Source organism: Zingiber officinale, chromosome 6B, assembly GCF_018446385.1.
Source record: "Zingiber officinale cultivar Zhangliang chromosome 6B, Zo_v1.1, whole genome shotgun sequence".
In the NCBI taxonomy this organism is placed as follows: Eukaryota; Viridiplantae; Streptophyta; class Magnoliopsida; order Zingiberales; family Zingiberaceae; genus Zingiber; species Zingiber officinale.
The window spans coordinates 129,483,335-129,555,423 of NC_055996.1; the positions used below are offsets into that span (position 1 = coordinate 129,483,335).

A 72,089-nucleotide genomic window follows, 5' to 3' on the forward strand; every position below is an offset into this window, starting at 1 on the left:
ATGATTTTTAAAGATTTTAAAATAAGTTTTTAAAAGAATTTTAAAATAATTTTTAAAGAATTTTTAAAATGATTTTTTAAGAAAATTTTTAAAATGATTTTTTTTAAAGAATTTTTTAAAATTTTTGAAAAAAGTTTTTAAAATAATTTTTAAAGTTTTTAAAAAGAATTTTTAAAGTTTTTTAAAAAGAATTTTTAAAGTTTTTAAAAGGAAATTTTTAAAATAATTTAAAAAAATTTTAAAATAAATTTTAAAGTTTTTAAAATGATTTTTTAAAAGTTTTTAAAAAGAATTTTTTAAGTTTTTAAAAAGAGTTTTTAACAGAATTTTTAAAGTTTTTAAAAAGAATTTTTAGGAAATTTTTTAAAGTTTTTAAAAATAATTTTAAAAGAATATTTAAGTTTTTAAAAAGAATTTTTAAAGTTTTTAAAAAGAGTTTTTAAAATGAATTTTTAAAAGAATTTTTAAAGTTTTTTTTAAAATAAATTTTTAAAAGAATTTTTAAAGTTTTTTTTTTAAAATATTTTTTAAAAAAAATAATTTTTAAAGTTTTTAAAATGATTTAAAATAATTTTTAAAGTTTTTAAAATTATTTTTTTAAATTTTTAAAAAGTGTTTTTAAAAGAATTTTTAAGTTTTTAAAAAGAATTTTTTTAAAAAAATAATTTTTAAAGTTTTTAAAATGATTTTTTAAAAATAATTTTTAAATTAAAAAGATTTTTAAAATAAATTTTAATTTAATTTAATTTAATTTTTATTTTAATTTAATTTAATTTTAAATTTAATTTTAATTTAATTTAATTTTTAATCTTTAGTCATCTCACCTGATCTAAATTTTCAATCAGAGAATCCTGTGACTTTGTGAGATAAATTAGATTCAATTATAGGATTTGGTTTAACTTTGTGTTAGATTCAGATTTAGCTTTGGGTTCAACAAATAGGCATTCTTCGAATAAACTTCTGGGCTATGATGAGTCACCTGGACATCATTAGAGTAACCAAGCCTTCAAGGTTTTCCGAATAGTCCTATCCATGAAACTTAATACAAAACCTTGGTCTAACTAGTTAGGATCCGTAAGGGATAGCTTCGGCTAGTTCCACTTAGGTAAATGCACCAGGTCGAAGTCATATATTCCTAGACATGCATAACTTCACCAGTACCGTGGGTCAAGTTAAACCTGGTTCCTTTTTGACTAGTCTTAATTGCCCTGCCGGGTAGGTTTGTTTGGGTTACCCTGTTGGGTAGATTAGTTTCGGAGGTGCCAGCTATTTTAGAGACTCCCCCTGAATTATTGGCTTTCCTTTTAAGATTTTTGTATAATTAGAGTTGATTTTAGTTAAGTTTTAATGTTTAATTTGTAATTTAAATTTAAGTTCTTAATTTTGAATTAATTAAATTTGTCAAATTATCTTTCTTTAAACGAGTGTATTCAATATTTAAATTTTCATTCAATTTCAATTTTATTAGGTTAATTGAATTATCTTTCTTTAATAGATTATTGTTAATATTTAAGTTTTTATTAATTTTTAAATTTGAATTAATTAAATTATTTGAATTATATTTCTTAAAGGTTTATTTTCATTAATTGTTAATTTTAAATTTTCTAATTTATCTTTATTTAATATGTTATCTTTAACATTTAATTTAAGTATGTCAAACTTAGCTTTGATTTTATCAAAATATTTGATTTTATCCTTATATTTTCTTTGCTTTTTAAGTAGATATAATTAGTTGAATTTATTAGATAAGTCTTATCTTTAAAACTTAATTTTTTTTTTAATTAAATTATCTTGAGTTTGGCTAGGATTTTCCAGATTGAAATTGTCTAGATTATTAAACAATTTATTAATTTTGTCTAGATCAAAATTGATTTTATCATCATTATTATTTGAATTTTTAGGGTTATTAATTATTTTTAAATTTTCTGAATTTTCTAAATTAATTAGATTTATTTTATCAGACAATATCCTATGGGTATTTTTGCAAGTATTGTCAGCTACACTATTTTCACAGATATTTTTAGAAATATCCAAATTAACATGTATATTCTTTAAACTACTATTAGCAGGGGTATTTTGGTAAATATTACTCACCTTAACTGCATCCCCTAATTCAGTAGGCTTTTCGATTGGATCTAACCCGAGTTCGGATTCGATTTTTACTTGATCATCGAGCTCCATCGGCTCCTCATGAAGTTTGATCAACTGGGTCCAAAGCTCATGTGCATCTTTGTACTTTTCTAGTCTGCATAAAACATTGTTAGGTAAAACATTACAAATAATTTTACTTACATTTGTATTTAGTTCTGAGTTCTGAGAAGGTTTTCTCAATATTAGCAAATAATCAAAGTTTAGACTTCCTAAGAAACGTTCCATTCTTCGCCTCCAATAGTTGAAATCTTGATCGTACGGTGGTGATTTGTTGGGGTTCCATCATTCTTGAAGAGGCATTGGTCTTACACACATGGAAACAGAGAAAAAGTCCCAAGACTTGGTCTTGGATTAGCAGTGTTGGAAAAAATATAATTTTTCACTATTTTTTTTAAAAAATAATAAAATATTATTAAAATATTAATAAAAAATATTATCTCAAATTTTTGAAAATGTAATATTTTGTCGATACTAAACAATGGTGAAAAGATGAAGATGTATTTTTCAAAAGTAGTTTTGGAGGGAAAAAACGAAAGGCGTAAGGTTTTATTTTAAAGACAAACAATATCTATTTTTCTTTTAAAAAGAACCCTCCCTTTGCCTGATTGGTGGTTGTACCAAATCAGAGCTGTACCTACTCTGATACCACTTGTTGGACCGTGAGATTCGATAGAGGGGGGGTGAATATCGATTTTAAAACTTTCGAAAAGAGTTAAGCGCTGCGGAAAAATAAGCGAAAAGAAACAAGGCTAACACAAGTTCTTTTTACTTGGTTCGGAGCCTGTGTCGACTCCTACTCCAAGGCCCGCACTCGTCAAGTGCTTTCGTTGGGCAATTTACTAGCAATTCGAATAATTGATTACAAGAATTAAGTATAGAAAAGCTAGAAATAAAATACCGACAAATATAAAACAATAGGAAAGGAACAGAGCTTTGTCGGAGTAGCGTCGCAACGTCGCAGGAGAGCAGATCGTCAATTCTGAGTCATTGTTGAAGCTGCACCCTTGGCCCTCCTTATATAGGATGCTCAGGGCGCCCGGATCCCTTCCGGGTGCCCTGGTGTGACGTAGCAGGCCCAACCAGCGAGCTCCAAGTGTCGACACCGCGAACTGATAGAATTTCACCTCCGGGCGCCCGGACCCTGTTTTCCAGCAGATTCCGTCCTGCAAGACAAATGTTAGTCCAGAAGCAAATAATATGTATACCCTATAAAATAAGATGTTAGCACAGTTTATAGTTCATCAAAAAGAGTATGACTTAGATTCCGTCTCCCCGAGACTGGAATCCAGTCAAGATCTCGACTTAGAGTTCCAAAATGGCTCTAAGTCAGATCAGCGCCTAAGTTCCCTTCCCAAGAACGCGTCCTCACAGTCACTCCCCTCCAGTAACTTACCTTTACTCACCTGCCAGACGTCCGGTCAGCCCGTCGACCGGTTTGGACTTCGTGCCAGCTATCCGGTCAGCCCGTTGATCTAGCTGAACTTCGTGCCAAATGTTCGGTCAACCCGTCGACCCATTTGGACTTCGTGCTAGCTATCCGATTGGCCCATCGACCAAGCTGGGTTTTGTGCCAGACATCCGGTCAGCCCGTCGACCTGTCTGGACTTCTCCTGCACACTCGATCAGAGTGTTAGATCAACAACAAAACTAACTTGACCTAATTTGTCATTCATCAAAACCTGAGTTAGACTGTTAGTGCTAACCGCACCAACAGAAATAACATCTTATTTTTTACTCTTCCAAGAAATGAGGGAATCACCAAGAAAATTACAGAAGCGGTGGTAGATTTGTGATCCGTAGGATCACCAACCCAATCCGCATCAGAGTATGCACGCAGTTCAGGAGATGAAATAGAAGGAAATAAAAACCTTTAAAATTGAGTGCTCCGAAGATACCTGAGAATGCGAAGAACAGCAACCCAATGAACTATAGTTGGTGCAGCGACAAATTGACTGACCACATGAACAACATACGTAATATATGGACAAGTCACGATGAGATAAACCAAGCTTCAAACAATAGTTTTGTACAAACTAGGATCCGACAAAGGTGAGCCATCAGATGGAGAATATCGAACATTTATCTCAATAGGAGTATCAACAACTCTATTATCAGTAAGACGAGTATGCTCAAATAGATCAGCTATATACTTTGACTGAGATAAAAGATAACCTTTTGGGGTATAAGCAACCTCAATGCTCAGAAAGTAGCGTAGTATACCCAAGTCTTTCATATCAAAACAATGAGTCAACTCAGATTTCAAAGAAGCAATTCCATCAGAATCATCACCAGTAATAATCATGTCATCAACATATAATGATAAAAGAATACGACTTGCATTCGTACATCTGACAAACAATGCTGAATCATAATTAATAGGATGAAAACCAAACGAAGTAATCACTGTAGAGAACTTCTCAAACCAAGCACGAGGTGCTTGTTTGAGACCATAAATCATTTTCGAAGCCTGCAAACTTCACCAGGTTTGTGTGAAATACCAAGAGGAGCTGTCATATAAACTTTTTCATGAAGATGACCATTTAGAAATGCATTCTTAACATCCATCTGAGATATTCTTCATCGACAAATAGAAGCAACAACAATTAGAGTACGAACAGTTGCCATTTTTGCAACATGAGAAAATGTTTCTTCATAATCCATGTTATACTCCTGAGAATAACCTTTAGGTTACGTTTGGTAGGGCGTAATCTGCCTTGTAATGTAATCCTGATTACATTACAAGGCAGATTATTTTGTTTGTTTCACTTTTAAACTTGTAATGTAATGTAATCTGGATTACAAAAGGTAGTGAAGTTTTGTAATCTTGGATTACAAAGCAAATGTTTTGTAATCCGATTACATTACGAGGTCACCGTCCCACCAAAATTTAAATATCAAATATACCCTTAGACCGCTGTCGGCCCCCGCCCCCCGCAGCCGACCGCCGACCGCCGGCGACTGACCGCCAGCCAATCGCCGGCGCCCGACCGCTGGCCGACCACCGGTTGACCGCCGGCGCCCGACCGCCGGCCGACTGCCGGCGCCCGACCGTCGGCCGGCCGCCGTTAGCTGTCGCAAACTCCGGCAGAGGTGCGACGACCGTCGGTAGAAGTCGCAGGACATTTTTGTCATTTTATAATAATACAAATTATATTCCTGATAAAAAATAATAGATACCAAACAAAAGAATGTAATCATCCTTGTAATCAAAGATTACATACATTACATTTCCAAACATAGTAATGTAATCAAGATTACATTACATTACAAGTTAGATTGCATTACACTCAACCAAACGTAGCCTTAGTAACAAGACGAGCTTTGTATCGTTCGATAGATCCATCAGATTTAGTTTTGATCTTATATCTCCAACGAGAACCAATAGTATGTTTTCCTAGTGGCAATGGAACCAAATTCCATGTATGACTTTGATGCAAAGTAGTTAGTTCCTCAGCCATAGCACTCTGCCAAAGTGGGTTACATGCAAACAGCTTCTCTATAGAATTCAGGCTCAGAAAGACAATGAATAGATGCAACAAATGAAGCAAAAGAATGAGAATAACAAGAGTAAATAAAATCTGGTAGTTTAGTAGACTTACGAACACGAGTGGATTGACGATGGTGGAGAGAAGGATCATCCGTAACCTCAGGAGATAATTGGGTAGTAGCAGAAAGAGGAACATGTGGAGCGGATATCTTGAGAACAAAGGTATCAGATTCAGTTAAACTACCAGTAGGATTTATGGGTGAATCTTCCTCAGTATCAGTATTGAAAGAATCAATGCAAAGCAAATATAACTTTGTCATATTATGCGAACTAGCCGGAATAAAAAAAGAATGGAATATGCTCAAGAAACACAGCATGACGAGACCCATACAATTTTTGACTAATAGGATCAAAGCAACGATATTCTTTTTAACTAATACCATAACCCAGAAAGACACAAAGAGCAGATCGAGAGACTAACTTATTACGCTCTGCATTTAGACGAAAGACAAAGCAAGTACAACCAAAAACACGCAAAAAGGAATAAATAGGAGCATACCCATATAATTTTTCAAAAGGTGACAAACCTGAATTGTGTGAGGTTGGAATTCTATTAATGGCATGAGCAACAGAAAGGATTGCTTCCCCCCAAAATGCACTAGGAACACTGACAGACAATAAAAATGAACGGGCTGTTTCAACAAAATGTCTATGTTTCCGTTTAGCCACGTCATTTTGTTCAAGAGTATCTGTACACGAGGTTTGATGAATAGTACCATTAGAAGCAAGTAAATGTGAAAATTGATTCGAAATATATTCACCCCCCCCCAAATCACAACGAAAACACTTTATGATGTTAGAATATTGAATTTTTACCAGAGGTCTAAAGTTGTTAAAAATTGTAAGATAATCAGACTTGTGTTTCATAAGATAGACCCAAGAGTAACGAGTGTAATCATCAATAAACGAAACATAATACCTTGACCCCCCCCCCCTTTTGTAGGAATAGAAGAGGGTCCCCATACATCAGAATGAATAAGATCAAATGGAGCAGAAGAAAAAGAAAGACTTTTAGAAAATGGTAAGGCAGAAAATTTGGCTAGTTTACAACCACTACAATCAGAAATATCAGAACTTTTTAAAGGTCCTAATACTCCTGTAGAGGCTAAAAACTGCAAACGAGGAGTTGAAACATGACCTAAGCGAGAGTGCCACAAATAAAAATCAGAAGATGAATGACTCAGATGAAAAATGATAAATCTATACTCGAATCTATAACTTCTGGTAATTTGAGTTGATCTAAAATATAGAGTCCTCCTTATTTATGGTCTATCCCAATTAGCCTCTGAGATTGCGGGTCTTGAACATAACAATTGGATGAAGAAAAAGAGATTAGGTATCCAGACTCACATAATTGACTAACAGAAAGATGATTTAAAGTAAGACTCGGAATATAATAAACATTAGCAAGAGATAAAGAATATGTAACAATTGAACCAACACCTACTAATGACATATGAGTACCATCAGCAGTCAAAATAGATAGATGAATCGGGAGAAAAAATAAACAAAAGATGATAAATTGGATGACATATGATGGGAGACACCAGAGTCCAAAATCCACAAGGATGAAAATATACCTGAAATATCAGACGACGACAAACCTATATGAGATGAAGCTGATTTGGCAGAGGGTTGTGAAGCAAGGAACTGTTAAAACTACTCAAACATATATGAATCAGATTTCCATGAAGTATCTGCACGACCAGACATGATGACAGAACGAATAATTCTAAGAATAACCAAAGTGTAAGGATATACATTTGTATGATCCGCAAAAACTGATGTTAGGACGACCTGTGGTCACACAAAGAATCTGAGGCAGAGATGAATGTCAAATGTAGCATAGGACGTCGATGTCAAAATCAGTCGAAAAAGTCGTCAGTGCCAAAATCGACAACATAGGGCTTCGACATCGAAATCGATAGAAAAGAACGTCAATGCCGAAATTAACAGCACAGGATGTCGGTGCCTAAATCGATAGAAAATAGCGCCGACATCGAAATCGGCAGAAAATAATATCGACGTCAAAATCGGTAGGATAGGACGTCGGCCAAAAAGAGATGTCAGCGCCGAAATCAACAGCAGTAGGATAGAAAATAGATGTCGGCGTCAAAATCAATAGCAGTAGTAAGAGACGATAGTGACAACACGAAGCAATTACAGGAGGCGGTAGAAAAAATTAGGTTAGAAAATAAGAATTGCTATACCATGTAGAAATTAAGAGAAGGAAAAAATTAATCTTATTATTAAATCTTAAAATTGATATATAGTATAACGTCTTATATAATTAAGTTAATAAATTACATTAAAAAAAATTCTTAAACATTATAAAAAAAAAATCCAAATTATTTTAATTAAATATAAATAAATAAATATATAATTTAACACCGACACCTCCGCCTCCACCTCCGCCCCCACTGCCGTCAAAGGGGTCCAGGTTGACATCGGCATGCGTGAGGCGAGTGCCGAAGGTGGTGGAATTTTACCATTCCCTGATGCGGCGAGATTCTAAGGAGTCAAGCTGCGGAGGCCCTGAAGTAGCCCCCATTTCCGTCGCTTCCAGCACACGCAACATGATCGGCGAAATAGAAAACCGTTCTGCCCACCTTCTCACTGTAAGTCCCTTCCACCTCTCCATTAACCTTCGCCGCCGTTTCCTCTGTAATCGACAAGGTCCTAGTCCAAATTGACTTAGCTGGTTACGAAAAATCTTAATTCACAGATAAAGACAGACGTAGAGACGCAAGGCGACTTCATTAGGCTCTTAATTAAAGAAGTTGAAGCACGCGGTCTTCACTCTTCACCAACATCGAAGACTTCATTAGGTTTTTAAGAATCCCGTCATGTGAGTCATGTGGCTATCACATGACTAATTCGGTATCAATTAACAGAGTTGACGATGAAGATATATTTACGATAATTTATAAAATATGAGGGATATAATGGTCGCATGGCCTGGCCACACGGCCAGGGCAGCCCCTATCCACGTGACCACATGGTTATCTCAGTTATGTCGTCGGTCAACGACCTCTGACACGGCTTAAGACTTAATTTGATTAGAGCTCATTGCTTTTAATCATATTATATTACCTATCTTTGTATAAAAATAAAAATAATTAAAGGTCCTCAAACATTTAATTTGAGGCCATAATTTTAAACATTTTAATTTTTTATTCAAGTTTTTTAAGAAAGCATTCCGTTTTTATATTATATTATTTTTATTTCATTTGTTGTAAATTTTTTATAATTATTATTTTTAATTATATGTTATAAGATCTAATCAACATTTTCTTTTTAATATCTTTCAAAAACTCTAGCACTGGTTGATCTTGTAATTTTTTTTTCTCTTGTCAATGTTTCACGTCTTTTTTCTTTCTTATTAGTAATTCCGTACTGAACATGCATTTCTCCTCCCTCGTCGACGATACTCTCAAAGGACATCCAACTCTTCACCCGATGGTAATTTTTTTTCTTGTTCTTTCTATCCCAATAAGAGCATGAATTAGATATTTTTTTTTATTATACAATGCAAAGTAGAATACTAGTCTGTTTTTTAAATATGATTTTTTTTTTCGTTTCTTAGTTTTCATGATGCCTTTAATCTCATTGTTGGATTTGATGGTGTTGTTTTTGAATACTCTTTTGTAAAATTTCAGTTTTATCTGAACATTGTTAAGGTTGTAAATTATGTAGTTGTATTACATAGTCAATCTTATTGTCTCATTTAGTATTATAATCAATATAAGTTTTCCATGTGTTTAATGCTAGTTCATACTGACCATGAATAACTTGGTTTGACAATTTTTTTGACTGATTAGTAATTATTTCTATATATTTTTTTTTGTTATAAATGATCTGTCTCTCAAAGAGAGCATTCATAATTCTTTTAGGGTGGATTTTATAAAAAAAAAAGTAAATAATTTAGTAATTTTATGAAAAAAATTTATTATCAAAATGAATATAAAAATTTAATCAATAGTTTTGCATCTTAAAAAAAATTAAAAAATAAATTTTATATAAAAATATATTTTACAAAATTAAATTTTATTTTATAAAAAAAATAAATCCGTCACTATTGTTCCCAAGTCCGAATGAAAAATTGCGAAATTTTTTTTTGAAAAAATTGTTAAAGGCCTAAATTTTATTTTTCCTAGGGCCATAAAGAACCTTGAGATGACCCTACTTTGACTACGCAACTAGGTCACATGGCTTTGGACATATGATGACTAGGTGTGCAAATAAAATCGAATTGAATAATATAAAAATATTAATATTTAAATTCAAACTCGAAAAATATATGTGATATTTGAATTCAATTTGAAGCTCAAAAATATAAATAATTTTAGCTCGAGCTTGTTTAGAAATAAAATTCAAGCTCGAGTTCGGTTCAAATTATTCGAATCTTGATTCGAGCAAAATTGAACTATATGACTTAAATTCTAGTTCAATTCAAATTAATTTGAGTATATTTAAATAAAAATAATATTAAAAAAAATCACTTTTTGATTCGAGTTCGACTCGTGAATAGTTTGTAAACAGTCAAATAAAATATTATAGATTTGAATTCTGTTTGAAAAAATTATTGACTACCGGGCCAATTTTAAGCATAGGCCATTAAAGTTTATACTTAGGGTGCTCATTTTTATGGGGATCTATTATTTTTAATATATTAAATATATTTTAATATATATATTTTTGAAGATTTATATGATCTCATTCTCTCGTCAAAACTTCAGATTTTACAAAGATCTCGTTATGATTGCAACATAGAATTGTAAAGGCACTCTCTTTTTAATATTTTAAATTTATTCTTAGTTATGTATATTATTTCATAAAATATAATTTATTGCTCTTCAATATCTCTCAACACTAGTCTTCACTTGTTAAGTTTCTCCTCCATTTGTGATGTTTTCTCCTATGATTGGTAAGAATATAAATTAGAAAATTATTTATCCATACAATACAAAATAAAAATATTAGTCCTTTTAGAATTCCCTCTCTTTCCCTTTTCCAACTCTCCCTCTTTATGCTTCTCTCGCTCGTTGAGATTGGGGAATACAAACTGCACCTAATACTGTCACGCTAATCTAGTTGTTGTTACTATGCTCATTACTTGATTAAGTTCAAATGTTGATGCATTCGTCCATATTGTGTCCAATCGAAAGGGAGGATTTTATTATTTTTAGCAATAGAGAATTAGATACCTCTACTGTTTCACTTCCTTGATAAAAAGTTTAGCATTCATTTATATGTATTTACAGTCATAAATTTTTTGATTTCTCTTTTGTCTCAATTCTATTATATATTTACAATTGTTCTAGTTTAGGTGATAAAAAATATGATTTATTTTTTATTGTTCTATGCATTAAAAAACTCATTTAATTCTTGATAAATGATAATGGCTGGCTTGGTCTCGCTGCGATCTTCATTTTCTAGGATTGTATTAAGTTTTATCATTTATTATATATGTTTTTTTATTAATTTAATTTATTTTTTGTGCTTCACAGATGATTATAAGTTGAGTACAGGAGCATGATTCTTTATATTGTTATCTCATTTCATTATTCTTATTTTCTCAATTTTATTCCTTTTTGTAAGAGTTGTTCTCTCCGTTTTTTCATTTAAATAATTAGACATACTTTTATTTTTCTTCATTTTTAAATAATTTTAAATACGCTTATTTTCGGCAAAGTGAATTGTACACTTATTATTACAGGTGTATTATTATATCAAATTATAATACACTTGTACTTCTCTCAATTAGATTATATAAATACTTTTACTTCGTAAGTGTGTAATAAGTTCTTAATCATATTACAATTTCTCTGTATCCAAGTCATTTTGCTTCAAGAATGCCAACTCAGAAAATAAATTATCTTCATTATTATCAGAACAACCCCTATGAGTCAAAGAATTTTAAAAATTCTTAAAAGACCTCAACAAGGGTTCATCATCTACACGTTGTAGCCTCTCCAAGTTGAACAAAAAATCAAATGTTTTTTCTTCATATTTTTGAAATTGTTCAAATCAAATTTTCATACAAGAACGAGCTTAATCGATTATAAAGACAAAGTAATTGATTTAAAAATATTCTACAGCTGACCGTGTCACTTCTTCACTACCTCTTTTACCAAATTATTTCTTTCTTCGAACAACTTGTTTCTCTCGAAATACAACCTTAAAGCTCATCTCACATGTCATTTCTTTAGCTTCAACCATTGCCTTATCATAAATATGTTCTCTAAATTCTTTTAGAAATAAAATAATTCCTTGTAAAAGTTTGATAGCAATAGCATATCATCAGATTGAAGAAATTTGTAACTTTGTGAGACATTTATTCAAACATTTAGTAAACAAATATCTTGCCTTATAATTTTAGAGCTAAAATACTAATTTAATCAAGTTGTTCAATAATTTCTTTCTCAATTAATAACATAGTCAATCCATTCAATCTTTCTTATAATAGGGTTGATAGGAAAAAAGTTTTGATGAACTTTAACTTTGAGAGACATTGTTCTGCACTTGCTACTGTAACTGAGATAGAAAACAAATTTTTATAAGTAATGTGAGCATTTTGGAAACATCCATCCATTTCCTTCAACTAATTCACTACATCATTTTGCTTCAAGAAGATCAATTCGAAAAATAAATCATCCCCGTTAATATCAAAATAACCGCTATAAGTCAAAAAAAATTTCAAGATTCTCGAAAGACCTCAACAAGGCTTCATCATCTATACGTTGTAACCTCTCCAGATCGAAAAAAAATCAAATGTTTCTTCATATTTTTAAAATTATTCAAATAGAGTTTTCATAGAAAAATGATCGATTGATTATAAAAAGAAAGTAGTTGATTCAAAAATATTCTACAGCTGACTGCCACTTCTCCATTGTCACTTTTACCAAATTGTTTCTTTCCTCGAACAACACATTTCTCTTGAAATACAACTGCAATGCTCATATCACATGTCGACATTTCTTTCACTTCAGCTATTGCCTTATCATAAATATCTTCTACAAATTTTTTTAGAAATAAAATAATTCCTTGTAAAAATTGATAGCAATAGCAATATTCATATCTTCGTATTGAACAAATTTGCTCACAATGTTGATAGCGTGCGATAACTTATACCAAATTATCACACCAAGTAATAATTCAAAATTCTCAAGTTCATGTGACACTAGGGACTTAGCTTCACTCTATATTTTTGGATCTTCATTACCATTTGTCAAGACATACGACGTATCTCTTATTTGTGCAGTTTGCTCAGGTTTAACACTCTCAATGTGACTTTCCCAACATGTTTGTGATAATGACTTAATTGTCAAATCCTTCACATGATCTTTGAAAGTCTTTCATCACTTAGTAGAAGGGGAGAACAATATATAGATCTATTGTATCACTCCAAAAAATGACAGCCTTAGAACAACAATTTGTCATACCACACAAAGCTGAATTAAGATCATGACAATTACAAGGAGTATAAAAAGCTCTAACATTCATTTCAAGTAACCTTTTTTTACACTTTTTTGTATCTCTTTTATATTAGATTTATTATCATATTATTGACCTCTAATATCATTAATATCAAGCTCAAAATTGACTAAAACATTTTTTAAGATGCATAAAAGCTCAAGTCTTGAAGTATCATCAATCTCTAAAAATTACACACAATATTTTCTACTTTTGTAGAACTTTTTGAATCATCTAAACATCATATGACAATGGAAAATTACTCTTTATGACTGATATTAAGAGTACAATATAATATTATTGAAAAATATTTTTCTTATTTAACCTTTGCAAGTATTGTTTTTCTTACTTTACTTGTCAACATTGATATCAACTCATTTTAAATTCTGCAACTGAGATATTTAGTATGATCAGCCTCATGATCTTATTTTCATTGAACAACTACGATTATCCTATCTAACGACACTTGTTTTCAATGTTTTCTTTCTTTGTTAAGTTGTTCTTCTACGCCAGCATCAATCACTTTATTTGTTCTCAATCTTCTTTCTATACAAGTCAACTCGTCATACACTTCATATGATCCATATTTGTTTCATGATTTACAAGACAACAACTCAAATTATGTCAATCATTGTATCCTTGGATAACTTACAACAACAACAAAAAAATCTCGAGGGAAAAAATTGAATATAATAGTCATCTTGTATTAATTTCCTCTTTGTTTGGCATGAATCACTTATAATGTGACACATTGAAATGTCTATTAGCACTAACTTTAGGAAACACATTATAAGCCCCGAGAGTGTAGCGCAGGTTGTGAGCGCATGACATCTCTGGTATAATCAGGGGCGTAGCTAGGATTCAAAGATACCTGGGGCTGACTATAATTGATATAAAAAATTAATCAATTCAAAAATACAAATAAAAGTATGTGAATATTAATTTTTCAAAAACATGACATAAAATATTTAATATTCAGTACATTCAAAAGCATAGAATAAAAATATTCTTGAAGTTGTGCTCTTCGATTTTTCTTAGAATCAAACTTATTAATTATTATATCATTATCAATAGTTTCCGCTAACTCCCGTTCAATATAGATGACCATAGAATCTGTTAAAAACTCTTCTTCCATCTTGTTACGAAGAGCTGTTTTAACAAGTTTCATAGCTGAAAATGCTCGTTCCGTTGTTGCTGTAGAGACGAGAAGAGTTAAAACAAGACGAATCAACCTGCCAATTAAATAATTGTAAAATACCGAAAATAGACGAATATTAATAAGGGAATTTTCCGGAATTTTTGGACATTTTTCGGGAATTTTTCGGAGCTTGTACGGACGAGTTCACGGGGATAAAAACGGGGCCCCGAGAAAGCCTGTTTGGGCTACCCATTTAAGAGAGGAAAAGATTTATTTATTTATCTCTTTTTCCTTTTCTTATTTATTATCTTATTTTCTTTTATTTCCTCTCATTCTCGTCGTTCCCTCTTTTCTCCCCGACGCCGCCGAGCCTTCTCCTCCTCTCGGCCCTAACCGCCGGCTGGCGGTTGCTTCTTCCCGAACGCCGGCAGCCGATCCCTTGCCGAAGCCCTAGCCGCCGGCGACGCAATCGGCCACTTTCTTCTTCTCCTTTTCTTCCTCCCGAGCCGCACCCCTCGGTGCCCTAGCCACCCGGCGCCGCCCGACCGCCTGCCCGAGCCGAACCCCTCTCTTCCTCTGCCCTAGACAAACTCCAGCGCGAGCCACCGTCGGTTAAGCCCTTCGCCCTCTTCTGATTTGTTGCGCACTGTCGCCACTGTGTGCCGCTCACCGCCGATGTCTTCTCGCCGTCACTCTAGCACCGCCGACATCTACTGATGTCGACCTTTCCTCTGCCCTAGTTCCTCAGCCGCCGTCTGTGTGGGGTCTCCAGTCGATTGTCTTCTGCCATGCCAAAGGATTCTAGACTTTCACCAAATCCAGAGAAGGGTAAGGGAAAAACATTTCTTTTTGTGGCTGGATTGAAGTTGTGAATGGATTTTTAGGTTGATTTATGATATTCTTTTGATCCGGGCAGTGAGGAGGGTCTTCCAACAATACTTTGTCCAACAGCAACCCTTGAGTTCCAACAGCGGCAGAATTAAGGTAAGGATTAGGTGTATTTGAATATTTATTGTAGATCATGTTCCGAATTGGAGGATTTGGTTAGATGATCATGTGAATCTAGGTAAGGAACATGATTATGATACATGTTGATTTAGGAAGGAATTGGTACATACATAATTGTTTATGTATTTGAATTAGGTGTGATGTAGTTTTCATGATTTGTATAAATGGAATTAGGTGATTGATTATATAGATGATTAATCATGTGTAAATGGAATTAAGTTTGGATTCTTGATCTAATGGTGGATTATGGATTAGGTAACTAACCCTAATTTATCGTTAGACTTTGTTTAGGTAGGTTGAGGTTTATAGTTTAGGGTTTTGTCCTAAATTGTTATTAAGGATTTTATTTAGCTATTCATTTAAATTTTTAGCTAAATAAAAATGTATACATTGGTGACACAGGACTTTGACGCGAGACGAGTATCTCGGAGTCAGATTTGGACCATTTCGATTGGAGGCGGGTACTTTTGACTTTTTGTCTTTGATATGCTTAGTAATGAAATTAACATATTGCATCAATTGTGTTTCTTATCTGTTTCGGTTAATTACTACCCAAATCTTGATACATGTTTGATTGATTGATTTGTTTTGCATCCCATGTATACTTTACCTGTCTATACATGCTTATAGGGGTAGTGATATACCATGTTTCACCATGTTCAGGACCTAGGTTTTTATACCTTTTGTGTACCTTTGATTCGATATGATTCGTTGACCTAGGGTGCACTTTTCTATATATATGGATTAGGTCAGGATGTTTATATGGTTATTGCCATGCATCATTTGCATGATTGCATGCTGTGCGATAGTCCGCTCCATTATTGTTGAGCACATCGCCAGTTACATGGATCTGTACACACCACCACTCATGGGTTAGTGGTCGATTCAGGCAGAGTGTGTTGCAGCAGGGACTCTGTTAGGCACCGTTGGTCCGCTCATGGGTAGTGTGACACAACGTGTTATCCGGCAGGGATTCCTCCCCGTCATCGTGTACCGGGAGTTGAGAGCATTGCGCTCCTCCATCTATGATTTGGGGTAGGAGGATAGGTGTACTCCGACAGCATCCCGTCCACTCGGTCACTCATCAGGAGTAGTGACGACAGAGTGCACGGTTGTCACAGCCCTACCCACTCGGCCTCACTTTTGTATGAGATGATCGACTGGCGTCAGGGGTGACCAGGACGCATCATTGGCATCATATGCATGATGCATTTATTGCTTGTGTTTGTGGTTGCTGCATTTATATGCTGCATATTGTTTGGATACCTATGTTTGACATGCATAAAGGATCCCTATACCACTCGGACTGTTTGACCTTATACTCAGGACCTGGTTAGTACAGTATTCTCCTGTTTATTTCAGATGCATTCTTATCTTTCTTATCAGGAGACTGTACGCATGATTAGTGTTAGGTGTTATTTCTTTACTTTGCATATCAATTGTACCTGCTGAGTGTTGGACTCACCCCGCCTCCATTGTTGATATTTTCAGGTTGATGCTGTCAGGAGGGAGTTCCAGTCGCTAGTCCTCACTGCACATAGTGCTGGTCCTGCAGACCTCCAGGATATGTTTGGTTTTCTTTGGTTTCTTTCTGTTCTAGACTGTTTGAACTCGTTATGTTCTGGATTATTTGCTTATGGACATGATATAGATTTTATTATATTGATGGGTTTGGATTTGGTTTTATTTCTACTACATGCCTGCCTGGATGGCAGAAGAGGTGAGTTCGTCGGTTTTGAACTTTACGAGTGTAGTTGAGTAGGGTGGTTTTTGAGTCAGAGTATTATTACTGTGTGGTTGTGTCAGCCAGAGGCTGAATATATATATAAACTGCGTGGTGATTGATTTTTATTATTGTTATGATTCCAGCCGCCTGTGGCTGAGTATTTAGTGCTTGTAGAAAATTTTTGATTGTCCGCCGTACAGGGGAGATGCTGCCGAAATTTTCTCGGACAGGGACTCCTCTGGGGCGTGACAATTTAGTGGTATCAGAGCACAGGTATACGATCTTTTGTTTTCGTATTTTTGATGTTTGGGATAACCTGATACCAATTTATTTACTTGGTATCAGAGCGCCAAGTTGGGCGATACTTGTTGGATTTTTATATTTTGGATTTTCGAGATTTATCTGATACCAATTTATTGGTATCAGAGCAGGTTACGATACCTGCTTTTGGTGTTCTGGATTTTTGGATATCTATTTCAGTTTGTTGGATTTGCGGGATTTATCTGATACCAATTTATTGGTATCAGAGCAGGTTATGGATACCTGCTTTTGGTGTTTTGGAGATTTATCGGATACCTGTTGTTAGTATTCTGGATATTTGGGTTAGCCAGGTTTGCGAGTCAAACTGGGCATTTTCGGATTTTCGATATGGTTATGTTTCGGATTTATTTGGATTTCCGACGATGTTTCTCGTTCGGAGTTTGAGGTCAAAGGTTGGGGACAGGACAGCGACGGAACATCTCCAGACAGCAAATAGGTATGATGTTTATTTTATAATAGTGATGACATGTATTAGCACTTTATCTTTAGTACATGTCTGGTTGTTGTAGCCATATTACATGTGATGGGTTAGCCACTGATCTGGGTCGACCCTCATAGAGATCAAGGATTATAGTCTCTGGTGATTTTTCATATCATACCATCAGTAGTTTTAGCTTATGTTACTACTACTAGGAGATGGAGGCACATATCAGCCTCTGCTATTGTTAGCTGGGTAATGGATGATACCTATATATTCCTGTGGACTTAGCTAGTAGAGTTTTTATACTCGTATCTTTAGGATATTAGGGTATCCTATACGATGAAAATTGGTCATTGGAGGGTTACCATGTTTGATCATTGTTGAGAATGATTTGAGATTGAGGGATATTGGAAGATCAGATATTGTGATGTGTTGATTTCTAATGATTTATGAGAGTAAATGTTATGTGGTTGTTTGATGATCTATTAGTGGATAACTATTTTGATGATCTATTATTTGGGTTGCTGTTGATGGTGACATAGTGAGTGTCATGTATGATATTCACAGGTTTGATGTTATTAGTTGGTGATCAGATTATTAATCGGGTGCTAGAGAGTTTACGGTTGAGTGTGCCCATGAGATTTTAATATATCTGGTTAGTTGTGGTTAATTAACAGGATGATAAAATTGATATTTTCTTCCTCTGATATTGGACTATGTGGATAAATAATGATTTGATGTTTTGAATACTAATTTGCTCTCATGTGGAGTAGAGACTGATTCATCTGATATTATATGGGTTGATATTTTTGAGGATAAAAATGAGAGTGTCTTGATGATCTTGAATTCTGACTTTATCTTTTGGGTCATACACATTTATGCATATGGTATTATGTGGTTGGATATACCTTAGTTGCTTGTGGAGGATTAAGGTATTTTTGATTAGTTAGTAGATGAATGATTTAGTTTTTGTTGGTTGATCAGTAAAGGATTTCCATACTCTATTTTTAGAGGTTCGAACCTTTAGGTTATTTGTGCTTAGTTATGTATCTAGAGCACATTTGAGTACATGTTTTGTACTGACGTAAAAATGACTGATTTAGCCATATATCATTATCGGCTTGGATAGGTTATAAAGGATCGATGTATCCTATTCCATGAAGATTTTGACCGTGGATTGTATATACCTGGTGGGATAACTTAGAGGGTGCTTTGGGATATGTGACCCCGCTGATGTAAGGAAGTGTAGAGCTAATTGCTTAACACTTATGGGATACAATAGTTACTAGTGTATACTGGGAGAGTACATTTGGATTTATGTTGATAAAATTTTTCCCATTAGATATAGTCTTGGTAGTGTATGACATTGACTGGCAATGTTATACCACGGTGTGTATATTTTTCTTGTCCGATACCAGTTTCTTTGAACCTAGAGCAGAGTTGTTACTGGATGATTAGGCTGCTTTATTTTGGGTTGCCTTTGATTGATGTATTCATGCTTGATACATATGCATGAATTTTGTTTAGATATACCGGTAACCCATGAGTGTTGGTAGCATAAGGTTGGTCTCTTTGATTGAGCTGGTGTGCTGATTTTGCATGTCTATGTTACATGTATATTATGATTGTTATGTGTTGTAGGAGTTATGTGGTAGACTGTCCATTTGCAAGTAGTATATGTATCCATGTTCTGATATGGTTTGTAGTTTCCTTGTGGATCATAGATATGTAGTTCGGTGTATGTATCTGGATGTATGATTGAAGATATCTTGTCGATTAAGTCTGAGATGTAGTATAAGTACATCGGTGGTGTTTTGATGGAGGCATTTTGTCGATTTAATCTGAGTTGTGATATGTACATATGTGTTTGGTGTGGTATCTGAGGTATCTTTTTGATTAGGTTTGATTTGTGAGTGCACCTGGGTTTAGTATGTTTTATTGGAAGCATATATCGGTTATACGATATGTTATGTGAGTGCTGTTTGAGGTGTATTGTTGATTTTACCTATGTTGATTTTGCACACGTGTTCGGTATGTATTGTTGGATGTATCATACTGAATATACCTGAGTTGTGAGTATGTTTGGTGTATAATAATTGGAGGATTTTGTTGATCATACATATGTTGTGTGAGCATGTGTGCTAGGTGTATACATTGGTAGCAGTATAATGATTTTACTTATACTGAATGCAGAATGTGGAGTGACTGCATTATGTCGTTTGTTGGATTAACCCATCAACTAATTTTCCTATCAGTGGATGACCCACTAGGATGTTGATAGAGTTGATGATGGATTTGATTAGTTACTAGGTAGTTATAGCCTAGGCTAACCACAGTGATTTGTGGTAGAGAGATATTGTACAATCTCTAGCTGGATAGTTAGGTGCCTTGGGGTACTTATGTATTATTTTGTGGTGAAGCGTTGCTCCCACATATTACGGATTACTGGTAGCGGAGCATTGCTCATATATTTGTTGTAGATACATATTTCAGATTATTTGTGGTGGAGTGTTGCTCCCACATATTGAGGATTTCTTGTGGTAGAGCGTTGCTCCCACATATGTGGTGTTTCCTGTGATGGAGCGTTGCTCTCACCCTGGAGGATTTATTCTTTGGTGATTTATGTTATTGATGATCAGATTTTTCGATTTATTATTGGAGATCTTATGGATAGGAATGGCTGTGATACAGACATTATGTGTCTTGGTTTTTGCCATATAGGCTTACAGTGCCTTAGATGTTTCCAGGGACTCGATGATCCTAGTATGTCGAGGATGTTTGGATAGGTGTCCATTATCTTTGTGGACGATGTTGTGATCTATTACGGATTCGAGGTGAGTCACGTATACTACCTTTACATAGATCTAGAGATGATTCGACGAGAACATCTATATGTGATTATCAGTAGTGCTGGTTTGGATTGTCTTTTGTTATGATGTTTGGGACACACGGTCACCAGTAGGAGTGTACCGTGGTTCCACAGGAGATAGAGGTTGTTACCGTTGGGAGCAGTCGAAATCAGTGTAGGAGATCCGCAGTCTTTTGTGACTCGCAGGATATTACAGACCTTTCGTTGAGGGTTTCTTCCGCATAGCTATGCTACTTTCACGCGTGACCCTGAAATGCGTGAAGTTTACTTGGACTGAGGATTTCAAGACCAGCTTCTAGGAGCTGAAGCGGAGACTAGTGTCGGCTTTGATTTTTGGTTTTTACCTTCAGAAGAGGACGAATTTGTCCTCTACACCGACGCGTCTCTACAGGGTATGGGTGCTGTTATGAGGTAGCACGGTAGAGCGTTCTTATATGCTTCTTGATAGTTGATTGAGCCTGAGAAGAAAATACTCAGTTCATGATCGGGAGTTGGCCGTTATTATTTTGGCCCTGAAGATTTGGCGGTAGTACCTGTATGATATTACATTGAGATTCTCACTGACCATCGGAGTCTCAAATATCTATTCACTCAGAAGGAACTTAATCTTTGACCGAGGACATAGATGGAGTTCCTGAAGGATTATGATTGTACCATTAGCTATCACCGGGGAAAAGCTAATGTGGTTGCCGATGCACTTAGCTAGAGGTCCAGAGGGACTTTAGCTTCCCACCGAGTTGTGGTCACAGATTTGATTCAGGATTTCTCTGAGTTAGACATTGAGGAACAGGGACAGACAGAGCAGGGTATTATTGTTACCATAGTTGCTCAGTCGTCGATCAGGACGAGAATCCGAGAGACCCAGTTGTTGAGACCTCATAGAGCTCAACGTGAGGCAAAGTGGTCCATATTATCAGATAGAGGATGTCAGAGGCATAAGACTGTCAGAAGTGTTATGCTGACCGGAGTCGGAGACCCTTAGAGTTCTCCATTTGCGACCAGGTATTTCTACGAGTTTCACCCACGAAAGGGGTGAAGAGATTGGCCTCAGAGGTAAGCTAGCTCCGCGATAAATTGGACCTTTCCAGATCTCGGAAAGGATTGGAGCAGTAGCTTATCGGTTGGCACTATTGCCGTCCTTGGCAGGCGTTCACGCCGTATTCCACGTATCTACGCTGAGGAGATACGTACCCGATCTGATACATGTGTTAGTAGATAATCTCAGTTCTCCTTTCAGCCTGACGTCACCTATGAGGAGGTTCCGGTATGGATTCTAGACCGGAAAGAACGTCAGTTGCGGAACAAAACTATCCGGCTGGTTAAAGTCGGATGGTAGCATCATTCGGACGAGGAGGCTACTTGAGAGCTCGAGTACACTATCCGAGCTCGATATCCCCATCTTTTTACTTGAGGTATGTGATTCAGTTTACCATTCAGCATTTATTCTTCCTGTTTATTGTTAGTACTTGCTGATGGTAGATAACGAAATTTGGGGACCAAATTTTTATAAGTGGGGGAGAATGTAAAATATCGAAAATAGGCGAATATTAATAAGGGAATTTTCCGAAATTTTTGGACATTTTTCGGGAATTTTTCGGAGCTTGTACGGACGAGTTCACGGGGATAAAAACGGGGCCCCGAGAAAGCCTGTTTGGGCTACCCATTTAAGAGAGGAAAAGATTTATTTATTTATCTCTTTTTCCTTTTCTTATTTATTATCTTATTTTCTTTTATTTCCTCTCATTCTCGCCGTTCCCTCTTTTCTCCCCGACGCCGCCGAGCCTTCTCCTCCTCTCGGCCCTAACCGCCGGCTGGCGGTTGCTTCTTCCCGAACGCCGGCAGCCGATCCCTTGCCGAAGCCCTAGCCGCCGGCGACGCAATCGGCCACTTTCTTCTTCTCCTTTTCTTCCTCCCGAGCCGCACCCCTCGGTGCCCTAGCCACCCGGCGCCGCCCGACCGCCTGCCCGAGCCGAACCCCTCTCTTCCTCTGCCCTAGACAAACTCCAGCGCGAGCCACCGTCGGTTAAGCCCTTCGCCCTCTTCTGATTTGTTGCGCACTGTCGCCACTGTGTGCCGCTCACCGCCGATGTCTTCTCGCCGTCACTCTAGCACCGCCGACATCTACTGATGCCGACCTTTCCTCTGCCCTAGTTCCTCAGCCGCCGTCTGTGTGGGGTCTCCAGTCGATTGTCTTCTGCCATGCCAAAGGATTCTAGACTTTCACCAAATCCAGAGAAGGGTAAGGGAAAAACATTTCTTTTTGTGGCTGGATTGAAGTTGTGAATGGATTTTTAGGTTGATTTATGATATTCTTTTGATCCGGGCAGTGAGGAGGGTCTTCCAACAGTACTTTGTCCAACAGCAACCCTTGAGTTCCAACAGCGGCAGAATTAAGGTAAGGATTAGGTGTATTTGAATATTTATTGTAGATCATGTTCCGAATTGGAGGATTTGGTTAGATGATCATGTGAATCTAGGTAAGGAACATGATTATGATACATGTTGATTTAGGAAGGAATTGGTACATACATAATTGTTTATGTATTTGAATTAGGTGTGATGTAGTTTTCATGATTTGTATAAATGGAATTAGGTGATTGATTATATAGATGATTAATCATGTGTAAATGGAATTAAGTTTGGATTCTTGATCTAATGGTGGATTAGGGATTAGGTAACTAACCCTAATTTATCGTTAGACTTTGTTTAGGTAGGTTGAGGTTTATAGTTTAGGGTTTTGTCCTAAATTGTTATTAAGGATTTTATTTAGCTATTCATTTAAATTTTTAGCTAAATAAAAATGTATACATTGGTGACACAGGACTTTGACGCGAGACGAGTATCTCGGAGTCAGATTTGGACCATTTCGATTGGAGGCGGGTACTTTTGACTTTTTGTCTTTGATATGCTTAGTAATGAAATTAACATATTGCATCAATTGTGTTTCTTATCTGTTTCGATTAATTACTACCCAAATCTTGATACATGTTTGATTGATTGATTTGTTTTGCATCCCATGTATACTTTACCTGTCTATACATGCTTATAGGGGTAGTGATATACCATGTTTCACCATGTTCAGGACCTAGGTTTTTATACCTTTTGTGTACCTTTGATTCGATATGATTCGTTGACCTAGGGTGCACTTTTCTATATATATGGATTAGGTCAGGATGTTTATATGGTTATTGCCATGCATCATTTGCATGATTGCATGCTGTGCGATAGTCCGCTCCATTATTGTTGAGCACATCGCCAGTTACATGGATCTGCACACACCACCACTCATGGGTTAGTGGTCGATTCAGGCAGAGTGTGTTGCAACAGGGACTCTGTTAGGCACCGTTGGTCCGCTCATGGGTAGTGTGACACAACGTGTTATCCGGCAGGGATTCCTCCCCGTCATCGTGTACCGGGAGTTGAGAGCATTGCGCTCCCCCATCTATGATTTGGGGTAGGAGGATAGGTGTACTCCGACAGCATCCCGTCCACTCGGTCACTCATCAGGAGTAGTGACGACAGAGTGCACGGTTGTCACAGCCCTACCCACTCGGCCTCACTTTTGTATGAGATGATCGACTGGCGTCAGGGGTGACCAGGACGCATCATTGGCATCATATGCATGATGCATTTATTGCTTGTGTTTGTGGTTGCTGCATTTATATGCTGCATATTGTTTGGATACCTATGTTTGACATGCATACAGGATTCCTATACCACTCGGACTGTTTGACCTTATACTCAGGACCTGGTTAGTACAGTATTCTCCTGTTTATTTCAGATGCATTCTTATCTTTCTTATCAGGAGACTGTTAGGTGTCTTTACTTTGCATATCAATTGTACCTGCTGAGTGTTGGACTCACCCCGCCTCCATTGTTGATATTTTCAGGTTGATGCTGTCAGGAGGGAGTTCTTGTCAGGAGGGAGTTCCAGTCGCTAGTCCTCACTGCACATAGTGCTGGTCCTGCAGACCTCCAGGATATGTTTGGTTTTCTTTGGTTTCTTTCTGTTCTAGACTGTTTGAACTCGTTATGTTCTGGATTATTTGCTTATGGACATGATATAGATTTTATTATATTGATGGGTTTGGATTTGGTTTTATTTCTACTACATACCTGCCTGGATGGCAGAAGAGGTGAGTTCGTCGGTTTTGAACTTTACGAGTGTAGTTGAGTAGGGTGATTTTTGAGTCAGAGTATTATTACTGCGTGGTTGTGTCAGCCAGAGGCTGAATATATATATAAACTGCGTGGTGATTGATTTTTATTATTATTATGATTCCAGCCGCCTGTGGCTGAGTATTTAGTGCTTGTAGAAAATTTTTGATTGTCCGCCGTACAGGGGAGATGCTGCCGAAATTTTCTCGGACAGGGACTCCTCTGGGGCGTGACAATAATATATTATAATCAATATATAAGTAAATGATATAATTATAATATATATAAACTAATAAATGAGAAAAAATTACCTGTCAATCAAATTGTAACTTCCTAATTTGTTTGTTTCAATTAATCTTCGACATAATTCAGAAATAGTTGATAAATTCTGAAATCTTTCATGGCCAACAATATCAATCTTATAGTGCTCCAATTGCATTCTCAAGTGATGTAAATCTTGTGTATCAAAATCAAGAGGATAGAAATTCTCAGCAAGTCGATAGATGTGATCAACATTAAAAAGCTTAAAGTTTTCTTTAGGTTCCAAAGCACAACTAAGCTTAAGAAGTTCCACTGCCTCATCCTTGAATTTACTATTAAGCTCTTCAACTTGAAAATCTATTGCAGTAGTAAATACATCAAATCGATAGTGATGCTCAACTGTGATTGAATCATTTTGTTGACAAGAACGACCTGTAGCAGATTTATAACGAGCTTCCATTTGAGGTATCTCAATGTCATACTTGGCACAAACTTCTTTCACATAAGTAAGTAGAATAGCAAATCCTTCTTCTCTCAAAGTCTGAAGCAAAGTTTTAGTAGTTGAAACATAGTCCATTGCATTTAAAATATCTAAAGATTTCTCTTGCAATGCTCGACAAAGCAGATTTGTTAACCCCATTATCTTTTGCATCAAATGTAATATGAATATGAAATCAAAAGACTTCATCGCTATCAGCAAACCACTAGCTTCACCACGGATGGAGTTAGAGGACCCATCATACACCATGTTTTCTAATACGGTAATCACAGAACTATACATATCAATCATGTTACAAATTGAGTCAAAATTAGAACTCCAGCGAGTCTTTCCAGGCCGTAGTAAATTTCCAATTTGATTACATCCTCTACCAGTATCACGTTCACCAATAGCTACCATATGCGCAACTTCAGCTTTTTGAGCAGAAAGTAACTCAGCATGACGTTTAGGAGACGCATTAAAGAGATTACAAATGGAATTCAATTTTGAAAAGAATAACCAAATGGATACCTCTTTTTCAGCAGCTGCAGTTAATGCTAGTTGAAGTCGATGAGCGAAACAATGTACATAATATGCACATGAACAATCTTTCAAGAATAGAGCTTGTAATCCATTCCAAGAGCCACGCATATTGCTAGCACCATCATATCCTTGTCCCCACATGTTGTGGATATGCAAGTCATAACAGCCAAGAGTATCAGATATTTTTTTCTTAAGTGTTGCAGCAGTTGTATCAGTCACATGTACAATAGCAAAGAACCGCTCTCGTAAAAAACCATCAATATCCACAAATCTTAATACAATAGCCATATGCTCTTTGTTAGATGTATCTCTTGCTTCATCAACTAAAATACAAAATTTTGCATCCCCGATTTCTTTACGAATCTTAGTTCTCACTTGATTGGCAAAAATATTCAAAATATCTTTCTGAATATCTGGTGAAGTATACTTTGCATTTTTTGGAGCTTTCTCTAAGACGATGTCCCCAATATTCTCATTTATTTTTCCCATAAATTTTATCATCTCGATAAAATTTCCACGATTATTAGAAGATGGAGATTCATCATGCCCTCTAAATGCGCATGTTTGTAAAATAAGCCATCGAATGCTTTCAATAGTTGCTGTAAGCCGCAATCTGTTCTTCTGCTTTTCTTCTGAAGATTGTGCATTCATCATTTTATCAATATGACGAGGTATATTCATCAAATTATCAAGATGTTCCATAGCATTATTATGTGGTGAAGTATTGCATCCTATATGCATAAAAAATGCACATCTGTCACCATCATTAACTCGCTTCCAATATTTGAATCCATCCGTCGTAAATGCAGGATTACGAGGATGCTTATGATCAAACAAGAAGCATGGAAAACAAAATGCAACATCTTTTGAAGGAGAATACTCTAACCAAGTAAATTTTTTAAACCAATGACTTTGAAATCGTCGATTTTGACTTCCGAATTTGGTCGGTGGATACTCATTCTTAATAGGCTGATATGGCCCCATCTTAATATAAGCTCGTCTAATTTCATCCCTTTGATTAACAGGATATTTCCATATCGGAGTACGTAATCCTGGATCAGGTTCAAGAGAACTGATATCAATATCTGTTATAGGAGATTTGTTAGATTGTTGATTGCTTGAATTTGATATATCAATATTGGATGAAGAATTCCCTTGACTTGTCAATGTCTCCTCTTTTGCTTTAAAAAAAGAATTAATAGTTTTTCTTTTCTTCATTCCTTGAGTTTTCTGTATTAAAGTGAATAAATATAGAAATTATCATTATCCAATAATAAGAAAATATCCCTTAATAACAAATCAGATACAACGTAATACGAAGTCATATGTTGCTAATATCGAAACATTAATAACTAAAATAACCAAGTATATAAATAAAAGTAACCAACTTAATGATCTAATCTATATGTCATCGAATCATTTTATCTAACCGATTAAACTAAGTATTACTTATAAATCAATTAAACTGATTAATATTTAATTATCTAATTAAATTATCTTTAATTAATTAACTAATTAATTAATTAATTAAAATAAATTCAATTACCTGATTTGGCTGTAGTTCTCGGCAGTAAGATTGGGGCTTCACTTTCTCATCCCAAACATGTTCAGACTTGAAATATGTTACTCTATAGCAACCAAACAAAATTCCTGCAACAAATGATTTTAAATGATATATCGATTCTCGAATAATTTCATATTCATCAAAGTATCTTTCTTGTACCTCAGTTTTAAAATCTCCCCTCAATACAATATGTATATCACGATCCCAAAGAGCCCAAAACAACCAATTTGCAAAACGCAATATAAGCAAATTCTGAGCAAATTCCTTTCCCAGATATTTTGCGCGTTTAGGGAGAAGGGAGGACGCGTACGAGATGGGACAAGGAAAGCGGCGTCGGTGCTGGCGTAGGTTGTCACGCGGCAAGTAGAGAGTTGTGTGTGTTGTAGTTGTGGGCCTGTGGCTGTGGCAACGTCGTTGTGGAGGCAGCGACGTGAGATGAAGCAGTCGTTATGGGTCTATAACAGCGTCGTTGTGGAGGCGGTATCGTGAGATGAAGGAGTCGTTGTGGAGGCGGTATCGTGAGATGAAGCAGACGTTGGTGTTGCGACAGCGGCGGCGGCGTGAGATGAAGGTAAAAAAAATAGGTTTAATTTGATGAAAGCATACTAGCATAGTGCTAAATTTTTTTTTTTTTGTTTTAATTGGGTGGGGCTGGAGCCCACCCTAGCCCAAGGGTGGCTCCGTCCCTGGGTATAATGGTCAAGGATCGATTTTCAGGAACTGACGACTTGGGGTTTATCCCACCATGAGCCTATGATCTGTGCACCTGTATTTACCTTCCTCCATATCCGTGGAACCGGCACTAGGGGGACCGCTAAAGTAACAGATTTTTTTTTTTTTTTAGGAAACATATTATAGACATCTCTCATTGAACTTCTTTCTTCTAATTTTTTTCCAATTTTTTTTTATCAATGTTGTACCACTTTTCCGGATCAACAAGCCAGCCTTTTGATCCAAGATCTCATGTCGTGCATACTCATTATCTTTTTCTTTATCATTTAATTCATCCACATTGATAGATCCAAAGACTTCTTCAATATAAATCTCATTCTCATTCAATTCATTATCTTGTTCTCCACTAATTAAATTATCAATTACATTTCCGACCTTGCAATTATTTTTTAGTTTGAAACAAAATACTTATTAAAATCTCCAATTTGACTTTGAATTATTTCTTCAATCTCTAGTTTCCTTTTTCTTTTTAAGACCTGGACATATTTAACCTAAGAATTCAATAAACAATTCAAAGGAATATCAAATGTACTTTTGCTTATGTTCAATTTTGTGACGCATACATTTAGTAAGCATATGAATTTATACATCACCTTAATGAAGATTTCTTATAGTAGATTAATGCAATCCCTAATATAATCATAAAGTAGTGAAAATAATAAAAGTTCAAATTAAAAGTTCACTCTATCTTCAGTTGGATTCAGGTTTAAAAATATTTAATGGAATCATATGTATTTTTCCCTACAATTAAAGATTTGAAAGAACATACATAAATCTCATTTCATCTATTAGTTAAAGAATTTATTCCTACTTTGAAAGAAAAATATTCTAAACTAATAATTAAAAAAAATAAAACAAGAGGAAGAAGGAATCGAACTTTCCAACTGCCAAAAGGTGATTCAACTAGCAAATCTTTCATCACTTTTTAGGATTAAAAAGGCGAAAGAAGAGAAAAAAGGTTGTTCGATCGATTTGCCAAAAAGATTAGAGTGTGAGGAATTATATTTGGGTATACTATTATACAATAGAATTTTTTTTCCCAAAATTATAGGCCTCCAAAAAATGGGCCTGAGTTGGGTGATTTGTTTCCTCCTAATAGGCACGGCCCAGATCACCATGAGCAATGGATTTCCAATCACTTTCAAACTGTTTCCATTTGTTTCTTCCGTGCTTCCTCTTCTGATGCAGCACCAAGAATTCCTAAGGAAAAAGGAACTCGCATAGGGATTAAAATTTTATAAAAAGAAACAAAGCGAGTTGATGTTAACAAGAGTGTTAACCTACTCTTTTATTGACCATCAGTTTATTAACTACAATAACATCAAATCTTCATGTTTTCCTTTACAGGTAAACTCCCAACTCCAAACATGGAAAATCCTTGATAGATAGATTTTCACATAGATTCTTCCCAAATCCTCCACAAAAAAAACTCAAAATATCTAATAATGATATCAAAAGAATGTTTAATCACATAACTACACATGCATTAGGGTTCTCCTCTTCACTCTGAGCATAGTAGTAGGCGGTGTAAGACTGGTAGGCCTTCACCACCGTGGCTATCTCGTCGTCTTTGCTCTTCTCCTTCTCCTTTTCTTTGTCTTTGCCTTTCTCCTTGTCCTTGTTGTTAGAGTTTTGGAACCATAATTATAATTATAAATGTCTAATGTCATCAATTAAATAAGTCATAAAAATTATGTGATCAATTTTATGATTAAGAAATATAACTTAAAGGTTTAATTGTTATGAATAAATTAATGTGGATACCATGTGTAATTTTTAATTTGTTGAGGGGCCAAATTAGAAATAGACAAATTTATGTTTCTCTATATATGAGGGGTTATGGTCCCAGTTTGCAGATGATGTTTTTATTTTGTTTCCTCATTAACAAAACTCTCTGGATACTAAGGAAGATCTGAAAATTGAAGATCTTGTCCAAAATCAACTGCATACTATAGATTCTGGTACGCTTTCGTAATTTCTGTCTATCCAATTTATAATTTCTTAAGAATTGAATAGAATACATAAGTTTTATGTTGAGATTTCTCAACTTAATTTTTTTATAACTTGTCCCCTTCCTTGTTCTTCGCTTCTTCTTTCTTCTCCTCCTTTGCCGGCCCAACCGAGAGCAACTCAGTGTGCCAGGATTTCCTCAACTTGGCCACCGCCGCGACTGGATCCACCGCTCCCGTTATGGTCAACTTCTTGTCTTTCATGTCTATGGAAATCGAATCTATGCCTGTGGTTTGAAAGTATATATCGTGTTTAATTAATATGTCTCTGCTTACTAGATCGTCAACGAATCTAATAGTCTGGTTTGAGAGGTCGAACTTTACCATGAAGGCCGGAAACTACTTTCATGGCCTTCTTCTTGTCCTTCTCGCCCTGGAGGTCCAACTTCAGCACTAATTTCTGCAAGATGTCGAGAACGAAACACAAGAGCAGCTTAATCAACTGAACAGAACAACATAAAGCTAAAATCAGAGCTTGATTGATTACCTTCATATCTGCCATTTGAACTTTGAACCAAGCAGAGTTGACTTGAGACTTCAGAGAATGAGATGAAGCAATCGAGATATGCTCAACGCTAACTTGCAGCTTTTATAACGGCGAGGAGGTGAACAATAAGTCAAACTCATCGTCCGTGTCCAGTGGAGGCGGCTTTGGTTGACTTCTTGGCAGCTAGGAAGGTGAGAGGAGGCTGAGCTGAGCGTTGGACGAATCTAATGGCGAATCTCAATCGCCGGCCGTCTATTTATGGGTCCCGCGGTGAGAGCCCATCAATTATGGCTGTTGATTTTTTTTTTTGGGTTCGATTTGCCACTGCCGTTTAAAAGTTCAATGGCTCAATAACATCTAAACTCAAACTAAATTTAAATTAAACTCATTAAAAACATTAAGATAATCTTAAATAATCATTTTAATTATTCTATTTTATTTTAATTTAATTATTTTACCATTGTCAAAATAATCTTAACCAATCTAAAACTTCCCAAAATCCTATACATGTCTAACCAAACACGGCTCTACGAAATCAGGAGCGGCCCCACTAAGACATTTGACGTGATCTTACTGTGTGAACTTACGGGGCCCTTGATTGATGCCCCAAAAAAATGCCACGTCATCAATAATATAACAAAAATATTAAGCTCTATTTATTTATTAACTACTTCTCAAATTCCCATCGTAAAATTTCTCTCAAATTTCCCAGCAACTTCCTTCCCCGCCCCTATATAGCAAACCACCAACCAACCTCTCTGACGAGTACAATGGCCACCGGGCTCCAAGCTCCCCCTCCTCTTCCTCGCCCGCGCTATATCCCCAAGAGAGGGCAGATCCTGAAGAAAATCCTCAAGTCCCTACTGAGCAAGTTCTCCGCCTGCCACTCGCCTCCCGGCGGAGGTGGAGGCGGCGGCCCACCCCTTGCAGCCAGCAAAGGCTAAGGATACCATGGGCCGGCCCTGGTTGCTCCTGAGGCCGCAGCTCTGCTAATATCTGAGTACGTGATTACATTAATAATCGATAATAAATGCATGTAATGATACCAGTTGAGAATTAAAGCCTGTTTCTTTGCACTGGACTAAGTTAGAGCTCGATCGAATTGAACAAGTGCGTTGAATCATACAAAGAAGTTTTCCGCGTGACGCGAGAATAAAAAAGAACTATAATTAAATCGAGAATTTATGACGCGGTTTCTGATGACGAACCCTCGCCAACGTCAACGCATCTATGTCAGACACGTCCATGATCAGGCGAGATATCTTAATTCTTCTGATGGAAGAAGACAAAGTGTATATATCATTTTATCAAGCATGTTTTCCTGTCTCGCTAAAAAAACACTACGACTTTTTTATAAGGATTTTGTTAATTAGCAAAACCTAAAATAAATTAAGGGAAAAACGCATTAGTAGAAAGATTAGCACTTGATATGAAACATGTTTGAGTATCAGATGCTGATTAAAGAGTTTCTTATCGAATATTTATCCATTGGTGGATTAATTAATAATTAATATCATGGTAGGATCCACGCGCAGTGGCCATTGTTTCTCCAACACAAGTTTTTTTTTCTGCCTTTTTTTTTTGTTTGCTAGACTAGAAATATGATGAGTTGAATATATTATATTAGTACTGATAGCTAGTTAAGGAAAATTTAAACTAATTCGTCAGCAATGACTTGTTTATAATTAGTACACATTTAGAGTTGCACTAAAATAAAAGAAGTATTTATTCTTTTATGGTTTTGATTTGACCATCAAGTGCTTTTACTTTTGAATGTGAAAATATAGTAGAAAAAGAGTAAACAATGTTCGATCCATTTCTCTGACAAGCCGTGTCTTATTTATTCTTCACATATTTATATTATCACCACCATTTTAAACAATTAATGTCATCTTAATTTCTATTTGTTTATTAAATATTCTTTTGACTTTTCTCTGACACACACGTTGAAAATCATGTACATAAATTTGACCGTCAAAAGTTCTTCTTTTTTTTTTAAAACTTATTAGTCAATTACTTGAAAATTTTTATGTTACTTTTTGGCAAGTGATTGATGATTCATTCCTATCAATAGTGTTCATCTTAGAGAAAACTAAATAAGAATTTTATATATAAATTTGAAAGATTGTTGAAAAAAATATTAACACAAAAGCTTTTTATGCATATAAAAACCATTATTTTGGAGCATCCATTAGCATAAGCATAGGAAGTTTCGTAGAGAATAGACACATACTTAAATTAAGCAAATTATTCGATCGAACTACATACGCAATCATCAGATCACCTTTTTCCTTCATTCAGTTTTTTCGAAAGAACTGAATCAACGAACTCAAGATGCTCTTCAAGACTGACCCTCGCTGCGGCGGCGGCGAGCGGCATCGCTGCGTCGGTGGAAGCGGCCGTGCTGCCTGCCGGGGCTTGGGCTCTGAGGCTTCACCCTCCATGTAGAAAGTGGCTGCAGAAGCAGGCGGCAGCTTGTGCAAGCTACAAGCAGATGTGAAGGCTATTTATAAAGGCTCGGAACTGCATGGATTCTCAGACCGTGTCTTCCGGATTCGTGATTTTTATAATTCTAAATTTGTGGTTTTGAAAAGTGTCATCTTCTTCTCAATCGAACGCGTTTTTATTTTTTATTTTCTGTAAAACCTTGTCGGCCAGTGGAAATGGGTGTTCTGCGAGATTCTGAATCTGTCAGAATAATTAAACGACAACTTTGTTACTTGCAGCGCCTGCCATCGTCCTGCGATGACTTTGGAAAAGGATGCAGGTGTATCGGATTGATGAGACATAGGGTATTTTACGAAAAGACACACAGGTTTTAAAAAATATCAAAATCATATCACACTTTAATATTTATCAAGTTTGCCCTCGCAAGCTTCGGCACTGGAACGGGTGGGCGAATAAGGGAAGAGGATCACCCACCTCCGGACTAGTCGGGCGATGCCGGACACCTGAGTTATAAAAGAAACATATTTCGTGTTTTTTTTTTAAAAAAATATATTAAAAAATATTATCATGAATCGGAAAAGGAGGATAATATGTGGCTGGAGTTGCGCGCTTATTTATAACGGCTGCAGTTCTTATCATGCCATATTATTATAATATTTAAGCGATAAAAATAATATAAAATACAATGAATAATTTTGTAAAATTTAAAATTGATTAAACAAAATAATTAAATTATATATATATGAAATATGATTACTTGAGATATTCTATCGTGGCACGGTAATGAGGACAATAAATAGTATTATAAACAAATCGAATAGTCAAACAATAAAATTATTAAGGTTCTCTATAAAGGTAAACAATAGCAACTTAGAGTGACCGATAAGCAATGTGTTTTCCATTTGTCAAAGTCGCAAAGGGATTAAAATTTCATAAAAAGAACAAAGCAAGGTGATTAAAACAAAAGTTAAGATACTCTTTTGTAACAGCCGTTTAATTATCCATTTGGTATAGAAGCCCACATAACTAGTTTGCTACAACTATTAGGAAGTATTTGGGGAGAACTTTTGTTTATTTAAAGTTAGTGAGAGGTAAAAGTATAAAGGGTTTGGAAATAAAAGTCAAAAGCTAATATAAAATAAAAATTGAAGTGTTTGATGAATAATTGCTTCAAATTTAATTTTTAGTTAAATGATAATACTATTTTTAAACTATATAAATTAATATTTTTTTAATTATCTAAATATAATAGAATTATTAATATATTTTAAATATTGTACCAAAATTATTGTTTTAATTTATAAAAATTTAAAAATAATAAAAAAATTTATATAAATACATAAAAATATGTATAAAAAATTCTAGAAATACAAATTATATAAAAATATAAAATATTATTTAAAAAATAAATATCGCAAAAGTGTGATAGCAATTTTATAAATTAATAAATTTATTATGGTAAAAAAAATGGTGATAATTATATAAAATGATAAATTTATTAAGGACATAAATGTCAACTTTTAATTTTAGACCATAAACAAAAAAATACAAGCAAGAAAAAACATAAAATTCTTGGTTTCAGCTTTTGATTATTTATTTCTTAGTATTTTATGTATTTTTCTATTTTATATTTGTAATGGTATTTATATATCATATATTATCATTAATAAAATGTGTGATCTTCTATCGTAAATATGGTAGTGCTAACCTTTACAACAACTTTTTTTCTTTCTCCACAATACCCACCAACCACATTCTACAATAGATGCCACCGACGACGTCCCTTGCCGGCTATTTCTCACAAATGCTCCTCGTTCAGCTTCTGCCCTTGTGATTAATTCTCAACGTCAATGCTTAGGTACCGTTGAAACCCACCACCTCCAATTACTCTATCTAACGCTTGCAGTTCACGTCTCTTCTATTCGAATATGACTTACTAGGATTTGTTGATATTAGTCCCCCTCAAGATAATTTTGATGTGATCAATCAAGTCAGGTTAGGTCCTGTTAGTCTTTAACCCATGTGTCTAATTGTGCAGGAACTTAGAAGCACATGAAGTCGAGCGAAAGACAAAGAAGAATATCAGTGGACGAAGGAGTAAGCCAATTTCGTGGCAAACGACAAATCAGAGTTTTATCTGCTTAGCGTTTTACCACCTTAAGAAGTCAACCGTATCAGAACCTATGAGTCAGCCAAAGAGCTTTGGGAGAAATTCCTAGAACTACACGAAGGGACCTCAGAGGCAAAACTAGCAAGACGATACCTGCTCCAGAACCAGATCAGCAACCTCCGGTTAGAAGAAGGTGAAGCCGTCGCATACCTCCACTTAAGAATCAAGGAACTCATCATCGGACTCACGAATCTCGAAGAAAAGGTAAGCAACCAAGATTCGCTAAGGTATGCGCTTAATGCATTTCCTAGAACTATTGAATGGACGCCATTAGTAGATGTTTATTATATATCTAAGGATCTAGAATCCAGTACTTTAGAAGAAATGTTTTCAACTTTTGAAGTCCATGAAACGAGATGTGCAGATTTAAAGAAGGAGCCAAAGTAAAATATTGGCAAAGATGGATGAATGAGATTCTGAATCTTCTCTTGAGGATGATGAAATCACATTCATGGTAAGTAGATTTAAAAAATTATTTAAATCTAAAAGATTTAATCAAGTGCAGGGTAAAAAAATGAAAAAAAATGTAAAGTACTACCACTACAATGAAGAAGGGCACGTGAAAGATAACTGTCCAAAATTGAAGAACAAGGACAAGGAAAAGAACAAGAAGGCAGCCTAGAACAAGTATAAAACTCTAAAGGTGACATGGGACAAAACATCGTTCGAATCAGAGATCGAAGCAATCACCAGACTTACGCTAGTGGAAAGTCACCAAGAAGACGAAGACGATGCAAGCTCGTCCGAAATGAGCATCGAGAGCATCAATGAAGGAGGTGCGACATTAGAAGAAAATAGCACTTCAAGGGGAGCTTCAAATTGCAAGATCGACAAGGTAAGTCAGGTACAGTCTCTTCCTCCTGACAAGTCATTTCAGTTTATAAAACACTTATCGAAAAATTGTTGTAAATTAGAAAAAGAAAATAAAGAGTTAAAATCAACCTTAGCTATATCTTGTTAATTAGAAGATCTTGACAAGATTAAAACTAAAAATGAAAATTTAAAAATTGAGAATGTAAATTTAAAGGATCAAATAGAAAACTTAAAAAATTCCGTATGTTTAAATTTATCTGCTTCAACTTTCAGGAACTATAAAGGATTAAATTGATAATTTAGATATTACAAAGGGAAAATTAGAAAATTATCTAGAAAATATATTTCTTGAGAATATTTAATTAAACAGTAGGAAGGAACCTATATTAAGTTCCAAAAACATGCTTAAGTTAATTTTTTTTAGACTTTAAGAGAGAAAGTTAAATATTTAATTTCTTTAAAAGGTTTTATCTAGAAAGTGGTTGTTGTTCCAATATCCAAGAAGGTCTAGTGCCTCGCACAGTCTGGAAGTCAATTACTGAAATAAAATATTTAATTGACTAACTGTGAAATATTTAATAAATTTAACTTATACTTTAAATAGTTTATCAAAATTTCAGTTAAAAAAATTTTGATCATTAAAATTTATTTAACAAAAAAAATATTTGAGAGTTATTTTAGCAAATTTTTTTTTTTGACTTTATCCAAACAATTTGTTAGAAAATTTTCTATAAATTAATTATCCAAATACAAAACTTTTAAAAATCTATTTAAAATTCAACTTTTTCTGAAAATTTTTCTGATTTTTTCCTTAGACTTTAAGTTTAGATCTTTCAAAGTCATTTTACAAGTACCCTATTTAATGTGATTAAATGGGGAGAAGGAAAGATTAAATCTAGGGGGAGAGTAAATTTAATTTTTGGCACATTATTGACTTGCAAATTTATTACCATGTTATTATTTTTTTATGTTTGTTTACCCTAACTTAACTTAGATTGTTCACATAAAAAAAGGAGATTGTTAGTACCCCCAAGATAGTTTTGATGTGATCAACCAAGTCAGGTTAGGTCATGTTGGTCTTTAACCTCTGTGTCTAAGTGTGCAGGAACTTAGGAGCACAGGAAGTCGAGCGAAAGACACAGCTAGCGAGAAGGACGATACAGGAGAGAGCCGACTGGTTCGATGCGTTCGAGGGCCAAGATGCTGTGGAAGAGTATGCCAGCGGACGAGAAGGAGGCGTGCGACATTTTCCGAGGAACGAGAAGTTGGAGCAGAAGACTGCTCGAAGGCTAGAAAATGAGTTTGGGTGAGCCTTATTTCGGATGGCCGAAATCACCGAAGCAAGCGACGTCGGAGTAGGAGCGGAAGACCCGAACCCAAGAGATCGGAGCCGGAGCAAGAACCTGAACCTAATAGGTTAACATAAGGTTAACTTTAGTCCAGGCGCCTGGATTGAGTCCAGGCGCCCGGACGGTCTGAGCGCCAGGACCATGAAAATTATCCAGATCACGTCAAACATGATCCGTTGTGATGGGGATAAAATTTTATCCCCCTCAAGACACCTGAACCCTTCCAAGCGCCCCAACCAGTGCTATAAATACAGCATAATCCCAGAAACTTAGAAAGAACACTTGTAAACAACTTCCTTTGTCTAGCTTTACATTTTGAGTGCTTTAACTGCTGTAAGAGGCGTCTCCACCTAAAGGAGACTTTGATAGTGAACTTCAACTTTCTTGAATTAACAACCTCCCCGATTGTAACCAAGTAAATATATTTGTGCCTCTTCTTTCTAGTTTCTTATTTAATTTATGCAAGTGTTAGTTTAATTAATTTATAACGTTTGAGGAAGGTTCATGTTATTTTTGTAGGGCTATTCACCTTCCTCTAGCTGGACACTAAGGGTCCTATAGTTGATGGCTCACGCCCCTACCCATGCGTAGATAACGCCTATTGGTGTCATACTTCCTCAGGGAAATCTTGATTATATTCTTTGGATCCTTCAAGATCAACTTCTCCTCAATGTTATTATAGGTTTGATGTATCCTACTCTTGTGTAGTTTATTTCTTTATCAACTTCATCTAAAGACACGTGGCAAACCCTAGACAGAACCTATGCTACTCCCTGACATGGCAGGATTATGATTCATTGTCAAAATCTTGCTAGCCCTCACCAAGGTAACAGATCTACCACTGATTATATGCAAGATATCAAAAGAAACATTGATGCTCTTGCACTTATGAATGTCAAAGTTGACTTTGATGAGCTCTCTATTTATGTCCTGAATGGTCTTAGTCAAGACTACTACAATATTTCACATGCTTTGCAAGTTCGTGACATTCCTATTACCTTTGATGAGTTATTCGAGCAACTCCTCAATCATGAGGCCTAGACCCAGTTAAAAGTCTCGACACCATCTCCATCTTTAATGCTAATAACTTCTCTTGTGGCCACAGTAGGGAATTCTTATAATCGGTATTTAAACTATCATGGTGGTCACGAGAAGATTCCGTCGATGTACCATTAGCGCACCTATCTACCTTAGGGTTGTTTGTGCGTCCTCCTTCACATCCAGCTATGTCTAGTCCCAATCGTTATCTTGGGCATTGTCAGATCTGTGGTGTCCAAGGTCACTCTGCTTGCCAGTGCGGTCATATGACTGCCTTGATGCTTGCTCTGCTTCCCCCAACCCTTTCGCGTGTTCTGTGTCCCGCGTATAGTGCATCGTTTATGCACACTACAGTTCATTTTATACCTTCGTCTGATTCTTGGGTACTCTGGCGCCTCTCATCATATCACCACTGATCTCACTACTCTTTCATTGCATGAGCCTTACTTGGGGAATGATAGCGTCATTATTAGCGATGGTTCTGGACTACCCATTACCCACACTGGTTCTTTCTCTTTCTCCACTCAATCTTTGCTTTTAGTTTTCGCCAATGTTTTATATGCGCCATCTATGTAAAAAAATTTAATTTCTATTTCTTCACTTTGTGCTACTAATCTCATTACATTTCTTTTCTTTGATTCCTATTTTCAAGTGTTAGATCTGTTGGAACCCCAAGGTTATTTTGGTGTGATCAACAAGTTAAGTTAGGTCATGTGTATTTTTAACATTGTGTCTAAGTGTGCAGGAGCTTAGGAGCACAGATAGTCGAGCGAAAGACGTAGCTAGTGAGAAGGACGACACGTGGTGCGTCCGAGGGACGAGGCGTTGCGAAAGAGTACATCGACGGATGAGAAGGAAGCGTGCGGTGGTTCCGAGGGACGAGAAGCCAGAGCGGAAGACTGCTTGAGGAGCAAGAGACGTAGCTAGCGAGAAGGTCAACACGGGGTGCGACCGAGGGACGAAGACTGCGGATGAGTACGCTGACGGATGAGAAGGGAGCACGCGGCGATTCCGAGAGACGAGAAGCCGGAGCAAAAGCCTGCTCGAGAAGACCGGAAGTTGGGTTCGGGTGAGCCCTATTTCGGATGGCAGAGATCACCTAAGCGAGCGGAAGACTCGGTCTGAGGCGAACGGACCCGAAGCAGAAGACTCGGGCTGGAAAAAGTCAACGGGGTTGACTTTCCCAACCGGGGTGCCCGGAACTGTCCGGGGCGCTCGGAACTGTCCGGGGCGCCCATAACCCTTCCGGGCGCTCGGAGTTGACTTTTTGATCGGATCGAGTTTTGACTCGATCTGAACATTGGGGGATAAAGTTTATCCCCCCAGGGCGCCCAGAACCCTTCGAGGTGCCCCGACCAAGGCTATAAATATAGCCTTGGTCCAGAAGCTTTTCAACAACAAAAACAACTCAAGCAATTCATTCTTTCTACACTTGTATGCTTTCTCTATAGTTAAGCTTCTATTTTCTAAGCTTCATCGCTGTAAGAGGCTTCTTCGCCTGAAGAAGTTTTTAGTGCGATCATCTTCCTGGATTAACAACCTCCCCGGTTGTAACCAAGTCAAATCCGGTGCCTCGTCCTTTCTGTTTGATTTATTTACTTTTTATATACAAGTGTTAGTTTAAGAGTTCGAGAAGGGTTTGCGTTTTATTTTGTCAGGCTATTCAACCCCCCTTCTAACCGACCGCCAATGGTCCAGCAAGTGGTATCAGAGCCAAGGCGCTTCAGGAGGACTAACCGCCGGACGAAGTAACGATATAATGGCCGGACCAAGCATCTACCGGCCGAAGTTCGAAAGGGAATTCGCTAGCTGGAAAAAGCGAATGCATGTATTCTTTAAAACCGATTTCGATTTAATGTTAATTATGGAATTCGATTTTACAGCATCGGAAGGTAAGGAGAAACACCATTGGACAAAAAAGGAGCAGGCTGACTACGTGACAAACGACAAAGTTGAGTATCATCTAGTAACCGTTCTTCTGCCACAAGAAGCCAATCGGATCAACAACTACGACTCCGCGAAGGAACTTTGGGAGAAGTTCCTTGAGCTGCACAAAGGAACGTCTAAACAAAGCTCACAAAACGGGATCTACTCCGCAACCAGCTCACCGGCCTGCGACTTGGGGAAGACGAGACAGTTATGCATCTGCACTCGAGAATTAAAGAAATCATCACCGGACTTTCGAATCTCGGAGAAAAGGTAAGTAACCAGGATTCGCTCAGGTACGCGCTAAATTCTTTTCCGAGAAATTCAAAATGGGCATCACTAGTAGATGCATTTTATATTTCTAAAGATTTAGAAAAAATTACATTAGAAGAATTTTTCTCTACATTTGAAGTGCACGAAGCAAGATGTGCAGGTTCGAAGGAGCCCAAGAACAACGTCGCCCTCAAAGCATCGAGAAATGAACCTGAGTCGGAATCTTCTCTCGACGACGAGGAAATGGTAAATAATGGTAATATGGTTTAAGAATCTTTGTAAATCTAGGAAATCTAACCATCCGCAGGGAAAAAAGAAAAGAACCATCCGTTGCTACCACTACGACAAAGAAGGGCACGTCAAGGACAACTGCCCCAAGCTGAAGAACAAGGACAATGATAATGGTAAGAAGCCTGTCCAAAAGCGCAAGGCCCTAAAGGTGACGTGGGACGATACGTCATCCGAATCGGAAGTCGAGGCGTTCTCCAGGCTCGCATTAATGGCGAGTCATCAAGACAACGACTACGAGTCAAGCTCTTTCGAAATGAGCATCGAGAGCATCGATGAAGGGGGAGCCACGTTGGAAGAAAGCAGCACTTCAGGGGGAGGCACGGACAACGAGATCGACAAAGTAAGTCAGGTATGATCTCTTCCTCCCGACAAATTGTTTAAGTTCGTTAAACTATTAACAAAAGATTATTGCAAGTTAAAAAAAGAAATTAAGAATTTAAAAATAATATTAGCTAAATCTTGCCCAATAGAAGAATTCGACAGAATTAAGTTAGAAAATGAAAATCTAAAAATTCAAGTAGATAACTTGGAAAACCGTGCATGTTCATCTAATACAAATTTTAGAAGATTTAATAATTTAAATTGATATTTTAGATATCACTAGAGACAAATTAGGAACATTTCAAAAAGATATATCCCTTAGAAATTTTTAGTCAATCCAGTAGGCTGGAACCTATATTGGGTTCCAAAGTCCTGTTTGACTTGAACTTGAACTAATTAGATTTAGAGCTTTCAGTGAGAAAGTTAGACATTAAAATTTCTTTATAAAGCTTTGTCTAATTAAATGGTTGTTGCTCCAATAACCAAGAAGACCTAGTGCCTCGCCACGACCTGGAAGCCAAAATATTGAAATAAAATGTTTAATTAACTTTCTGATAAAACATTAAAATTGAAATTTAATAATGCTTTAAAAAGTCTATTAAACATTTTTTTAAATTTTCAAAAATATTTTTTTACTTATAATTTTTTTTGTAAAACTTTTACTTGAAAAAATAAGTTAAAAGTTCTTCTGAAATTAAAAATTTCTACTTAAATTTTTACTTAGATTTTTTTTTTATTTTTGCAAGTCAGAATTTATTAATTTTTTTTCAATTTTTCCTTAGAAAATTTTCTTACCTAATTTTTTTTAACTTAGAATATTTTTTGCTGAAAATTATTGTAAATTCTTTAACTTAGAATTTTTTTAAGAAAGCTAGAATTTTTTTTTAAACTCTTAGATTTTTTTTTGGAACTCCATTTTTTATGTGATCAAAGGGGAGAAGGAAAAGTATAAGTCTAGGGGGAGGTAGATAAAAAATTTAAATTTTCTATATTTTTGAACTTTATTACAAAATTAGTTAGTTTAATTTTTATGTCTATTTTACCCTAGCTTAACTTGGGTTGCTCACATCAAAAAGGGGGGAGATTGTTGGAACCCCAAGGTTATTTTTGTGTGATCAACAAGTTAAGTTAGGTCCTGTGTGTTTTTAACCTTGTGTCTAAGTGTGCAGGAGCTTAGGAGTACAGGTAGTTGAGCGGAAGACGAAGCTAGAGAGAAGGACGGCACGCGGTGCGTCCGAGGGATGAGGCGCTGCAGAAGAGTACACCGACGGACGAGAAGGAAGCGTGTGGTGGTTCCGAGGGACGAGAAGCCGGAGCGGAAGACTGCTCGAGGAGCAAGAGACGCAGCTAGCGAGAAGGTCGGCACGGGGTACGACCGAGGGATGAAGACTGCGGATGAGTACGCTGGCGGACGAGAAGAAAGCACGCGACAATTCCGAGGGACGAGAAGCCGGAGCGGAAGCTTGCTCGAGAAGACGGAAAGTTGGGTTCGGGTGAGCCCTATTCCGGATTGCAGAGATCACCCAAGCGATCGGAAAACTCGGTCTAAGGCGAACGAAGCTGGAGCAGAAGACTCGGGCTGGAAAAAGTCAATGGGGTTGACTTTCCCAATCGGGGCGCCCGAAACTATCCGGGACGTCCGAACCCCTCCGGGGCGCCCGGAACCCTTCCAAGCGCCTGGAGTTTACTTTTTGACTGGATCGAGTTTTGACTCGATCTGAATGTTGGAGGATAAAGTTTATCCCCTCCCAGGGCGTCCGGAACCCTTTGGGGCGCCCCGACCAAGGTTATAAATATAGCCTTAGTCCAGAAGCTTTTCAACAACAAGAACAACTCAAGCAATTCATTCTTTCTACACTTGTACGCTTTCTCTGTAGTTAAGCTTCTATTTTCTGTGCTTCATCGTTGTAAGAGGCTTCTCTGCTTGAAGGAGTTTTTAGTGCGATCATCTTCCTTGGATTAACAACCTCCCCGGTTGTAACCAAGTCAAATCCGGTGCCTCATCCTTTCTGTTTGATTTATTTACTTTTTATATGCAAGTATTAGTTTAAGAGTTCGAGAAGAGTTTGCGTTTTATTTTGTCAGGCTATTTAACCCCCTTCTAGCCGATCGCCAACAGTCCAACAGGATCATCGTACAGGGGCAATATTGGTTAGCGGGGTCTATAGAGATAGTGTCTATTACTAGCCAAAATTTACGTCTATGCTATCATCCCCTTCTACCCTTTCTGTGTCTGTCTCGTCATCTATTTCCTTATGGTATAGTCATCTAGGTCATTTGTCATTAGGTGTTTTGCAACATTTTTTGTTACTCTTGGATATTTTGTTTCCTACGGATACTTTGTCTAATTTTCCATGCACTTCGTGCAATATTAATAAAAGTCATAAATTGTCATTTCATAATCTAGTATTTCATTTCGTGCTCATTTGAATATTATCTTTTTTGATGTTTGGACATCTCCTATATCATCATTTGATGAATTCAAATATTATGTTATCTTCATTAATCATTTTACAATATATATGGCTTTATCCCTTATGTAAAAAATCGAATGTATACTCTACCTTTATTGCATTCAAAACTCTTGTTAAAAATTGATTCTCAATGACTATCAAAATACTCTTCACTAACAATGGAGGTGAATTTTTATCCTTTCGCTCTTTCTTACTACTCATGGTATCAGTCACCTTATCACTCCTCTACATACTCCTGAATACAATGGATACTTTGAACGTCGTCATCGTCATATAGTCAAAACTGGTCTCAATTTATTGCACAGAGCATCTATTTCACTCACTGTCTGGCCTTATGGCTTTCCTGTGGCAGTCTATCTGATTAATCACATGCCTAAGGTCAGTCTTTCCCACATGTCCTCTTTTGAAAAATTATTCACCGCCATTCCTGATCTTTCTAAGCTTCAAGTTTTTAAGTGTCTATGCTTTCCGTAGTTGCGCCCTTACTCCTGCTACAAGCTTGATCCCAAGTCAACCTCTTGTATCTTTCTTGGCTATTCTCTCACCCAGAGTGCCTTCCTGTGCTATGATGTTACTCTCAAAAGAATTTTTGTATTTCGTTATATTAAGTTTGTGGAGCATGTTTTTCCATTTGCCGTCACATCCTCCTTGGGTTCCACAGTAATAGACACTAACTCTGAGCTCTCTGCCTTACCATTCCTCTCGTGGGAATCTCCAACACCAATAATGAAACCTGCCACTAGCTGTAGCCACCCACAACTTACTTCTTCATCGTCATCATCACTGTCTCCATCAGCGTTGCCTGCTGCCGGGTCATCCACTTTGCTTAGTGGTAACTCACCCTCTAGCCCACAACTTCTCTATCCCCCTCTCACTTCTCTAAACCAACATCCCATGCAAACTCGCTCCAAAAATTCTATCTACAAACCCAATCCAAAGTATATTCTTCATACTAGCCTTCCACAACCTTATGAACACTACTTTGTCACGTAGGTGCTCAAACATCTAAATTGGGTACATGCCATCCATGAAGAGTATGATATTCTTCTCTGTAATCAGACCTAGACTCTTGTCCCACTTTTGTCAGACCAAAATCTTATGGGTAATAGATGAGTGTTTAGTATTAAGCGTAATTCTGATGGCTCAATTGATCGGTATAAGGCTCACCTTCTTACCAAGGGTTTTCATCAAAGTCCTGGTGTTGACTTTCATAATACATTCAATCCTATTATTAATCCAGTAACAATACACATTGTTGTTAGTCTGGTTGTGAATCGGAGGTAGTGTTTTCACTAACTTGATGTCAACAATGTATTTCTTAATGGTCGTCTTGCAGAGGAGGTTTATATGGTGCAACCTTCGGGCATGCGCAATGATGAATTTCTGGATCATGTGTGTCATTTGCATAAGGTGCTTTATGGCCCGAAGCAGGTTCCGTATGCTTGGTATTTGGAGCTTTGTGCCTTCTTGGTCTCTCTTGGCTTTATTGCATCTTGGACTGACACCTCCTTATTTGTTTATTTTTGTGATGGTACTGTTATTTATTTTCTTATATATGTTGATGATCTAATCATTACAAAGAGTGGTGCTTCTTCTATTAACATTATAGTATGTAAACTGCATGCAAAGTTTACGATTAATGATCTTGGGGCTCTTTCTCTCTTCTACGGTGTTGAGGTTTGCTCAACCTCAAATAGTCTTCTCTTGTTTCAGTAAAAGTATGTCACTGATCTTCTCTCCAAATACAACATGCTTGACTCCAAGTCAGTCTCCACTCCTATTGTTGTTGGCTCTCATATTACTTTGCATGATGGGTCTTCATCTTTTGATACGACAAAGTTTTGATAGGTGGTTGGGGGCTTACAACATCTCCGTATGACTCATCTTGATATGTCCTTTGTAGTCAATAAACTCTCACAGTTTATGCATGTCCCTTTAGATACACACTGGGGCGCAAGCATCTACTTCGATATCTCAATGGTACTAGGAATCTTGGCATTCGTCTTCTTGCGAATACAACTCTTACTCTTCGTGGTTTCTCCGATGCGGATTGGGCAGGAGATCCGGATGATCAGTGTTCTACAGGTGCATTTATTATTTTTCTGGGTGCTAATCTGATTTTCTGGAAATCTACCATTTTTATGGGTGCTAATCCGATTTTTTGGAAATCTACCAAGCTACACATGGTTGCACACTCTTCATCTGAGGCTGAATATCGTGTCATTGCCTCTGTGACATCTGAGACCTAATGGATTAAGTCACTTTTGACATACCTGCTTCTTCTGATTACCACGCTTGCTGTGCTTTTCACTGATAACTTGGGTGTCACCTATCTTTCGGCTAATCCTATTTTTTACTCTCGGATGAACCATCTGGCTATTGATTATCAATTTGTTCGTGGTCTGGTGTAGTCCCCTGAACTGTGAGTTACTCATATTCCTGTTGAGAACAGTTGACCGATGCATTTACCAAGTCCCTTTCTCCACCTCGGTTGTTTGCTATTTACAACAAAATTAATGTCATTTCTAGGACACCATCTTGAGGGGGTTTATTAGGGAATATTTATTTGTTTCCTGATATTTTACATGTTATTAGAGAATATTTATTTATTTTCTAGTCTTTTATATGTTATTAGGGAATATCTATTTGTTTCCTAGTATTTTATGTGTTATTAGGAAATATTTATTTATTTCCTAGTATTTTATGTATTTTTCTATTTTATATGTTTTCCTATTTTACACTTGTAATGGTATTTATATACCACATATTATCATTAATAAAATATGTGAATTTTATCGTCAACACCAGTACACTTAGCGCGACTTAGCGTCCAATCATATAACGACCATTGTTCCATGGAGGTGGGATCTTTCTACTGGCTTATTGTCACGGAAGTAGAAAAAGAATGCTAGAAAGCTTCTTCAACTATTATGGTGGCAAAAATGGGGTTATCATGAAGGCATCTCATCTTGCAAGAGGACTTCATGTAAGAGAAGAATGAGAGGAGAATAAGAGGACAAGATGGACAAGTGGAATATAATAATTTTTTCACTTCATAATTCATAAAATACGTAGTCTATTTATAAGATACTTACATAACTCATGATAACCCACTAACTCCATAATTTACCCCACTAACTCAACTATTCTACCCCACTAACACAACTAATGAAGATATATTGAACTACTACTACCACTAATGCCTACCACTACTGCCACTCATTGCCACCTCATCAACCCACTAATTCAATTATTAATTTTGAGTTATTTTATTAACACTCCCCCTTATTTAAAATTATAAATACCAAGACATGATTTGAAATAAATAAATTTATCTCATGGAAGTGACTTCATCAAGATATCCGCTACTTGTTCATACGTGTTGTAATGTTCCAATATAATTTCATTATTGGAAACTAAATCTAGCTCGAATGAAATATAGACGAATATCAATATGTTTAGTCCTCGCATAGAAAGTCAGATTTTTTGTCATTGCAATTGTCGCGTTGTTATTACAAAAAATAATAGTTGCATCTTTTTGTTGTTGGAGGAGATCTGCAGGTAATCTTCTAACCCAAATTGCTTGACATGCTACTGAACTTGCTGCTACATATTCTGCTTCTGAAGATGATAAGGTTGTAGTAGTTTGCTTCTTTGAACTCTATGAAATTGCTCATGATCCAATATTAAAAACACTAGCTGAGGTGCTCTTCGATCATCCACTGAACTTGCCCAATCACTATCAGTGAACTCACAAAGATCAAATGTTAAAGCTTTAGTATAATAAATTTCATAATCCACGGTTCCAGCAATATAACGTAAAATCCTTTTAGCTGCTCAAGATGATGCTTTGCAAGATTTTGCATAAACTTAGAAATTACACCAACAGGAAAAAGCAATATTTGGTCTAGATGAGTCAAATAAATTAAACCTCCAACAGACTTTTGAAATTTTTTGCATTAGCTTTTTCTGAACCATCTTCCAGTTGTAATTTCTATATTCATGGGTGTAATAGTCGGATTGCAATTGAATAAGTTGAACCTTTTCAGAAGTTCTGTCGCATATTTTTTTTGTGAGATAAAAATCCTATCAACTTCTTGCTTCGCTTCAAGACCAAGAAAATAATGCAATATTCCCATATTTGACATCTTAAATCTCTTTATCATATTAGATTTAAAATTGACCAATAGAGAATCAGAAGAACTCATATAAAGCATATCATCGACATAAAAGCACACAATAATATAATCATCTCTACCTTATTTTTTTTACATAAAGAGTGGCCTCATTTTCACTTCTTGTGAAACCATGTTGTAAAAATAACCATCAATCTTTCTATACTATCCCCACAGGGCCTATTTTAACCTATAGAGTGTCTTTCTCAATTAATACGCCTTCGTCTCTTTGCCTTTAATTATAAAATCTTCTGACTGAGCTACATAAACTTCTTTTTGCAAATTGTCATTCAAAAATATAGATTTAACATCAAATTGATAAATATGCCAATGCAATTGTGTAGCTAATGCTAGGATAATTTTTGCAGTTTCAAATCTAGCAACCAAAGAAAAAGTTTCTTCGAAATCAATACCTTGTTGTTGCAAATACCCTTTTGCAACAAGCCGAGCCTTGTGTTTTTGAATGGAACCATCACCGTGATATTTTGTTTTAAACACCCACTTGAGACCAATCACATTCTTACCTTCGGATAGATCCACCATCTCCCATGTTTCATTTTTATGGATCACAATTAACTCTTCTTTCATTACATTCCTCCATTCCGCTTTTGTTACTGCTTCTTCAAAGGTTATAGGATCTATAACAAAAAGTGCAAATTGACTTGACTCATAGATTTCTCTCAAAGATCTAATCTTTGCTGGAGGTGCTTCATCAGAAGATTCTTGTAAAGAGGATGAACTGCTATTTCTTGAATTTGATGGTGAGGAAGCTGGTGATCCCAAAGGAGATGATTCAATACCTTCTATTGTTGGAGTTCTGTTCTCCATTAGGATGTGAACTTGAGTCTCTTCACCTTTTGTATTCCAATTCCACCTTAAATTTTCATCAAAATCTACATCTCTCCTTATAATTAATTTGCCAGTAAAAGGATTATACAATCGATATGCTTTTGATTGATTGCAATATCCAACAAATATGTTTTTTTCAGATTTTTTTCTCAAGTTTATGATAAAATTGAGAGTTAATCAAAGCATGTGCAATACAACCCAAAATTCTTAAGTGATTTACCAATGGTTTTCTACCTCACCATGCTTCATATGGTGTTTGATTCAAAACGACCCTTGTTAGAGAAATATTCAGCAAGTAGACTGATGTGGCCACTGCTTCAGTCTAGAAAAGATTTGGAAATCCTCTGATATTCAACAAACTTCTAGTCATTTCTACAATGATTCAAGTTTTTCGTTTGGCGACATCATTTTGCCCCAATGTATAAGGCGTTGTTAACTCCCTATAAATACCATGTTCTTCACAAAATTTACTAAATTCTTTAGATAAGAACTCACCTCCTCGATCTGTATGAAGAGTCTTTATTAAGGTACCCTTCTGATTTTCCATAAGCGCCTTAAATTTTTTGAAATTTCAAAGTCTCTAACTTGTCTACTAGAAAATATACCCAACTCATTCGGCTAAAATTATCAATAAACATTAAAAATATTTACTCCACCAAACGATATAGTTCTCATAGGACCACATAAATTAGTATGAATTAGCTCAAGACATTCTGAAGCTCTCCATGATTGCCCACTTGGAAAAGACTTCCTTGTTTATTTTCCATAAATACATCCTTCACATAAACCAAGAGAACTATTTTGAGGTAATCCAATAATCATACCTTTCCAATTTAAAAGTTGCATGCCTTTGATGTTGAGATGTCCATATCTCAAGTGTCACATCTTGGATTCATTATCTTCATTAGCAATAAAAGCTTAGTTTCCCACATTAGAGATCTTCAGTAGAAACATCTTATTTTCTGTTATTTGCACACTAACAATATACTATCCAGAATCATTATCAGAAATAACATAAGCTCCGTTATCAAATACAATAGCATAGTCACCGATCATCAATTGCCCAACACTTAACAAACTATGTACCAAACTAAGAACAAAATAGACATTGTAAAGTAATTTTACTTTACCATCACTAGTCTTCACGGCAATTGTGCCTTTGCTTTTGACTTGTATTTGCTTATTATCTCCCAGTTTTACTAGCATCTTCTATGATTCATGAAGCTCTTTAAATAATGACTTATTACCAGTCATGTGATTTGAACATCCACTATCCAAAAATCAAATATCATTTTGAACTTCATTAGAATAAGAATGGACCATAAATAACTTAATTTCCTCGTTTTCTTCTTTCATATAATTTGCTTGTAAACCATTTTTGCAATTTGCCTTTATATGCCTAAATCTTTTACAACCATAACACTGAGTGAAATTTTTATTCCCTTTTTTATTCTCATTGAATTGCTTCTCTTGTCCATTAAAATGGTTTCTTCCTCTGCCACATCTTCTACCACAAAAATCTCCTCTTCCACGACTTCTGTCAGCGAAGTTTTTTTTTTCTATCTCCCCTTTCACTTGAGAAACTTGCAATGTCTTTTCTTCATTCTTCTCAGTGAGTCTATTTCACCTTACCTCATGAGCATGCAAAGAACTCATTAGTTCATCAAAAGATAAAATCGAAAGATCTTTCGCCTCCTCAATCGCAGTTACTATGTAATCATATTTAGAAGTCAAATTTCACAAAACTTTCAAAATAATAATTGCAACAGTGATCTTTTCTCCATAAAATCTTATTTGACTGATAATCAAAATTACTCTAAATAAAAAGTCTTATAAATTTTCATTACCCTTCATAAGCAAAGCTTCAAAGTCACTTTTGAGAGTCTGGGGTTTTACTGCTATCACTCTGTAGGAGCCTTGAAATTCTTTCTATAATATTCCCATGCTTCTTTGAAAAATGAGGCAGTTGCAATTTTTAAGAAAATCGTCTCATGTAATGCTTGTTGAAGAATGAACAGTGCTTTCGAATCTTTCTTTATGTTCTCCTTCAATCGACCTTCATCAACATCCTAGTTGTCAAAACCGTTCTCTACTAAATCCCAAAGATTTTGAGATCTAAATAAATCGTCATTTTGATATTCCAAAATTTATAGCACTCTCCTTTGAAAATGGTGATGAGGGGTTGAGAAACTCCGTTGATTATCATTGCAAGCAAACTAGGATATGTCAAATATTAAAATTCTTCTTATTGACATATTTTTTTGTATTTTATATTTATTTGGTGATTACTCTTTTCGCCATCGATCAATGAAATATTTATGGTTTGATACATAATTAATTTTCCACCCGTTATAAAAGCTAGACGAGTTAATTCGATAATCAATATTCCTTTTTTTTTTCTGTAAGAGTTAGATTGTCCTTATTAAGGATTGCATCTAGCTAGATCCATCTCTTTTCTTCGAATTAAGGCTAGAGCTATAGAACTTGGATCCATCAATCTAAGTAAGAAACAATATGCCTTGATATTTTTTGTCATTTTATGATTAACCAAGTTTTTTCATCTTAATTGAACAATTAAATATTTATTTAGGAATAAATCTAGTTATGATTCCTTTCTTTTTTTGGATCGTTTTTTCTTTTTACTTTTAGATCTCGCATAATTCTTTTGAAGAGGTTTTTTGTTTTATTTGCTTGGATCTAACACAAGATTTGTCTTTTCTTCATTTTTTTTCCTTGATTTTTTAATTTTATTAAAATAGAATCTTTGACACTCTAATTTTTTTCATCTAAATTCTGATTGGAAAGAAGTAATTTAACTGGGATCATCCACAATTTAATCTTATATGTATCAAAGGAAAATCTGAATTCTGAGAAGAACCAAAGTTTCAGATTTGATTTTTTTTTTACAAAAAACTCTTTCCCTTTTTCGATTCATTCTCATCCAATCAAAAAAGTTTTTTTGATTGGAGTTATTTTTTTTGTATAGATTTGTTTCTGATACCATTATTAGAGAAAAATGGGAAGCGTATAAGAGGACAAGACGGACAAGTGGAACATAATAATTTTTTCACTTCATAATTCATAAAACACGTAGCCTATTTATAAGCAACTTACATAACTCACGATAACCCACTAACTCCATAAAAGACTGATTCTTATGAATAAGGACACTGAAAAGCAAGCAATGCAGATAAACATTGAGGATGGATTCATACAACAATAAAGAGGACAATCAATATCAGTGAAAGAAATTCTAATTAGGAGTGCAGATTTTGTAGCAATAATACATCAAAAAACCATTATAAATTAGTTTAAGCAAAATACATACCAAGGACATGCATGAATAGCTCTAAAGAAAATTCGTCTTGCTGCTGACAGTTTATGTTGCTTCGTAGTACTCCAAGTAGCATCACCATAATAGCACACACTTCTGTAATTTTTCATTTGCTAGTGCTCTCTCAAAAAGACTATGGACTCTGTGATATGAACACATAATCACAGATGGATACCTGAAAAACTAGCAAGCAATACTTATTTGTGATCCTCTACACATGAGAAAATTTCATTTTCAGTCTTGTAATTTGCATCTTTTTTAATTTTAATCCTGTTATAAGTTAATTTACGTTCTTAGTCCTGTAACTTGTAATATTTTTTAATTTCAGTCCTTTTTCTTCGAAAATTGAATTTTTTCAACAAAAAATGTCTAATTTGTGATTGGAATATAAAAAACACATGGGTCATAAAAAATCAAAATCCCCAAATTCAATTTACAACTCATCATTTTTTGTTGAAAAATTTCAATTTTAGAAGAAAAAGAAATAAAATTGAAAAATATTACAAGTTAAAGAACTAAAAATATAAATTAACTGATAATAAGATTAAAATTAAAAAAAATATAAATTACAAGACTAAAAACGTAATTTCCTCCTCTACACATTTAGACAATGTGATAGATCTTAAATAGGGCTCCTTCTTGGCATCAAAAGGGAGGAATAGCTTGTGTCAGAATGCAGGCGGTCAGCCAAGGATCTGTTAATTAACTACTGCACATGGGCACTCAAATTTTGTTGATATCAACAACTTACTGGGATACACCAGACACGAAGGGAAGTTTTTGCTAGTAAAGCACAAGAAAAGTGCAAAATGGAATCAACAGATTCTATATGAAAATCCTTGATAGCTAGATTTTCATATAGATCTCTTTCCGAATCCTTCTCAAATAACTCAAAATAGTTAATAAAGATATCAAAAGAATGTTTAATCATATAACCACACATGCATTAGGGTTCTCCTCTGCACTCTGCGCAGAGTAGTAGGCGTTGTAAGTCTGGTAGGTCTTCACCACCGCGGCTATCTCGTTGTCTTTGCTCTTCTCCTTTTCCTTTTCCTTGTCCTCGCCTTTCTCCTTGCCCTTGTCCCCTTTCGAGTGGTTGACTTCTTGGCAGCGAGGAAGTTGGGAGGAGGGTGAGCAGCGGCCAGCGCCGTTTAAAAGTCTCATAATGTCTCCATCGGTTCATGCCATTTCGGAGTGAGAATAATCATTTTAATTATAATTATTTTTATTTAATTTGATCAAATAATCTTAAACAACCTCAAAATTCCTAACTTTATACATGTCTAACCCAACACGGCTCTAGCGGCCACGTCATCAATTTGAAGCTCTTCCCCAAACTCGGTGACGTGTCGAGTGATGAACCCACATACATTTACATATCTTCACATGATTTTATTGTTCAATAATTTTCGCAGAAGGTGCGCTTAGATTTCAATATTTTCGAAAGAGCTTACTATAGTTTCATATTTTTCAAATGACACCTTTTTCCCTAAAATATCCTTCTTATTAAAAAAATTAAAAAATATTCACCTTGTGATTCGTGGGACGGCACCCTGTCAGGCCACTAGCCACTTGACTTGATAGCGTGGCCTTGGTGGCTAGAGTCATCTAGCGATCCGTCTATAAGGTCGATTCTATTTATAAGGATAATGTCAATTAATAATTTATATATATATATATATATATTTTAAAAAAATTGATAATTGATATACACATGACGACCGACAAGTGTGATACATACACTATTCTTATTAGTACTTATCATCCCTAGGTATCCAAGTCGAGCGACCGTGGCTGAGCGACTAGGGTGATCACACGGTCACCTGGCTTCGCGGCAGGCCGCCCTAGCAATAGATGAATTTGTTTTATATTTTTATCTATTTTTAAAATTTGTAAACAAGAAGGGTATTTTAAGAAAGAAATATAAAAGTATCGTGTTCAATTTGAAAAATTCTGAAAGTTGAGTGCCTTTTTTTAGAAAATGGTAATTCACAGGTAGTTCCCTCAAATTCCGTGCAACTTCCCTTCCGACTAGCATAAATTACAGGCCACCAACCACCAACCTCTAACAAGTACGATGGCGGCCGGCAAAGGCAAAGGCAAAGGCAAGCTCCCAGCTCTTCCTCCTCCTCGCATGCGCTATGTTCCCAAGCGAGGTCAGATCCTAAAGAAAATCATCAAGTCCCTGCTTGGCAAGTTCTCCGCCCGCCGCTCGCCGCACGCCCCCTACGCTCAGGGGGTGGGCGGCGGCGGCGGCGGAGGAGGAGGAGGAGGTGGTGGAGGCGGCGGAGTGGGTGGCTGTGGAGGCGGCGGCGCCCCACCTTCTGCAGTCACCAAAGGCTGAGTAGACCATGGGCCGGCCCAGGCTACTCCTGATGCCGCCGCTCTGCGAATCTCTCTCAGTACATGATTACATTAATAATCGATAATAAATGCATGTAATGATCTACCAGTTGAGAATTAAATTCTGTTTTCTTGCGCTGGACAACTTAGAGCTCGATCGTCAACTTTCGATGGGAATCATTGAACAAGTGCGTTGAATCAGACAAAGAAGTTTTCCGCGTGACAAGAGAAAAAAAGAACTATAATTAAATCGAGAATTTATGACGCGGTTTCTGATGACGAACGATCGCCCAACGTCAACAAATCGATGTCATACACGTCCATGATCAGGCGAGATCTTTTAATTATTCTACTTATGGAAGAAGACGAGGTTTATATATGCATGGCCCTGTCTCGCTCAAAAAAAAAAAAACACGACGACTTTTTATAAGGATTTAGTTAATTAACAAAGGCTAAAATAAATTAAGGAAAAAACACATTAGTAGAAAGATTAGCACTTGATATGAAACATGCATCTTTGAGTATCATATGCTGATTAAAGAGTTTGTTATCGAATACTTATCCATTGGTGGATTAATTAACTAATAATATCATGCATGGTAGGATCCACACGCAGTGGCCATTGTTTCTCGAACACAAGTTATTTTTATTTTCTGCTTTTTTTTTTTGTTTGCTTGCTTGACTTGGGTTCCTCAGCATTAACTTGTTCATAATTAAGTTGTACACATTTATAGTGCACTAAAACAAAATAATTATTCCCTTTATGTTTGTAATTTGACCATCAAGTGCTTTTACTTTTAAATCCATGTCTCTGACAAATCGTATCTTATTTATTCTTTTCTTCTTCACATATTTATATTATCACTATCCTTTTAAACAATTAATGTTCTTTCCATTTATTTATATCGAATATTCTTTGCCTGTTCTCTGACACACATTGAAAATTATGTGTATATATCACATCTTCTGTTAATAAATTTGATTGTTACAAGTATACCTTTTTCACTTCTTAGTCAATTACTTGAAAACTAATTACTTGAAAACTTTATGTAACTATTAGTCAATTGATGATTCATTCCTGTCAATGGTGTTCATTTGAGGCCAAACCATTTTATAGTTGAGGGAGAAAACTAAATAAGAATTTTATAAACTTGAATGATTATTGAAAAAAATATATTAACATTGATCCTGTTTGAAATAAGAGAGATGGTGCATTGGACAGATGATTCTATTGTTAACTGGAAGAAGACTTCAAACCGGAGAGAAAAGGACATCTGACACCTCCTTCCTCTCTGTGCACACCAATGAGAGCAAAGGGAACGTTAGAGCGAGAACTAAGGAGGGAGTTCTTGACACAGACACTCCAACGCTCAAGTCAGTATAGTAGCTAAGCGAAAGGTGGAGAAGATGAACAGTAAATGCGTGCACGTGATGTAAAGTCTGTAAAATGTATTGCGTACCTCGCCAACCGAGAGAAACCCCCCTTTTTATGCGGCCTCTCGTAAGTCGTAACCTCCATAATAATAAAGTGACAAGAAATATCTAGTGCTAGACTATGTCGGGTAATGGAGTTCATTTATGCCAGCTCGATTTCCCTACAAATAAAATATATCATTTATTCTCTCTCCCCTCCCGCATGCAGTTCAAAACCAAGGCATGGGAAATTACCTAAATTAAAATTTGATTCTCCCTTGCCACTCTCCCACTCTCGCTCCCTCCGTCTCCGTCGTCTGTCGTGACTGAGTGACGCCCGCCGGTAAAGTTTCACCGACCTCTTCAATCTCACAGCTGCTGTGAGAGCTTACCACCTCTCTCCATTCCCAATGGTAATTTATTTCATTTTAGTTTATTATTCTCCACCATTATAGCATGCATATATTAGAAGGATTAATTCTATAACGTGCAGGAACGACGGCGTCTACAAACGGCTGCAACCTACAGCCACGTCTGCGCGTTAGCTGCTACACGTTGTAGCAGCTACAAACGTGAAACAACCACTTGGTAAGTCAGTTTTATGGTAGATACATTTTCTAACAGATACTACCCCTACAAATATTTAAGTTCATGTATAGCAACTTGGTAAAAAAATTATTTGAAATTCTTTTTTACTGATGTGGCGCCTTTGCTTCGCTTCTAAACGTTGCAGCAACTACTTCGCAACAAACTGTCCTTGTAGCTGCTGCAACTTGTAGCAGCTAACTTGGAATGACGGTCGTAGAAAGAAGGAAGGATTAATGCTACGACGTGCAAGGCCGACGGTTGCTACAAACGTTTGCAACCACTTGGACTTTACTTTGCTGCTACTAGTTATAGCAGCTACTTCGACAGTTAATTGCTACACCTTGTAGTAGCTAACTTTTCATATAGCTGCTACAACGTGTAGCAGCTACTTCGATAGGTAACTGCTACACCTTGTAGCAGCTAACTCTCCATGTAGCTGCTACAACTTGTAGCAGCTACTTCGACAGGTAACTACTACACCTTGTAGTAGCTAACTCTTCATAGAGCTGCTACAACTTGTAGCAGCTATTTCGACAGGTTGTGGCAGTTATGTGTTGAAGTAGCTTCTAGAACATGTAGCAGCAAAGCACAGTCAGTGTAGTATAGTAGGAAAAATAAATTTAAAAATAATTTTTTACCCAGTTGATGTACAGCCGCACACAATAATTTTAGGGATCTTATAGAACATGAAGATATTAATAAAATGACTTATCGAGTTTCTGCTACACGTTGTAGCAGCTACATGGATAGGTAGCTGCTACAACGTGTAGTGATTAAATGTCAAGGTAGCTGTTATAACTTGTAGCGACATTATATTTGGTCGATATCACTGCACATTTTCTTTCTCCATCTTCTCCTACACCTTCTCTTTCTCCATCTTTACCCAACTGCACATTTTCTTTCTCCATCTTCTCCTACACCTTCTCTTTCTCCATCTTCTCCTGGGTATATAGTCAAGAGGTATGAATTCAAATTTTGGACAAGCTTGGCCTCAACTATTATCCGAGAAAGAGGGATCCCTAGCACAGGTGATGCAAGCTCTGGATCTTCATCGCTCACATCAAGGCGAACTTGAGGTGCATCTCTCTGCTGCTCATTCCCAGATTCGAGCCGAGGTCGCCTTAAGGGAAAAAGCCTATTTGAACTTAGAGTAAAGGACTGCCGAACTGGATGACCTAGGATTGAATCATGCTTCAACGATCACCATCCTCACAAAGAAGATCCAAGCAGATGGTTGACTAATATCGCAGCTGCAACAAGATTTGGAGCAGCAAGCAGATAAAATAAAGTCTTTGCAATATGAATTAAACCGAGCCAACTTGGAGATAGGCTCTCTTTCACAGACATGCGAAGGTAAGTCTAATAAACGTAGGCGAATGGAGCAAGCGTCTCATCTTTGTCTAGCGTGTTGTTCAGGCATACGCCCTTACCTGGGGTGGGAGGAACAATTCGGTACCTCCTCAAGGTACCGAAACAACTATTAAAGCGACCATCCATTTGTCGGAAAACATGGGATTCCAGGTCGTGTACGTTGTATTGTAAATCATATTAATATATACTTCTATTCATGTATATCAAATCCAACTATATTCTCCAAGTCTTTCTTTGCTTACGCTCAATAAGATGTTATTCTGTCTGTCGATCTCAGTTTATTATTTAAATCACCTAATTTTATCTTCTATATGATTTAACAGATAACGTATAAATCATGCACAAGCTGCTACATATTGTAGCAGTTACTGCAACACCTTGCAGCATGTAGTTGTCATATGCTGCTACAACGTATATCAGCTTCTCAAGAGTAGCTGCTACACGGTGTAGCTATTACTATGGATTAACTGCTACACATTTTTGAAGAAATCATAGACATGTGAGCTGATACATCATGTTGCAGCAACTAACAAGAAAAGGCACTGCAAAATACTTGGCGCGCCACTCCCTGTCTCGCCGCTCTCTATATCACCCTCGTCTATTCCCATTTCACCGACATCTTCAATCTCACAGCTGTTGTTGTGCTTACCACCTTTACATTACTGACATACAGATGATAACCGTGTACCAGCTAATATCGAGTAGCTAACTCGACGGTTAGCTGTTACAACGGTGTAGCAGCTACGTGGAATGATACCTGCTACAACGCTAAAATATCTACTGCAATCGTTTCTGTCTGCAACAGTGGCAGTAACTACCATGGTTAGCTGCTACAACGCTGTAGCAACTACTTGAAATGTTAACTACTACAATGCTGTAAAAGGCAAGAAAATTAATGACATATTGTGAATAAAATTACATTTCGATTACATCATAAGTTTAATATGAATACAGTGTTAAGAAACCCTAGGAGCGCTCACATTGTTCTCACAGATTGTGTCATTTTTGTATTGGTCGAGTTGCATCCACAGTAATCTCCATGAACGATCTCCCTTGATCAATGTACTCCATTTTCTGAACACAATACACCATGTCTTATTTTCCATGTCCCTCATGTCATTTGGTCGACGATGCGAAAAATTTGAGGACGAGAGAATCCTATGGTTACTCCATAAGGATTCCTCAGGGCATTGCAGAGGCACTTTATCGCGCACATATGATTTTAGGAAGAAGTTAGACCTTTGCATGAGCAGCCGACCATCATACACGTATGTTGATGGGAGCTAGACGATGGTATTCGCATTAAGGAAATACATTTACGATTATGGAAGCATACTATAAAGTGTGGAAGGTTACTTGACCGTTTTGGCTTTCCCGATTTGGGAGCTTGATACACTTCAAGATTTATAGAGGATGACATGAAAGGAATGACGAAGGTGGTACCGAGAAAATGTGGCCAACCTATGAATCTACTACTCATTTTCCTTTGTGACATTCATGAACGTTGCAACCCTCTGTTATATAGGAAATCAGGTGTAGCCTAATGAAACAGTGACTAGACCAGGGTAAGCTGATGGGCTTTTAATGATCAAGAAGAGTAGATGACAACTCTTGAGGGATCACCTATGTGAGAAAGAAGTGGAGCCGCTTCGAAGAGAATTGGAGGCACAATTTTTAGAGCTTCTCACAGAACCAAGCGTGTTCATGGCCAAGAACGAATACACTCATGAGAACTGAGTTGTATCAGGGAGAGTCTTAGGTGAGATTTGTCACTGCTGACACAGACGACAGTATAGTTCAAGGACATCGTATCTACTATCAGCCAGTAAGCAACCAAATCTTCATAAGGGAAGGATCAAAGGGTAAAACCTACCTATCTTGTACTTGACTCAACTGCTAAATGTTATCACATACTCTATTTCCATTCATGTGGGGGATTGTTAAATATGTGTGAATGGAGAAGAGATGGAAGAGGATAGAAGGTCTATTGTGAATGAGACTTTAGTCCCACATTGGGAGTTTCATGACATGTTGGTTGGTTTATATTGATTCACATACAATGAGGATGTGAACAAATGCATGGGGAGAGACTCTTTCTCACTTGTAGGTGCGGAGGGGGGGGGTGCAAATCTAGGGCCCGGATTGCACTAAACCAAGTTGACTCGTGTACGGGCACGACCTACGCGCGCCGAATGCCGGATCGGAGTGAGCAAAATAACCAACATTTTACCACGTAAATATTTTTGCTGCTGTGTACGGATGCATTAAATTTGAGATTAATGTAGAATTAAAACGATAGAGTGATAATGAGTGAAACGGTGGGCGTTTCATTACTCGGCGAGTAATAGTCATTAATCGATCATTAACATTGTCGTTGATCTGAGTTCCTATATAAGGAGGTTGCGATCACAAGCAGAAGATACACACAGCAATACAAGCGGCAGCTCTCCACTTTCATTCCCCCCCTCCTCTGTCGTGCAACTCTTGCTCGGCATAGTGCCCATGATAGCAATCGGGTGTCATTCAGTTCGTCGTGACCACCAGTGATTGGTGGAGATCACGGTTAGTCGTTGTATCTTGGGAAACAGATGACCCTAGTAAGCCTCGAAACACAGGTGGAGGTGGGGCGAATTTGTTTCAAGGAAACTGCGACTCTCGCAGGTCCCGATCCATTGCTCGCTCTGTTCTACTAGTCCCGCATGGTGTCAAAGCTCGACCGACCATTTGCTCGGTCTTTATGCCCGCTCGGAATCTTCGCCCGACCGACACCTGTTCACCCGACCAGTCTCTTTGCTCCTCGGCCTATCAGCTCGCCTGGTCAGTCACTATCTGCCCAACCGGTCTGTCTGCTTCGTCCTGCCTGTCTGCCCAACTAGCTTGTCTGCTTCTCCAGGCCTGTCTGTCCGACCGGCCTGTCTGTTTCTCCCGGCCTATCTGCTCGATTGACTTGTCTGCTTCTCCCGACCTGTCTATCCAACTGGTCTGTCTGCTTCGCCCAGCCTGTCTGCCCGACCTGCCTGTCTGCTCGATCCGTCTGACCTCTCACTTGGCCAGTCTGCTCGACCGCTCGGCTCTACATCCTGGTCAGCCGCTCTACCCGCCCGACTGATCTTCCTGCACAAACTTTCTGCTCGGCCGACCTGCCCGCCCGGCCTCTCAGCCCGCTCTGTCAACACTGTGCAGACTGCCTTCATCACTTGTCAAAAACTAGCCTCTGCTGGCAGTCTGAGATTATCAGCTCAGGTCATCTCTATTATAAGTTGAATTTAAATTTTATGTAATTTTAAATTCAGCTAAGTCCTTACAAATTTTCGATAATAGATTATTTTTTCCTAACAATAAATATTTATGTAAGGACTTTCTGATTTATGCTGATGGCATGTAAAGTAAAGATCAAGAGAAATTAGGATATTCCTTATACTTGTATTTGAACTTTTTTTTTATGAAATTAATAGAAAAATTATCGAACATGAAGTAAAATGTAAAAAAATAAAAAAAAAATCCATATACCATATAACTATTAAAAAAATCTATATAATCAAATCATATAAAATAAACAGCATTATAATATACACGAATTAATCAAGCTCAATATCTAAATCAAAAAAATTAATAAAGAATAGACAACATCCTTTGATATTTGTTGTAGTATGTCTAATTCAAAAAGTTTAAATGTAATTATTAAGATTTTAAATAAAAAAATTATGTTAGTTGTCGATATTAGTTATGATGCGGCGATGAGGAGCGTACCTGGCATGAGTCAATTGTCACATGATAGGTTAAAGTCAAGGCGGTCCATGCCAGGGCTTAAGGCTCGGCCGTGCTCGAGCGAGAAGTGGTTCATCGGCCGATCGGAAGGATCATTGTCTGGTCGACCATTTAAGTAAACCAGTAACTGGTCAACCAGGACGTCAAGAGAGCAAGTTATGCGGGCCAGAAGCTTGAGCCGGACTGACCGATCGAAAGGATCATTGCCCGATCGGCCATATGAGTGAACCGGTGACTGGTCAACTAGGGCGGCAAAAGAGCAAGTTGAGCGGGCCAGAAGCCCGAACCGAGCGGGTCACCCGTCTAACTCGAGGTATGTCGTTGGCATTATACACCTAATGAACCGATACAATAATAAAAGAGGAAAAGACAGATAATTAATAGAGGAAAGAGAAGACAAAAGAGAATACTCCATCTATCATTAAATAAGAAGCAGTCAAAACAAAGATGCCTTTCATGGGCAATTAATATCATTAAATCAAGGAAGATGGAGGGTCACCGAGAAAGGTATAAAAGATTATGCCAGGTTCGAAGAAAAGCAAGATAGATCTTTTTCCCTAATACTTTCACTCTCTTCTTTTTCTGTTTCTAACTTGAGTATCGGAAGGCCAACGTCAGGGACCCCTTCCCTGTTTTGGGTTTTTGTTTTGCAAAAAGGAGTGAGGTCTTCATCCCGTTAGCAGAATTGCCACCTCCCCAGCTTTCCAACTTCGTGCCTTTGAACAGGATCATTTTGGCGTCGTCTGTGGGAACGTAGCCTGCATCCAAACGAGAAGATGGAAGACGTTGGACAATTCATGACGGTAACGTTGACGCAAGAGGAGCTCGACGTGCATATAAGTCCGGGCGGCGAAGATAGTGGAGCAACAACAACAAGAGTTGGTTGATCTTCAAGTGCGAGAACCTGCAGCCTCAATAGTGGGGCGGCCGGTTGAACAACACTCCGCTCTAAAACTGAACAAGATGTCTATCGACACCTATAGGGAAGCCCCTAATACGGAGGCCCTGTTATGGGCTCTAGCAGAGAGGGGTCGCGCGGATAAAGATCGGGGATCATCCTCTAATGAGGCACCAGTTTGAAACATAAGAAAAAGAAAACCTAGGGAGGACGACTCACCCGAATGGGTCATCAATAGTTTTCAGAAGAGATTCTAAATGACCCTCTGCCAAAGCACTACACCCCATTGAAGATTGGGGAATATAACGGAATGACCGACCTCGATGACCACCTGGCCAAGTTTGACAACGCGTCCACACTGCACCAATACACAGACGGGGTAAAATGCCGAGTCTTCCTTACCACATTATCTGGATTGACACAACGCTGGTTTAAACGTTTGTCAAGTGGCTCAATCCATAGCTTTAAAGACTTCCGAGTGGACTTCCTACATCACTTTTCTAGTAGTCGCCGCCACCAAAAGACGAGCGTAAATCTATTCTCACTAAAGTAATGGGCCCGAGAGGCCTTAAGGGCATATATCCAATACTTCAATTAGGTGGAGATAGACATCCCGGCGGTCTCCTCGAACGTATTGATAAACGTTTTCACTCATGGGCTCACTGAAAGAGAATTATTCTGGTCACTCATCCAGAAGCTGCCAAAGGACTTTGGCTATCTATAGAAAAAGGCCAATGAATACATCAATCTAGAAGAATCCCAAGCGGCCAGGAAAAAAGAGGCACCCGCCGAACCAGCAGTGACGTTCGAGCGGCGTCAACCGAGCAGCCATCAGCCTCCTAAAGGACCCCAATCGGGAGGAACTCAATCACAACATGAGCCTAGGACGCATGTCGTACAGCACGTTGGGGCCGAACGCCCAAAAGCCTCCAGGGGCAAAATATGGATGTCGATGTTTTGCTTTTTCCATCAGTCGATGACTCATAATACCCAGGACTGCTACTTGGCTAACAGACTAACCCCAAGAAGGTAGTATCGTCAGTCACCATCGTTCGATCGAAGATATAGGCGCCGATCAATTGGTCGAAGGGAAGGCGAAAGGACAAAGGTCGAGCCACGCCGCAATCAATCTCAACAATGGAACAATCCAAGTCCTGTTCAAGAGCAAGCCAAACAGAGACGACCCTCAGCTCGAGAGGAAGAAAATAGGAGAATGCCGCTCGAGGTGAGATAAAAATGATCTCTAAGGGGCCGACCGACGGTGATTCCAATCGAGTAAGAAAGTTGCACGCTCGGCGACTTGACACTACAAAAAAAACACCCGTATATGGGCGGTTTTTTTTAACTTTTAAGAGCGACTTTCAACCACTCCTACACTTTTACCAACGATTTGAAAACTGCTTCTCTTGTCGCCGTCCCTATATCCTATCGAAGCGGTTTTCGTAACCGTTGGTAAAAATTAAAAAACCGCTCCTATTATATTTTATAGGTACCGTTTGAAACCGATCTTACACGTTATACATATAACAACGATTTCAAATCACTTCTATAGCTATATATTCAAGAGCGGTTCAAACCACTCTAAAACTCTTTAAGTGTTAGAATGGTTTTAAACCACTCTTACACACCATAGATATAGGAGCGACTTCAAAATACTTAAATGTCATAATTATAGAAGCACTAATCCTACAGGTAGACTCACCGACCTCGGGCTCTTAACCGGGTCAATGGGTCAAGTGCCCGTTGACCCTATTTTTATTTTCTTTTAAAGTTGGAAAAGAAATTAGTTGTTACTGGGATTCAAACCTAGGTCTCCTAAATTAGAACCTAATCTCCTAACAAACTAGACTACAGTTATTAATATTTTTATGTGTTAGTTAATTATTTAATAACTAGTCAATAGTTTCTTTTGTTATATTGTTATTCTTAGTAATTAGGAGAAGATTAAGAGACATATTTATTCATTTATTTATTAATTTATAATCGCTTACTGATAGATAATTTTATATGCTAGTTAATTATTAAATAATTAATTAATAATTTTATTTTACTATATATTTATTCTTAATAAGTCCAACAATGTTGGGTTTAGTAAATGATTTTAATTACCTATGGGAATATGAGACTAAGATGATCTATGGAAAGGACTTTGGTTCTTATTTATGCTGAAAAGTAGAAAGGAAAAAAAATTTAGATTAGCTTTACTTGCTATTAGAGGCTAATAAAAGTAAAAATTTAAGAGAAAAAAAATAATAAGGTTAATATATTTTAAAAATAATGGTTCTATATAAATAATAATAATATTTAATAATATTCTAATCATAAATAATCTAATATTATTTTTAAATTTTAAAATAAATAATTTTTAATAAATGTGATTATAAAATATTTATAAAAAAATATCAAAGTTATATTCTAGTAGTGCGAATTGGAGGATGGATAGAATCAAATAAAGAAAAAGAATAGTTTTTCAGAGTGAGATTTAGGATTTTGGAGTTGAATAGAGGAAGAAGAAAAGTTTTTGGCGTGAGATTTAGGTTTGGAGTTGAATAGAAAAAGAGGAAAGATTTTTGACATGAGATTTAGAATTTCAGAGATAGATAGAGGAAGATGAAGGTGTGGAGGTTGCGTGCGATGCCGGGAATGAAAGTTATGTGTTTAGGGAAAAATATTAAGGAAAAAAATTTAAGGAAAATACATATAAGAAAAGAAAGAAAATTGGTATATATAAAATTAAGAATTTTCTTTTAACAAAAATAAAATAAGAAAAGAATGAAAATCGATATATATAAAATAAAGATTTTATAAGTTATTTAAAGAATAATTTGTTTGACTAATAAATATTTATATTAAATAAATAAATTTAAATTTGAGATGCACAAAATAAAATTACATTAAGTAAATTATACACTTTAATTGTTATTTTTTTTTAAAAAAATATTGATCAATTTTAACTTCGATAAGAATGGTTTATAGAATGACTGCTAAAAGTGTACTGTTTGATAACTGTTATTAGATATTAGAGCAATAGAAACAGTTAGTAGCAACGTTTAACATAGAACCGCTGCTAAATGTACCCAATATCAGTAGTTTTAAGATTGCTTTTAATAGTTGAATCATTAAGAGTGGTTTCAGCAGCGGTTTATTCAAATCGATGTTAGAACTATTCAACAAGAGCGATTGCAAAATCGTTCTAAAAAAGTAAGGCATTAGAAACGATTTAGTTCAAATTGTTTCTATTGTTTGATTTTCAAGAGCAGTGTTAAAATCGCTCCTACTAAACCGCTCCTATACGAGTATTTTTTTTGTAGTGTGAAATTTACGTGGTTGGCTGCAGCAAAGAGAAGGCTGAAGGACATAAGATCAGCTTCAGCCTGAAGGATTTGGAGAGGGTAGAGATCTCACTATTGGTGCGGGAAACATTCGACGATCGAACCCAAATTTTGATAATGGCAAAGGGATTCAAAGTTAAGTTGTTTTGTTATTTAACATGTGTGAATGAGGTTTTTCAGAAAAGTCCTAACTGCAGTTAGACAGATAGAAAACCTTAGGGGGTGGTAACCCTAGGTGGAGGAAAATCCTAAGGGGCGGCAACCTTAGGTCCTAGGGGGTGGTAACCCTAGGTGGCAAAAAACCAAAGGGGGGGAGGGTAACCTTAAGTTCTAGGGGGAGGTAACCCTAGGTGGTGAAAAACCCTAGGGGATGATAACTCTAGGTCTTAGAGGGTGGTAACCCTAGGCAGAAAGTCCAGTCGGTCTGGAGGACCAGACTGGTATCAGGTATGCTCTCCTGAGTGGAGTAGGTGAGGACGCGTTCCCCGGAAGAGGGAACAGTAGGCATCGATTCGACCTAGGATTTTCGATCGGAAATTCGAAGTCAGAATCAGACAGTCCGGTGACTGTCGATTACTTAATTTACTTATATTGTGCTAATTTTGTCTTGTAGGGTATGTTGTTGTTTTGTGGACTAACATATTTTGCAGAGACTAAAGTGCACATTTTACCTCGGGTGCATGGGTGAGCTAGCTGCGCAAAGGGGCTAGTGGTGCCTCCATGGGACTTGAAGGCGCCCCAGACTGCTGCTTAGAGGCGCCTTGGAGTGATGATGGAGGCACCCTCAAGAGGATAAGCTGCAGGTAGCAAGGCTTATCGACAGCGTTGATGTCGGGATGGACTTTGGGGTTTGAGGTGCCTCCATGAGGCATCGGAGGCGCCCTCAACTGCCTATTTAAGGCTATCTCGGCCAGCAGCTTAGAACAATAACTTCCAAGCGATCATTCTTCTTCGTGCTGCACAATAGACGATCCAGAAAGGTTGTAGCAAGTTTCCGACGACCAAGAGCTTCAAACTGAGTGTTTTTATTGTCGGTATAAAGTTTATTACAGCTTTTATTGTACTTAATCTGTAACACCTTTTCGTAATTATAGTTGTTGCCCAAAGTAAACGTTCAACGAACGTGGGCCTTGGAGTAGGAGTTGCCCTAGGCTCCGAACCAAGTAAATCTTGGAGTCTTTGTGATTGTATGTTTTTCCTTTCATTATTTCCACTGCGTTTAATTTCGATACATCTTAAAATCGAACAAGTGAAAGCCACGAGCGCTATTCACCCCCCTCTAGCGCTTCTCGATCCAACAATTGGTATCAGAGCGGGGTCGCTTCGAACAAGTGAAACCACCTTTCAAGCAAGTTTTTCGTGGTATTTTCAATTTTTCGGAGTCGATCAGAATTAGTATTGATCCTGTCCGAATCGCCGAACCAAAGGACGCTGGGCACGTGTCGCTCTCCTAGTCGATGGCGTAGGCCTCCGAAGCTCCGGCGATCCTGCATAGAAGTCGGGCCGGGAAGGGGCTCCCGGCGGCGACCCTCCGACGCTCAAGTCAGGTAAGCAAGTGGTGGAAAAAGTAGCTCCAAAAGTGTTCAACGCGTACCTCCGGCGAAGTCTGCGGCTCTTTATATAGAGCGGTGAAAGAGCTCCTACACGCCCACCGAGGCGCATACGTGTCCGCAGCCCATACCTCGGTATGTGCCTGTCAGAAAGCTTACCTGACGCCATACTGCCACAGTCCCATCGCGCCTTCGATGGGACAACAAAACATCCCATTGTCAGACTTGAAGTATGGCTTAGCCATACGACTTGATAGCTGTCATAAAGTATTCACCTTTCCTTACTGCTCCCAGTCCGGGGCGTCCGACCGGCTAGACGAGGGGTCCGTCCGGCTAGCTCCTCCTCTTCTTACGCGCCGGCCGGCCGGTACTCACCTTGCTTCCGGCCTGCCATTGACCTCGGTATGCTAGGGATATTTCCAATGTTGGGACTATTAGCAGTATTGTCACATTCTCCTAGGTCCTCCGCTCGGCTCTTAGCTACTGTTTCAACTGAGCATCGGAACCCCAACCCTAGTCAGGGCGCCTTTTACTATCAGGTGTTAATTGGTCGGCCGATCGGCCTACCATTTTCCCGTGAGTCCGATCGGCTCACCCTTCTCCGGCAGGCCTCCCTGGCCCTTTAACCTCCACGTGTTGTTGACCCCTCGTAATGGGGTCTCTTGCCTTGACCACCGGATCACTTGCCTCCCCTTCAAGTCTAGTCGAAGGAGGTGAAGTTCAACTGACTAGACTGCCGATCTGATCAAGTGACGACCGCTACATTAGTCCGCTCGGACGGGTTAATGGATGCTCAGCCGTTCGGCGATATCTTGCCCGTGCCTTGGAATTTATGCCAAAGCTTCCGTCAACCACGTGCGTTAACCCGTAACTTGCTGACACGTGGCTACCATTCTCTTGTCAGGGTATGGCGGTGGCGTCACATCCGATGGGACAGCCGCCGTTTGAAATGGACGGCTGGATGATGACCTCGTTATCGACGACCTGGATCGGACGGTGGAAATTGATCGCGGCCGCCCTTATAAAGTTCCCGACTCCTGCTCTTCGCCGCATTTCGACCTCATCGTCTCCAGCCATCCTTCTGTTCCGTTTTTCTCCGGCGACCTTGCGTTTTAGCTTTCCGACGACTGTACGGCTCCCTTCGATCATCTTCTCTGCCCGTAAGGATTCCTTTTCCTTGCTGCCTCCCCTTTTTTCTCTCTGTTAGCTATTTCTTTCATCATCCCGCATCCTTTCCTAGTTTTTATTTCTTCTTCCTTCCACTTCGCATTCATTCCCGGTCCTACACCATGACTAGTACCTCACAGTTGACCGACGGCGCTCCTGGGCTATGGTACACGACCATGGAGAGCCGTTTTGACGAGGAGGACGCGTTGCGTCTGGTTCGGACATACGATATTCCTCCTGACCATCACATAGTATTAGCCACACTGGCCGATCGGCCTCATGAATCGCCGCCCGACACTGTACTTTTCTTCCGAGACCAATTCTTGGCCGGGCTACGCTTTCCACCCCACAAGTTCTTCTTACAAGTCTGCAATTATTTTCGCATTCCGCTCGGTCAGGTAGTCCCTAACTCCATTAGGCTGTGGAGCGGAGTGGTAGTCCTTTTAAACTGAACAACATCCCCCTCGACCCTAAGATTTTTCACTACTTTTTTTATCCCAAGCAAGCCGAGTGGGGTACCTTTATTTTCCAGTCTAGGATAGGTTTCGTCTTTTTTGATAATATGCCGAGCTCCAACAAACATTGGAAGGAGCACTTTTTCTATGTACGTTTTCCCGAGCTGCCAACTTTTCGTACCAAGTGGCAGACGACGATGCCGGCGCAACTGGAGCTCGGCAAATTTAGAGGCGACGCGGCATACCTTCATGCAGCCGAACGGCTGGTCGGTCAACGCTATCATATTGACAAGCTGCTCCTTCCGGGAGTAATACACATATTCGGCTTGTCTCCTACCCCAGCCGATCTGCCATGCAGCATGAGTAAGTTCCCTTATCTTCCTATTTATTTTGTTCTAACTGATTTATTTTTTGCTTTTGCAGCTGAAGTTATGTGGCGCGCCAAAGCTACCAAGAAGTTCAAATTGAAAGCCGCTCAGATTGAAGCGGTGAAGAACAAGGAGGTCGCCGAGCGGGGCCTTGATCCAGCTGATCCGACCGGCGAAGCAGGTGAGGGGACTCAGGATGCCCCTGAAGCCTAAGCAGCCACTACCTCTCACGACGAGGCAGCGGGAGGCACAGAACCTTCTACCCCAGCCGAGGTGGACGGTCGTTCGGCCGATGATGTTCCCCTGCTCACTCGGAAGCGCAGACGGCCAGAGCCGGCATCTGCATCAACTGCCTTTGATGAGCCACAGCCCGAGCGGGGCGTGGATGCTCCGATGTTATCGGGGACCATTTCTCTAGAGAGTACCCCGACCCCACATGGCTCTCCGAGGGCAAGCTATGAGGTGTCGCCGTCCAGCCCTTCAAGAACTCTGCGCCATATCAGGCGTTTGGGCAAGCTTCCTTCCTCGTCCACCGGTGGGCCATCCGGTAAGGCCGATGCTTCTCAGAGCGAGCCGAGCGGCCCGAACTTAATTAAAACCGTCCTGCGCCTCCCCTCAGAGGAATACATGGCTGCTGCTGATCGGCCAATGGTCCCCGAGCAGCAGATCACCTTGACTGGCCCTCTTGCAAAAGCTTGGGAGGATGATCGGCGCCGAATAAACGCGATGACTCCCGGGCAGCTCGGCGACAGTAACCTTCAACAGGCCACCGGGGTATGCTCTCTTTCTTTGTTCGTGTATTTGAATTTAGTTTTTAACCTGTTCACTCTGGCTTGCAGAACTGGGTGGAGCAGATTGCCGTTAGCAATCTGTTGGCCGAGCTGGAGGATGAATTGAAAAAACTTAAACCCGCAGGGGACAACCGACAATCGACGGCCGCTCTAGAGAAGGACAAAAAATTATTGGAAGCCGAACGGAAACGAGTTTCCGATCTGGCGAGCAAGGTCGTTCGACTTGAAACGATGGTCAAACAACGAGATAAGGAGATCAAGACGGCGACCACTCGGAAGCGCCAGGCCATCGATGACATGGACCGAATGAAGGTGGAGATCAGAGGGCTAGAGCAACGCATCAAGGATCTGGATGCTCTTCTGACCACTGAGAAGGAGAGCCGCTCGACCGATTTGCTGAAATTCGATGAAGACTTAAAGGCTCTCCATGCTGCCAACGATGCCTCCCAGGCCGTGCTCAAAGAGTATGAGGAGGGGGAGTCGGCTCGCTCTGAGGAAGTGAGGAAGGCATTCGTCCGCTCGGATGCCTTTGGGGAGAAATTTATTGACAAGATCTCCCTTACCTTTGAAGAGGCGATCAAGGCGGCTGTGGATCACTTGAAGACCAAGGGCCACCTTCCTGCCGAGCTGACCATCCCCCCAGAGGATCTGGCTACCGTGATGGGCGTCATTCCTGATACACTTTTTGATTTTGACGCGTGAGGAGTGTGTTTCATCAACTTTTTTGTTCCCCTGCCGTTCGGCCAAACTTGTTTCTTGCTGTAACTTTTTTAGTTTGCCCAGTGCTCGGCATTAATTGATTATCTTTTCCGTTCCTTCAACTTTTGTTTTGGCAAGAAATTTTTCTTTCGTCCTACTAAGTGTTCTTTAAAACTCCTCCGCTCGGCTTCACGCTCTAACGTGGACTCAAGCCGCTTGCCTTCAATAACGTCTTTCGCCATGCAATCGGGCAGCCGCTCGGCGCGCGAACTTCACCCGCTCTCGTGCTCACATTTTTAATTCTAATTAACCATCTTTTGCTTTGCGCCTTACCTCAAAAGGGGTTTTCGCTAGATTTTTGCAATGCGCGCTGCTCGGACGTTTATAGACGCCGGCTCGTCTCTCGATATTTAACGTCGGAACTCGACGGTCTTCCGCTCGGACGTTTATAGACGCCGGCTCATCTCTCGATATTTAACGTCGGAGCTCGACGGCCTTCCGCTCGGTCGTTTATAGACGCCGACTCGTCTCTCGATATTTAACGTCGGAGCTCGACGGTCTTCCGCTCGGACGTTTATAGACGCCGGCTCATCTCTCGATATTTAACGTCGGAGCTCGACGGCCTTCCGCTCGGACGTTTATAGACGCCGGCTTGTCTCTCGATATTTAACGTCGGAGCTCGACGGCCTTCCGCTCGGACGTTTATAGACGCCGGCTCGTCTCTCGATATTTAACGTCGGAGCTCAACGGTCTTCCGCTCGGACGTTTATAGACGCCGACTCGTCTCTCGATATTTAACGTCGGAGCTCGACGGCCTTCCGCTCGGACGTTTATAGACGCCGACTCGTCTCTCGATATTTAACGTCGGAGCTCGACGACCTTCCGCTCGGTCGTTTATAGACGTCGGCTCGTCTCTCGATATTTAACGTCGGAGCTCGACGGTCTTCCGCTCGGTCGTTTATAGACGCCGGCTCGTCTCTCGATATTTAACGTCGG

At 37.8% G+C, this 72,089-nt stretch overlaps 2 protein-coding genes and 1 long non-coding RNA gene across 3 annotated transcripts; 1 reads left to right on the forward strand and 2 right to left on the reverse strand.

Annotated features, from left to right (window-relative positions):
- The first annotated feature begins 22,841 nt into the window (after positions 1-22,841).
- On the forward strand, positions 22,842-23,534 carry LOC121990667. Its single transcript, XR_006114655.1, has 3 exons — positions 22,842-22,896; positions 22,985-23,052; positions 23,479-23,534. It is a non-coding gene; the product is annotated as an uncharacterized LOC121990667 (long non-coding RNA).
- Positions 23,535-25,122: 1,588 nt separating this feature from the next.
- On the reverse strand, positions 25,123-28,447 carry LOC121991526 (zinc finger MYM-type protein 1-like). Its single transcript, XM_042545519.1, has 3 exons — positions 28,438-28,447; positions 27,644-27,747; positions 25,123-27,327 (listed from the first exon to the last, which is right to left on the reverse strand). The coding sequence occupies exons 1-3, from the start codon at positions 28,445-28,447 to the stop codon at positions 25,123-25,125; spliced, it is 2,319 nt and encodes a 772-aa protein (XP_042401453.1).
- Positions 28,448-30,368: 1,921 nt separating this feature from the next.
- On the reverse strand, positions 30,369-33,352 carry LOC121989502 (heavy metal-associated isoprenylated plant protein 39-like). Its single transcript, XM_042543589.1, has 4 exons — positions 33,174-33,352; positions 30,890-31,213; positions 30,727-30,802; positions 30,369-30,629 (listed from the first exon to the last, which is right to left on the reverse strand). Exons 2-4 carry the CDS (start codon positions 30,902-30,904, stop codon positions 30,451-30,453), a joined length of 270 nt encoding a protein of 89 aa, XP_042399523.1. The 5' UTR covers positions 30,905-31,213; positions 33,174-33,352; the 3' UTR covers positions 30,369-30,450.
- Between the last annotated feature and the right edge of the window lie 38,737 nt (positions 33,353-72,089).

Coding starts and splice junctions, on each gene's coding strand:
- LOC121991526 (XM_042545519.1), bottom strand. Junction 27,328..27,643: donor GAGAACTACAGCCAAATCAG/GTAATTGAATTT, acceptor ACTTTAATACAG/AAAACTCAAGGAATGAAGAA.
- LOC121989502 (XM_042543589.1), bottom strand. Junction 30,630..30,726: donor AGTAGTTTCCGGCCTTCATG/GTAAAGTTCGAC, acceptor TTCAAACCACAG/GCATAGATTCGATTTCCATA.